Here is a 72,089-nt window from a genome sequence, read left to right on the forward strand (position 1 = left end):
AGCAGTTTCTCTGCATGATCGATCTGTTGTACTGATGAAAATAGCTTCACTTAGAAGGAGTAAGTGATTGTTGTAAAGTGTTCCAAGAATACCACGGAAAACAGCAGGTCCAAACAGATTAAAAGAGCCCGATATTCTGACACCTTAAAAAACATCCTGTGAGATGCTACAGATTGAGGATATTGCGTCATGGATGGTGGTTGGATATCTTGCAATAGCTTTTCTTTTTTTTCTTTTGACATGCTGAAGGGCTGATAAGAAAATAATCTGCTTGCTAAATAAACTGAATTTAGATAAAGCAATGATTGTAGTTATCATATCATGAGTGATTGATGGGTTAGAATTTGTATTTATATAAATTGGTGAAAGAAGACAATTGAAACCGCAAATTTTCATGAAAACAAACATATTGAGATTACTATTCACAGAATGGACATGCCACTGCCTAAGAAGAATTGTCCTCCAAAGAGACAAAAGTTTCCCAAAGAGGTGCATGATATGTTTCCATAATTAGACCCAAATGAGCATTCTGGTAAGTACTGCGCTAATCTGAAATCATATCAGTTTTTGCTACCCGTAGGATAAGCACCAGGAGAATATGATGATGTGCAAATATGTGTCTCTTTTCACATGTGTCAACCAGTGATCTTTTGAGAAACTTAAGGCTTTAACATTTTCTCTCCCTCTTCAATTTCTCTTTCAGGACATTTTTCTTTTGTGAGGTTTGAGGATGGATACACTGCAAAAATCTTCCAAACATCTGATATTCTAGGTGATGAGGATGTTCCTATCAGACAGCTGCAAGATCTTAGGTCAGGAGTAACCATTCTAGCCAAGTGATCGGACGGCAGATTTTATAGGGCCACTGTTGAATACATTGGGCAGCCAGACCAGATTGAAAAAAAAGGTTTTAAAGAAAAATTATTTCATATTCTTAGATAAGGACAAGCAAGAGAAGGGCCACCCACCTCAACCAACAGTACGCCAGTCACCCACAACTGAACATTTAAGCTCACAGTGTTCAAGTGACACTGTAATAATTGAGGAGTCCACTGTCTGAGCACGGTGAAGAGGTCAGATCAATACCCCCTCTCTGCAGACAAAACACAGCCAGTCCATCTCTCTAAAGTGGCAATGCACGCACCCTGGTGAGACAGCATCAATCAGCCCCAATTGAACAGCACGCACCATCCCCAGTTGGACAGCATCCCCCAGACCCCATGAGACCGCACACACCCACCCTGGTGAGACAGCACACACCCACCCTGGTGAGACAGCACACGCCCACCCTGGTGAGACAGCACACACCCATCCTGGTGAGACAGCACCACCCTGGTGAGACAGCATCCACCAGCAGTGCAGGGACAGCTTCCCCTAGCCCACGCGAAACAGCACGCACCAGCCCTCACTGGATGGAACGCACAAGCTCCAGTGGGACAGCACGCACCAGCCGCACGGCAGCCATGTGATGGTTGCAGGGACAAGGTCGAAAAAATCCTCAAGTAGTAATTTTGAGAGTAGATAAGTAATTAATATCATGTCACCTACTATCAAACTTTATTTTGTGAAGTTGAATTGGAAATCATTTTGAAAAACTTCTCCAACCCAATTTCTGTTGTGTGTGTTTTTTTTGTTTACATTTGGAAGAGTGATTGGACATTGAACACATAATAATGATTTTACTGTATGTGCTATTGCCTCCTCTCAGACCCAGTCCAGATCCGAGAGCTGCACACTCTCATTAACATCGTTGGAGAAACACTGTGAGCTACAGGAGAGAAGGCCATCGGTGCCGTCTGGCGAGCAAGAGTTGTTTCCTGACAGTGGCATGTTCCTCTCATTGTTCCGCCTTGCTGCCATCCATCAAATCAAATAACATTTTATTGGTTACATACACATGGTTAGCAGATGTTAATGCGAGTGTAGCGAAATGCGTGTGCTTCTACTTCCGACAGTGCAGTAATATCTAACAAGTAATCTAACAAATTCACAATGACTAATTTATACACATAAATGTAAAGGGAATAACGCTTGAGATTTTCTGGGCTAACAATGTAAGAAGTAATACATTAAAAAAAGAAAGTACTGCATAGTTTCCAAAGGACCTGAAGCGAGGCGACCATCTCTGTCGGCAATCTTGCCATCTAGGCTTGCGTCTGTTTCATTTGCTTTTTGACAAAAAACATTCTCAGTGGAAGAATGTGTCAATTCAGTTGCCTTTGGACGCAGTGGCAAGATCCCCAAGGGGAAGCAAGTCCTCGACCGGAAGAAGGTCAGCGGAATTCTAATTAAGTATTTTCTCAAAGCTAGGTTACTTTGTTACTTAAAAACTGCCTACAGCAAATTAGGATTGATTCTTGATGAAAAGGATTTACATATGTTATTTGCTAATTCATCACTGCAATCAAGTCAAATCAAGTTTCTGAAAACAGTATCTTAAAAACCTCTAAAACAAACCAAAATCCCCAATGCCCTTTTAAGACGTTTGTGTTTTGCATACTCGGAGTCCTTGAGTAGAATTGTCATGTGTTATTTGTCAAAATATTCATGAAATGTTTTATATACTTTATTCCAGCCTACGTCTTGCGATGTGCTACCTTGGATGCTTGGACCGGAATCGATGAAGCCAAACTGAAGAAGGCATTCATCAACAAGTGTAGGACCAGAGCAGGACAGAGTTGTGACTAAAATATTTTTGTGTACAATGTGCAATGTTCATATTTGCAATAAGGTTAGTTTAAGAACATACTGTTATGTGCTTGTGTCACGTCCTGACCATAGTAAGTTGTTATTTTCTATGGTAGAGTGGTCAGGGCGTCACAGGGGGTGTTTGTCCGTTTTTGTATTTCTATGTTTAGTTTCTAGTTTTGTATTTCTAGGTTCATTTTTGTTTGGCATGACCTCCAATTAGAGCCAGCCGGTTGTCTCTAATTGGAGGCCATATTTAAGTTGATGTTTGTCCCACTGGTGTTTTGTGGGTGACTATTTTGTGAGTAGTTGTTTGGTTATGGTATAGTGGGGTTGTGAGTGTTGGTTTAGGTTCTAGGTTAGGTTTTCTATGGGTAGGTTGGGTGCTGGACTCTCAATTGAAGGCAGGTGTGTTGAGTTGCCTTTGATTGGGAGTCCTATATTAGTAGGGTGTGTTTGTCTGTGTGTTTGTGGGTAATTGTATTTTGCACTGTTTCGTTTCACCTGTGAAACTGTCACCTTTCTCCTTTGCGTGTTTATTTTGTTTTGTCTTTTCCATCTATAATAAATATGATGTGGAACAGTCAACCCGCTGCGTATTGGTCATCGAGTGATTTCGACATATCTTCCGATGAGGGAGAATACGAGGAACGTTACAGTAGTGTATGTCTGATTTGCGTCACGGCTTTCTTGTTTTTTGTATTTCAAGTGTATGGTATATTGCATTAGTTTCACAACTGAATAAAAGATGTGGAACTACGATCACGCTGCGTATTGGTCCGATCCTTCCGAAAGCCCTGACAGCTTGGTGTCACATGTAGGTTTGACTTTTTGTTGACTACATCTGGTGGGTGACAACTGCCTATTTTCATCTCTACAATATTATTTTTGTGTTTACCTAAGGTACAAGAGCATATGGTTTATATTACTTTTATTTACGTTCTTACAGTTAATGGAACCCAATCTGTGCTGGGAATGAAAAGTGAGATGTTTTGTTAGTATAATAACCACTGTTGAATACATTTGTTGAACTGTATCAGTTTTCATTCTTGTTTTTAACAGCTAATCATAATTAATACAGAAAATTAATGCCAACAAATGAAATGTATCTCATTAATGAATATCTCATTAATCAAGCTCATGTATAGCTTCTGTAGTAATTTTAAGAGAAATAAATGAGACATGGAGATGTTGCACATCAAATGTAAAGATCTTTATGGCTCATACTTCTTAGATATTTCTGATATGATCACCTCAGACAAAGATCATTAGTCTAATAAAAGTCTCAAATTTGTCTCAGGAACTTATCATTATTGCTCCTTTAAAATAACAGAGGCAAGAATGAGCTCAGCGGTATACAATGATGAGACCTCTACTGATCATACTTCTCGAATACTGCTAAAACGATAATCTCAATTCAAATTCATGCGTCCTATATATGTCTCATAGAAGTCTCTAAATTCATCTCAATATTTATCCTAAGGGGCCTTTAGGAGCAATAACCCAGACACAAACGGTCACAGAATGATTCAAAATTGAGAAGCTCTAGGCAGTCTCAAAATATCTGGAGGATATCCGAGTGAGCAACATATTTTTTCCTATGGGTGGGCACACAAATGCTCCTAGAGAGAAGGGGGAACACTGAAGCATGTGTTGATGACAGTTCTACAGTCTCCATCAGAGGCCCAGGCTTTTGGCATAGATGGTAAAGCTCTCATTTCTGGACAGCAACATTGTAAGAGTTTGTCCTCCAAGGCATTAGATATACATTGATTAGTAGGTTACACTATATTTAGATACTTTAAATACTGCCTGAGACACCTTTGCTATTTGTCTTTGTACTCAATAAATGGTGAAACACAATTTGTATTGGTTTTCTTTGTTCGAATGTATATGCATGAAACGCACATTATGGAAAACATGTCTCACACTCCAAGGTAATAGAATAATGAATGGATTGGCAAAATGTTGGTACCGCCAGCTTTTAGAAGGTTAGTAGGAAAGTTAATCATGTAAACCATCTAAATATACTCACATTCACTGAACATTTAGTATCTGAAACTCAAACATTCATTTCCCAACTACTTTTTCTATAATCCTACAGGCTCTTTATCATTCTCCATACCTTATATTCCAATGCATCATTATCCGTGCACACCATGGTATTGTGCAGCTACTATTTGAGAACTACTACTGTCTTTAGAGAAGATTGTATTGTATGTACTGGCTAATATGCATATGCGTTTTTTAAACCTCCATTCTAGCGTACATAATCACAAATTTTTATCTACATGCTTTTATTTGGATTTCTATGCAACATATATGATTGAATGTTTATTTAAGCCTGCAGCTAGTTACTTGAAATTAAACATATATCATGCCAAAACATGATAAAAAATGTAATTCACTGACAGAGATGGCTAGCTAATGAAACACAAATTGACATTTACAGTAGCTGGCTAGGCTACTCAGTCTGTAACATTGGCTAGCTTTCAATAAATTGGCTAAATGGTCAACTGAGGTACTGAGTTCATGTGACCAATGACAATTCGTATTGCATGCTGCATATTTCAAGTGTACTTGAAAACAGATATTTAACTTATTTCAGTCTTGGGGAAATAGCTATAACTGTTCCTTTTCATCTGACAGTAGCATGCGTTTTCACAAGAGGCTGTGTTTACGTCGTAGATAGAAGGCCATTGGCTGCCTTCATCACGAGGGGTATGTATTTGCCCGAGCAGACATTGTGTTGAAATATACTTCTTATGAGAAATTGTGCAAGAATCGAAGGTGGCAACAACTTTCATAGTTATCATAAGAATGTTTTACTATCATATACAAAAGATCAGCTCCTCCCTCGACTGGGATTGATCAACTTAACTATTTTCGGCTTCGGCCCACTACCTATTGATTTCGGTAGCGCATTCCCATATCTAATTGTTAATCAGCTGTTTTTAAAGCCGAAATAAGTATGACATCCGAGAATTTTAAGTATATTCGATATACAAAATGTCGCATACTCAAAAATACTGTTTGCAATTTTGCATACTCTAATGGCCTACTATTTAGGACACAAGTATGGATATTTGGACATAAGCCAGCGTCCTACCCTCCTCGATAGTCACCTTTCACCGAGACGGTTAACGGCATCGAAGACCGAAAAGGAGTAACCAGTATCTTTGGCTGGGGATATTGTTTTTGGTGATCAAACTTGAAGTGTTTGCCGCGCGTGCATGTGTGCATCTGGAGGTGGAGGGCTGGAGCGAGTGGGGAATGGTGTCCCCTGAGAGGGCAAGAACGAGATGTATGTCAGGAGAAGTACAGTATTATCATAAGGAGATATACAGTGCATTCGGAAAGTATTCAGACCCCTTCCCTTTTTCCACATTTTGTTACGTTACAGCCTTATTCTAAAATTGATTAAATAAAAACAAATCCTCATCAATCTACACACAATACCACATATTGACAAAGCCAAAACAAAACATTTTTGCAAATGTATATAAAAAATATACATTATTTACATAAGTAGACATTTTTGCAAATGTGTATAAAAAGTATACCTTTACATAAGTATTCAGACCCTTTGCTATGAGTCTCAAAATTGAGCTCAGGTGCATCCTGTTTCCATTGATCATCCTTTAGATGTGTCTACAACTTAATTGGAGTGCACCTGTGGTAAATAACATTTATTGGACATGATTTGGAGAGGCACACACCCGTCTATATGAGGTCCCACAGTTGACAGTGCATGTCAAAACAGAAATCAAGCCATTCCTCTGTGGAGATGGGAAAACGTTCCAAAAGGACAACCATCTCTGCAGCACTCCACCAATCAGGCCTTTATGGTAGAGTGGCCAGACTCAAAGAACATGACAGCCTGTTTGGAGTTGCCCAAAAGGCACCTAAAGGACTCTCAGACCATGAGAAACAAGATTCTCTGGTCTGATGAAACCAAGATTGAACTTTTTGGCCTGAATGCCAAGCATCACGTCTGGAGGAAACCTGGCATCATCCCTATGGTGAAGCATGGTGGCGGCCGCATCATGCTGTGGGGATGTTTATCAGCGGCATGGACTGGGAGACTAGTCAGGATTGAGGGAAAGATGAACGGAACAAAGTATAGAGAGATCCTTGATGAAAACATGCTCCAGAGTGCTCAGGACCGCAGACTGGGGCGAAGGTTCACCTACCAACAGGACAATGACCCTAAGCACACAGCCAAGACAACGCAGGAGTGGCTTCGGGACAAGTCTCTGAATGTCCTTGAGTGGCCCAGCAAGGGCCTGGACTTGAACCTGATCAAACATCTCTGGAGAGACCTGGATGTGCAGTGACGCTCCCCATCCAGCCTGACAGAGCTTGAGAGGATCTGCAGAGAAGAATGGGAGAAACTCCCCACATACAGGTGTGCCAAGCTTGTAGCGTCATACCCAAGAAGCACTCGAGGCTGTAATTGCTGCCAAATGTGCTTCAACAAAGTACTGAGTAATGGATCTCAATGCTTATGTAAATGTGATATTTCAGTTTTTTTATTTAGAATACAAAAAAAGTTTTTGTTTCGTCAGTATGGAGTATTATGTGTAGATTGATGAGGGGAGAAAACAATTTAATCCATTTCAGAATAAGGCTGTAACAAAATGTGGAAAAGGTCAAGGGGTCTGAATACTTTCAGAATGCACTATATACTGTGATTACGGAGGAGGAATGGAGAGGGAAAAAAGAGGCAAAGGAGGTCTTTGAGAGAGAGGGAGAAAGAAGGTGAGCTTGAATTGGTAAAAAATGTAGGAAAAAAGGGAGATACTTTGTTGATGAAGAATGGTAAAAAATGTATGCAGAGGAAGCTGTACACCAGATTGAAGACAGGAGGAGAAATGGAAGTGAATGAGGGCAAAGTCTCAGAGGTGGTAGATCTGGGGAAGTTCTCGGAGCATGTCAAGAGTGTGTAAAGCTGTCATCAAGGCAAAGGGTGGCTACTTTGAAGAATCCAAAATATAAAATATATTTTGATATGTTTAACACTGTTTTGGTTACTACATGATTCCATATGTGTTATTTCATAGTTTTGATGTCTTCACTATTATTCTACAATGTAGAAAATAGTAAAAATAAAGAAAAACCCTGTAATGAGTAGGTGTGTCCAAACTTTTGACTGGTACTCTTTATACAAACGGTGTTAGAGGAAGGCCCAAACATTGTCAAAGACTCCAGTCATCCAAGTCATAGGCTGTTCGCTCTGCTACCGCATGGCAAGCTGTACTGTAGTGCCAAGTCTAGGTCAAAAAGGCTCCTTAACAGCTTCTACCCCCAAGCTATAAGAATGCTGAACAATTAATCAAATGGCCAACCGGACTGTTTACGTTTTTACACTGCTGTTACTCGCTGTATATTATCTATGCATAGTCACTTTACCCCAATTTACATGTACAAACTACCTCAAATAACCTGTACCCCTGCACATTGACCGTGTTACTTTTTATGTTTTACTTTAGTTTATTTTGTAACAATTATTTACCAAATACATTATGTTGTTACAGATGTCAAGCTTATGGGAATGTGGCAGCAGTGTGAAGGATGGAGGTTCCTGAGCTTAAGGGTGCTGAAGGGCATGAGACAAAGGTATGTGTAGCATTGGGGAAATAAGCGGTATGTGAGAGGTAGTGAAGAAAGAAGAGGAAGATGGGTCAAGGAGAGGGATCCTGAGACGAGGGGTGTGATTAGTAGATCTATACCAGTACAGAGGGATAGGCCAACAAGTGATATATGCTTCAGCAAGAGTGGAATTTTTGCATTTATAGCAATGGCTATCAACTGTACTGCAGGGATGGAGCATAAGTCGCAGAAAATAGAGGTTGTGGTGGCAGCTGAAATAAAAGTATTTGGGTGTATGAGATTTGATGTCAGAAGAGTTACAGGGTGTGCTGAGTGGTGGTGTCCTTCCTCTCAGGCTGTTGGCCTAGATTTAGTGGAGTAGAGTGGTTGGTTTTTAATGAGTGTAGATTTAGATGGTAGGGTATTTGTTGATTTATTTATTATTTCCCTCCCCAAGCAATGTATAAGGGAGTTCTACTGCAGTGTAGTTGGTGCCGATAATGCAACATTTATTGCATGCCAAACGCCTAAACCTAATCAAAGAAGAACACCTTTCACCGAGGATATAGCGCATTCCTTCCCTCCATAGTACCCTCCAAACTCGTCATTAAGCTCAAGACCCTGGGTCTCGACCCAGCCCTGTGCAACTGGGTCCTGGACTTCCTGACGGGCTGCCCCCAGGTGGTGAGGGTAGGTAACAACATCTCCACCCCGCTGATCCTCAACACTGGGTCCCCACAAGGGTGCGTTCTCAGCCCTCTACTGTACTCCCTGTTCACACATGACTGCGTGGCCATGCACGCCTCCAACTCAATCATCAAGTTTGCAGACGACACTACAGTGGTAGGCTTGATTACCAACAACGACGAGACGGCCTACAGGGAGGAGGTGAGGGCCCTCGGAGTGTGGTGTCAGGAAAATAACCTCACACTCAATGTCAACAAAACAAAGGAGATGATCGTGGACTTCAGGAAACAGCAGAGGGAGCAGCCCCCTATCCACATCGATGGGACAGTAGTGGAGAGGATGGAGAGTTTTAAGTTCTTTGGCGTACACATCACGGACAAACTGAAATGGTCCACCCACACAGACAGCGTGGCGAAGAAATTTGGCTTGTCATCAAAAACACTCATAAACTTTTACAAATGCACAATCGAGAGCATCCTGTCGGGCTGTATCACCACCTGATACGACAGCTGCTCCGCCCATAACCGGAAGGCTCTCCAGAGGGTAGTGAAGTCTGCACAACGCATCACCGGGTGCAAACTACCTGCCCTCCAGGACACCTACACCACCCGATGTCACAGGAAGGCCAAAAAGATCATCAAGGACAACAACCACCCGAGCCACTGCCTGTTCACCCCGCTATCATCCAGAAGGCGAGGTCAGTACAGGTGCATCAAAGCGGGGACCGAGAGACTGAAAAACAGCTTCTATCTCAAGGCCATCAGACTGTTAAGCAGCCATCACTAACATTGAGTGGCTGCTGCGAACATACTGACTCAACTCCACCCACTTTAATAATGGTAAAATTGATGTAATCAATTTATCACTAGCCAATATTATATAATGTTTACTTACCCTACATTACTCATCTCTTATGTATATACTGTTCGCTATACCATCTACTGCATCTTGCCATCTGATGTAATTAAATGTATCACTAGCCACTTTAAACACTGCCACTTTATATAATGTTCTCATACCCTACATTGCTCATCTCATATGTATATACTGTACGCTATACCATCTACTGCATCTTGCCATCTTGATGTTAATGTATCACTAGCCACTTTAAACAATGTCACTTCATATAATGTTTTCATACCCTGCATTGCTCACTGTACTCTATACCATCTACTGCATCTTGCCTATGCCGTTCGGCCATCACTAATTTATTTATTTTTATGTACATATTCGTATTCATTCCTCCACACTTGTGTGTATAAGGTAGTTGTTGTGAAATTGTTAGGTTATATTACTTGTTAGATATTACTGCATGGTCGGAACTAGTAGCACAAGCATTTCGCTACACTTGCATTAACACCTGCTAACCATGTGTATATGACAAATACATTTGATTTGCCCTTTGGGATGATTCCCATGGCAGAGACATAAGCATTTTGTCATTATATACCGATCTCTGCCATAAGGGGCTTATTTGAGCTTTCGCTTCTGACTGAGACTTGTAAAAGTGTGCTTTAATGAAGTTGCCAGTTGAGGACTTGTGAGGTGTCTTTTTCTCAAACTAGACACTAATGTACTTGTCCTCTTGCTCAGTTGTGCACCGGGGCCTTCCACTCCTCTTTCTATTCTGGTTAGGGCCAGTTTGCGCTGTTCGGTGAAGGGTGTAGTACACAGAGTTGTACGAGATCTTCAGTTTCTTGGCAATTTCTCGCATGGAATATCCTTCATTTCTCAGAACAATAATAGACTGATGAGTTTCAGAAGAAAGGTCTTTGTTTCTGGCCATTTTGAGCCTGTAATCGAACCCACAAATGTAAGGAATGACACTGGAGAATAGAAGCAGGAACGGACATGCAACAGGACAGGAAGAGCGTCAGAACTGGGAAATACAAAAATAGACGACAAACAATGCAACAGCGGGGAACAGAGCTGGGGAACTTACAAATAAAGGGGAGGTAATAAACAGGTGATTGAGTGAGTCCATGTGAGTCCAATATCACTGAAGCGCGTGATGATGGAAGGCAGGTGTGCGTAAATGATGGTGGCAGTAGTGCGTAATGCAGGGCAGCCTGGCGCCCTCGAGCACCAGGGGGGAAGAGCGGGAGCAGGCATGACAACAAATGCTGATGCTCCAGATGCTCAACTAGTCTAAAGTTTTATTGCTTCTTTAATCAGGACAACAGTTTTCAGCTGTGCTAACATAATTGCAAAAGGGTTTTCTAATGATCAATTAGCCTTTTAAAATGATAAACTTGGATTAGCTAACACAACGTGCCATTGGGACACAGGAGTGATGGTTGCTGATAATGGGCCTCTGTACGCCTATGTAGATATTCCATAAAAAAAATCTGCCGTTTCCAGCGACAATAGTTATTTACAACATTAACAATGTCTATACTGTATTTCTGATCAATTTCATGTTATTTTAATAGACATAAAAAAATTGCTTTTCTTTCAAAAACAAGGACATTTCTAAGTGACCCCAAACTTTTGAACGGTAGTATATATGCCCTGAGTAAATTATTCAAGCCATTGCACAAAATAAAAATAGGGAATTGCCATTTTTTTATTATTCATGGGAGACTAATAAGCCCAAGCGGAAGGCTAGGCCATGACATATGTTATACAATATTTAAAATGTGTAAATAAAAAAAAGTCACTACATTGGGGAAAATAAGTAATGTGTACACATTGTCACTGGTGTAAAATTCCAAATGCACTTTGATGTGCTAAACTGTGTACGCGACCAGCACACTTTTATTTGATCATTATTTGAAGCCTTTATTGCCACAATAATTGAAGTGTAATTTAATTTAGAACAAATTACATAAAATTGCTTTTTTTAAATACAGTCAGCCACCTTGCATATATCATTCACAAAACAAAAAAAATTGTCATAGTAATTTACAATATCCCAGTCCAAAGTGTTCAACATATCAATACACTAGATATTAATATCAAGAACACTAATGGCTAAGCAAAAGGGAGCTGGGAAAGGTAGAGGAGCTCGAATAGAAAAGGGGGAAAGGAAGATGGCAAAGGAAAGAAAGAAAGGGAGCTAGGATATGAGGAAAGGAAATTATGAAAGGGAACTGGGAAATGAGAAAAGGAAAGGAAGCACAGAAAGGATAGGAGGAAAGGAAACAAAGAAACAAAGATAGGACAATGAGTAGTAGAGGAAAGGGAGTTCAGAACAAAACTGAACAGCATTTGCAGTAAACGGTTTCTGTTACCAAACGTTTTGCGACAGACTAAACATTTTGCAATAAAATCTGGTAATAAATACACACAAGATTGGACCACTCTATTTCCTGGGGCACTTTTAGTAGGCAAACGTTGTGGAACGTTGCAAATAGAAATGTCATGAATGGAGGTGACATTAACTGTCATTCTATAGTCAGCGAGGCATGTTTGTACCACACAATACATTTCTATCTAAAGGTTGAACAACATTGCACCCTGTTGAATACAGTCCTGACCCCCTGCCGACGCACCATCCCCGGTCTCTGATGCTACAACTGAAAACGTTGCGTGGAGAATCAGGTTGTGCACCCAGACAGCATATCATGTACAGAGAGATGGGCAGGACAAAGTAGCATGAAAGACAAAACATCTGGAAAGCAAAAAGTGTCCTGATCAGGGAAATGCATTTAAAGACAAAGCAATTCATAATGACAGACTATTGCTGATTCTGATACAGAACATGGCTGTGAGTGGATACCACAGTATCTCTCTTAAAGTGTTGGCTTGTGTGAACAGCCCATGTGTGTTTCTCAGGTTAGGCTGCTTCCCAAATTCAGGCAAACCCCAGGTGCACGGTTACTATTCTTGCATCTCCCTGTGAAAACACAGAAAAGTTTTGAATAATTCCTGTTTTTCAATAGTAGTTTCTTTATAATGTAAAATAGTAAGAGAAATCATTCTTCATACTCTACATTCATACTTGAATGTCCCTGCAGACTTCTAAAACACTGGACCCTGGCCAGTACTCATCTTATATTACTGAATGGCATGCTAATGGGAAGACAAATAATCATTGTCGTGTCTTTGGCATCATTAAACTGAAGATTAATCTTTATCAAAAATTCTCTGTAATTATTATTACGTGATTAAACTACTTAATCATGTAACTGTAATTAACTAGGAAGTCGGGGCACCAAGGAAAATATTCAGATTACAAAAGTTATAATTTTTCTAATGTAACTTTCAGATATTTTAATATCTGATCACTTAGTCTTCTGATTAATTAATTATTCTTTACCTCACGTTAGTCTCATTCCAAACGTCGTAAATTGTTGGTTATCTGCACGAACCCAGTGTCGTGTCTTTGGCTATGCCGGATTAAGTGATATGACATGCTAACCTATAAAATTCTTTCTCTGTAATTAATATTACCTGATTAAGCTAATCATGTAAATGTAATTAACTAGAAAGTCGGGGCACCACGGAAGAACGTTTATAGAGCCGTTATCTTCCGAATAAACTCTTAAAATACTTAGTAATACTTTACATCGGTAGCAGTCAATATTAACCCTTATCTTATTTTCAGTCTCATAATGAAAGTTGTAAATTCTTGGCTATCTTCACGAACCCTGGCTAACAAGTTGAATCAGCAATACCAAATTGGGTTTAATTATTTATTTACTAAATACCTAAACTTATCACACAGAATTACAAATACACCGAATACACATGATGTCATACATGATGGCTGGTTACACAAAGGAAAGGGGGTTGGGCTTGAATGAAAGAGCGGGAAGACTTAGGAATAAAGAAACAGCAGCTATGCTATCATAAATACATTATCTTATGCATTCTAAATTACCGCCCATTTGGAAAAGGAAAATGCAATAAATATTTACTCTGAGCTGCGCTTCGGTAGATTGGTCGTAGATGCTGGCCGGGTCCTGTCCTCGGAAGAATGTCAATGGTGGTAAAGTGGATACGTGGTGGTATCTTCGTCTGGTTGTTAGACTGGATCCGTCGTCCGTCCTTTCCTAGCCCACGTCTACAGCGGCCGCTGCTAACTCAACGGCTAGGAAGTATCACTTCTGTAGTGAATAAGCTCAAAGTTCATACCATTCGCCACCAAAGCTCATGCCGAGGTTGGCTTAGTTCTGTACTTGACATGTGTGTCCTTCTAACGTAGAGGCTGCAGACCTCACGTACTGGAACAACCTGGTTATCTTTTCGTCAAAGGCTTATATAGTGGAGAGGGGGAAGGATGTGTTTCATCGTTTATAACCCCTGTCTCTTCACAGGGGTGGGCCACTGATCAAGCAGGGCACTTTCCTTATGAAAACCCAATTCTCTCATTTGGAAGCTAAAATTACATTTAATCTCCTAACAAACAATTTCAATATCAAACATTTCAATTGCATAACAATTCCATGTTACTCTGATAACTAGAGGGTGTATACTTTCTCAGGTATAGTTTATGTCGTCCTGTCATCAGTCATAATGTCTCAGATGACAACCGAACTGACATACATACTCATTACGTTCCCAAGCATATTTCCAACTGGTTTTATTTCCAAAATATGGTTCCTTTTCCCCATTTGTTTGATGTTCCCAGACTCTCTATATTTAACACAGGCTATTCAAGTCCTTCAGTAGGGTCAGAGAGGGGAAGGGAGAAAGGTATTTTTTTTGGGGGGGGGTCATAAACCTTACCCACAGGCCAACGTCATGACAGTCCCCCCATGTTGGGTTCAATCTTGCGATTAAACTGCATGTTGTAAACCAACATAAAAATTAACGTGGGTTGTCCTGGTTGTGGATCATCGTTGTGGTCCCCATCTGGCGGTCGACCCGGGTAGGGTGTCTGCAAATGAAGAAGTCCGCTCCAAGGCTGGGCAGCAGATGTCCAGTTGGTGGTTGCTATTGCAGTCCCCCCTCTGGTGGTCGACCCGGGTAGGGTCTCTGCAAATGAAGAAGTCCGTTCCATGGCTCGGCAGCGGATGTCCGGATTGGGATCGCCGTTCCGGACCCGTCGTCTGGTCGTCCAGACTGGAATATCTGGGCAGTAACTTAGGCAGATGTTAACAACGCACACACACTCATGAAATATATCATTACATTTCCTCCCAAATGAGCGGCGTTGTGGCACTAACTGATGGTTGTATGGGGGAGTTGTTTATGGCTTTATCACTTTCTATGTGCCGAAGAAAATGAAACAAAATGAATGAAAGCATAAACAAAACAAAATATACTTATGCCACCTTAATCATCTAATTGGACTGTATTCTATCTACGTCCATGGTCTTGGCAAAATGACCCTATCATGGCACTGTCTAATGTCATATTTAGGGCTTTCCTAATTTGCGGGGTGGCGCTTAGGGTACTATCCTAAGTTGACAACTATATGATAAGTCTACAGCTGTAAGGCACTAGTTTTGGGCAGTCTACAGGGATGACCTATGGACTTCTGGTTAGAAAACTGGTGAGTGCTGTAGAGTCAAAGGCCTAGAAGTAAATGTTCAACTTTACTAAGGCTGGTATTTTGCTTGGACCCTTAAGTGATCCTAGCCTGTTAGGGCTAGGGGGCAGTATTGACACGGCTGGATAAAAAACGTACCCGATTTAATCTGGTTACTACTCCTGCCCAGTAACTAGAATATGCATATAATTATTGGCTTTGGATAGAAAACACCCTAAAGTTTCTAAAACTGTTTGAATGGTGTCTGTGAGTATAACAGAACTCATATGGCAGGCAAAAACCTGAGAAGATTTCATGCAGGAAGTGGCCTGTCTGACAAGGTGTCGTTCTTCTTGTCTCTGTTTATTGAAGAGTGAGGATCTTAGCTGTCCCGTGACACTTCCTACGGCTGCCATAGGCTCTCAGAAGGCGGCAAAATGCTGAATCGTGGCTTTGCAGGCTCTGGCTGAAACAAAGTAGCGCGTTTGGGTAGTGGCTGGTTACAGTACTGTGAGACTCAGGCTCGTGCCCGCGTCGACCGAAAGCTTTGTTTTCTTTCCTCTGTTTAGCTAAATGGACATTCCCGGTCGGAATATTATCGCTTTTTTACGAGAAAAATGGCATAAAAATGGATTTTAAACAGCGGTTGACATGCTTCGAAGTACGGTAATGGAATATTTAGATTTTTTTTGTCACGAATTGCGCCATGCGCACGACCCTGATTTACCATTTCGGATAGTTTCTGGAACGCACGAACAAAACGCCGCTATTCGGATATAACGATGGATTATTTTGGACCAAACCAACATTTGTTATTGAAGTAGCAGTCCTGGGAGTGCATTCTGACGAAGACAACAAAAGGTAATCAAACTTTTGTAATAGTAAATCTGATATTTGTGAGTGCTAAACTTGCCGGGTGTCTAAATAGCTAGCCCGTGATGGCTGGGCTATGTACTTAGAATATTGCAAAATGTGCTTTCACCAAAAAGCTATTTTAAAATCGGACATATCGAGTGCATAGAGGAGTTCTGTATCTATAATTCTTAAAATAATTGTTATGCTTTTGGTGACATTATATGCTGGCTTGAAAAATGGGTGTCTGATTATTTCTGGCTTGGTACTCTGCTGACATAATCTAATGTTTTGCTTTCGTTGTAAAGCCTTTTTGAAATTGGACAGTGTGGTTAGATTAACGAGAGTCTTGTCTTTAAATAGCTGTAAAATAGTCATATGTTTGAGAAATTGAAGTAATAGGATTTTTAAGGTATTTGAAAATCGCGCCACTGGATTAGACTGGCTGTTGCGTAGGTGGGATGAATTCGTCCCGCCTAGCCCAGAGAGGCTAGCATAAATCCTAATTGGATGTTCCGTTGTGCATGTGCGTTTACGTTTACACAATCGCGCATGTCAAGGGAAGAAAACCAAGTATCCTGGCAGATTACAACTTGTTCAGAATGAGTCTGACGTAGTCAGGTAATTTTCAGGTCAATGCCTGGAGGTCAGTCAGAATTGGTGTCAAGGGAGTCTGTAGTAGTTTTTCTACAAGTCACTGTGTCTTCCACTATTGTAGTGGCGGTAGGTATGAAGTCTATTTCATAGCTATGTTATCCACGGAGGAGCTAACCTCACGACGGAAGTACTCTTTAAGTATTGGACCAGTCATACGTGCTGTGATCATGGTTCATGACTTCTAATAACTTTTCTCCTGAACGGAGGGTTCTATTTATTAGTGGCATGTGTTAACCATTGGAAGAGTGCAATGGAGATTCCCTTCCCCGTGTTGCACTCTGAGTGACTCCTATGACGCTATTATCAATAGCAATTTAACTTGTGAGGTTACTAATCCTCTTACTGAGTGTTGCTGGACTGACTGTGGTATTGGTACTGGTATTCAAGGGGTCCAGTTGTCCTACCGATTTATTCTGAAATATTATCTATCGGAACACATGATTGGAGCATATTACTAGTTGTATTGTAGTTGAACCTACACATGGCAAGGAATGATTATTGTTGCCATTTGTTTTGGAGGTGGACAAGTCCATTGGACTTCCTTTACGACCAGTGTGGTACACCTCAGTACTATCTTAGATGTGTTCTAAGATAATCCCCGTCTAGGGGCCTGTCTGCTCCTCACTGTTCTCATAGGGGAGTTTACAACTAGATTTGATTTATGCTCTGGCGGCCTCGTACGGTGTTGTCCGTAGTCTCGACCCCCCCACCGGCCTCGATGAGGCTCATCATGGGTCTGGGCTACTATTCCCCCCCTTTGTGTCTCGGGACCCCCCCACCAGCGGGTGGTGTTGGTGTCCGAGGCGCAAACGAAAAGGTCTGACCCTATGTACGAGTTGTCAGTGGCCACGTTATTATGAGAATGGCTGTAACCTTTCAACCAAATCTCCTGGTGTTTGTGCTTGAAAGCACTCAGTGGCTGTCGAGGAATGTCAGTCACCACCGCGTCCGCGTGTGGCAACCTCTTCAGTACCTGCAAACTGAGACGAGGATATCGGTCTGTGATAACGCAAAGTGTTTCACCAGTAGGAGTCATTGGGTCAGTTGCTGGACTGACACCATTAGTGTCATTGTAAGGGTTGACAGTCCCCCACAAAGCGGAAGGTGTATCATCGGAAGCAGAGTATACTCTGCGCATCAATGTTTTTCTTGCTGACGGCCGCAGTGCTTGCGGAAGTGTCCGAAGGGCAAGAGAAGTTCATCTCAACTACCGTATTGCACGACTGCAAGGAGGAGGGAAGTTGCTCATTCACAGAGACAGCTGGCTCGAAATCATGAAAAGAATGGTCAATCAGATTGGCTGATGGAATGTGTCGAGATATCGTAATATCTCCTTGGATCGGATTCTGCACCAAGAGGTTTCTAAACGTCTTTTTCCCAAGGGGTGCTTTCGACAGATACCCCTCGTGAATAGGGGAAGACAGTGTGGTCAGTGGAGAAGGCACTGTGGCCTGTGACCATACCTGGTTGGTTTTCCAATCCATCAATGGGAGTAATCGATCCATCAAGTCTGCTCCAAGTAGCAGGGGTACAGTTTCGAGGCTGGTAACATACACAGGGTGAACGAGCGATACGTCCTTGAACTGTAGTTTCAGCATGACTCTCAATGTGAGAGGCGAGGTAGTCTGAGTGACCCCTCGAAGTGTAGTTTCGCATCGTTCCACTTTTAACCAACGTTTAGTTGGATTCAAAGCCCTTTTGAGATCATCAAACAATGTTTGAGAGATGAGTGATATTGTCGGACCCGAATCAATTAGCGCATGACAAGTTAAGCAGTCCTCCAGGACTGTTTCCAGGTATGGCCGTTTAGATTCGTGTTTAGTGGACATATTCCCCACAAAGTGGAGTGGTCGTTCGCAACGACGTGATGTGCCATTTCTGTTCAAGGTGGAAGCAGATTGACTTTTCCAATTTTGAGTGGGCTTGGCTTTAACGAAGCGTTTAACCTTTTTCTTCTTAACTTTTGTATCAGAGTCTACAGACAAAGCCCGGGGGCTTGTTTCTTGATCAGGCGGGCCCTGGATAGGGTCTTGAATGAGAGCGGGAGAAATTTGGACTTTAACGTCTTTGCTATGGGTGTTAATTTCTGCGGACCTGGTGTCCGGTAATTTCCCGTCTAGTCCTTATGACTTATCTTTTACCCTTTTCTCAAATTGTTCTCGCTATAGTTCTTCACGTAGTGGAACTTCTGGAGAACATTGGTCTACGTTTTGATCGTCCTTCAACCCTTTGTTACCCTTGTGTTCTGACACTTTGTGTGGGTTGGGTGCAGGAACGTAGCGAACAGGTCGATTGTAGCGGTAGTCGTTTTGAAGGCGACGTACTTTACACTTATTTCGACCGCGGCGGTTATTGGAATCATGGTTTCGTGGTAGAAACTGTTTTTGTGCGTCAGCTCTCGACGCTCCAATACCTGATAATGCACCCTCTAACTGGAGTGAGTGCTCCTGGTCAAACTTCAAAACCGAGTGGTCAGGGCTCTTAGCGTTGCGAGCTTTTGATGCCTCAAAAGCTGTGCTTGCAAGCTCTCTGAGTTGTAAGATAGGCAAGCCAACGTGGGCTGCAGGGCCCAAGTAGGTAATGAAGGTGGGATACATGTTCGACAGAAACATTTGTTTGAATGGTAACAGCTCTTCCATTCCTGTTTCCGTGAGTAGGCCAAAGTAAGCTGAACGAAGCCTATGATAGAAAGCTTGTGGGTGTTTGTTCCGAGCTTGTTTGACCGTGTTAGCCGGTGAGCTATCGTGTTTGCGAGTCGCAGAACCACTGAATTCTAATTTCAAAGCTGTGGCAAGTTTAGCGTAGTCATTTAGCACGTGTTGCTGTTGTAGGCGAATGAACCTCGTCACGTGTCTATTCGACGTTCGCTTCAACAGGTAAACCCTGTCAGAACCCGTAGCATTCGGGTAGCCACCCAACGCGTCCTCTATGTCAGCTAGGAACGTCTCAGTATCGTTTGGCTGACCTGGAACGGGGTCAAAGGTGGGGAAATTCTTGACGAGTTTGTCAAGGTATTCCGCGCCAAGCGGGCGGAGAGGGTTGGCTTCATCCTGTGGAGAAATTGGGGCCGACAGGCCAAGAGGAGAAGCCAAGCTTTGGCTTTGTTGGCCAAGAGGCTCCATATTACTCAGTGCCGAATGGCCAAGAGGAGAAGACTGAGGGACACATGATGGAGGCAATGTCTGAAACCTATCGTCTTCACTCCTTTGAGTACCGGAGTCCGGTTGCTTGGATGGGTAGTCATGCTGTAGAGCGTGACCATTCTGGACTTCCTCCAGATGGTACCTAAGGGTGGTCTTCTGCTGCATTGCAGAGTCCACTTGAGCGCTTAGAGTACCAATTTTGGACACGTGAGTGTCACACCTGCTCCTTTCGGTCTCAAACTTATCTGTCATGGTTTGCAGATGGAGGTCTCGAGTACGGAGCGAGAGATTCAGTGATGAGATTTCCTCTGCTTGCTTAGAAATCAATATTTCCATCCTCATCACCTGAGTTCTCTCATCATTAATTTGGTCAGCAACTTCAATAAGTTCTGCTGATTTGTCATCCAACTTTGTCATTGTGTTCATCAACTGATCGTCTTTGGTCTGCAGAATTTGGACTAGAACATTGTTACCTTGAGTAACGTTCAACAAAACTGCCTGCATGTTATCAAATTGTGCGCTCCTGTTTATAGATAACTCGACAGATTTATCTAGTTTGGAGTGGACTACATCGTATTTAGTTTTGGCTAAATCGAGTTGTTCCTGCAGATGACGATTTTGTTGGAGAGTTTGTGCTCGTTCATCGTCATAAGTATTTGCAATTACTTTTAATTCTTCCGATTTCAAATGCAGTTCCTCGACTAGCAGAATGTTTTCATTTCCTGCTTTTGTCAATAGTTGCTCAGTTCTCTCCACCTTTGCCCTCATGTTAGCCATGTCTTGCACGTGCTTCAGCTGTGCACTGTGGTATTGGATCGATGCCAACCTTTGATGGCGATACATAAGTGCTAAAGTGGAGAGAACCGTCACAAAGCCTGTGTTTGATGGTTGATTTTGGAGAGCTTTCGCAATTTCGGCTGTGTTTTCGCTAATGTCATAATTAGGGTTGGTATCCCTGCTGAGGTCAGAGATCAATCCTTTTATGGGTGGAGGATCACTAATTAGCGGAGGAGTGGTGACCACCTCCTTTGGTAGCTTGCACATTATTAGAAAAATTTAGAGGAAAAATGTTCCTATTGTTTTCAATGTTTGGGTTTGGAATTCATTGGAAGCTGCAAAGACAAGTTTTATCTATTTATTGATGTTGACGAACCATCAGTACTGTACCAGTAATGTGGAAGTTGGACGTGAATGAATTTGCAAAAGCAAATTGAATTAATTAATCAATGCCAATGATTAATCCTACCTGGGTAGGCTATCTAGGTATTAAACTTGAATTAACCTGAGAGGTTGCTTCATCCAGGTTAATATGAGAAGTTTTAAAAGTGTCTCATTTGATTGGAAGAACATTAAGGTATGTTCAACAATTTAAATTATTAAATTGAATGAGACGATAATCCATACAATCTCCATTGATTGGATTTCATAAGTGTAAACAGTCGATCAAATGTTGGGAACACTCCCCACTATGGTACACTTCTTCCTTGGGCCGAAGCCACATGGGATTCCCGCTGGGGCGGGACTTCTGTCAGTACTGGATTACTGAATGGGTTTTGCAAAAACCAAATTTTACTGATTGATCAATTTTAATGATAAATCAAACCTGTATAGGCTATTTGGGATTTTAACTTTAATTAACCTGAGAGGTTTATTCATCTAGGTTAATGTGGGAAAAAGATTACAATGTCTCATTTAGAAAACTCATCAATTTGGATATTATTTAAAAGATCCACTTGAGAATGTAAATCTGGCAATTTCACTTATTAGTTCAATTGAATAAGACATCGATATGAGTCTGGATATCATGAGTAACGACTTGAGTGTCACCTGACTAATTCTTCTTGAAGGAAAGTACTGGTGACTCTTCAGAGGTCCCTGCTGGCACACGCTGAAATCAAGCGGAAGTACCCAGGGTGGGACTTCCGTTCAGCAAGGCGGAGGATTTACAATGTGGCACATAACAAAATGGCTGTTTTCCCTTTTGTTAGCTTAGCATCTCGAGCAAGCCAATGCTACTTTATGCCTGAAAAATGCTCAACATAGGATTCCCTTGGCAAGGGAAAGGTTTTACTTATAACGTATTATGTTCAAACCCTTTTTGGCGATATTTGACGATGTTTTAACCGGAACTCGCGGCAAACAACGAAATGCACCGTGGTCTACTCGCATCGAAACGCGAGAGAGACAGAGAGATACTTATCGCTGGTCAAGCTAATCTCTCCTAAATTTCAATCGGCTGGCACTTTGTCCTCGCTCGAGAAATTAATAATGACCGAGCCTACACGCGTCTGGAACGCGTGAGGCAGAAATAGCCCAGTGTTTGGCCAAACGCGCTATTTCTCAGATAGCTTTATCAGCCCTCATACAGAACTGTAGTTTAAGCTCCCCACTGACTACGTCAGAGCACAAAACGGAGGCGATTCTCCAGAGCACACATGCACCAATAATTCCGCTCTACAATTCCCATAATGTATATAATAAACTTGGTATATTATGTAATCTGCTTTTCAATTTTATATAGGCTGAATCAAAATGAAAGCTTCATCCTATTTTAGATTCCTCGCACGGGGCGTCATATGTCGAAATTACCCAAACGTGCGGCCTAGTTTTAGAGTCCACACAGGGGGCGCCAAATGTCTGTTCAGACCCTTTTCGGATCATTGAACAATGTTAAATTCTTAGGAAGCAGAGTATACTCTGGGCTAACAAGTTGAATCAGCAATACCAAATTGGGTTTAATTATTTATTTACTAAATACCTAAACTAATCACACAGAATTACAAATGATGTCATACAGAAAACGTCCTGGTGGACGGAACCTGTATGATGTCTGGTTACACAAAGGAAGGGGGGTTGGGCTTGAATGAAAGAGCGGGAAGACTTAGGAACAAAGAAACAGCAGCTATGCTATCGTAAATACATTATCTTATGCATTCTAAATTACCGGCCATTTGGAAAAGGAAAATGCAATAAATATTTACTCTGAGCTGCGCTTCGGTAGATTAGTCGTAGATGCTGGCCGGGTTGGCCAACAGATCTTCCTGTCCTTGGAAGAATGTCTCTGGTGGTAAATTGGATACGTGGTGGTATCTTCGTCTGTTCGTTGTTAGACTGGATCCGTCGTCCGTCCTTTCCTAGCCCACGTCTACAGCGGCCGCTGCTAACTCAACGGCTAGGAATTGTCACTTCTGTAGTGAATAAGCTCAAAGTTCATACCATTTGCCACCAAAACTCACGCCGAGGTTGGCTTAGTTCTGTACTTGACGTGTGTCCTTCTAACGTAGAGGCTGCAGACCTCACGTACTGGAACAACCTGGTTATCTTTTCGTCAAAGGCTTATATAGTGGAGAGGGGGAAGGATGTGTTTCATCGTTTATAACCCCTGTGTCTCTTCACAGGGGTGGGCCACTGATCAAGCAGGGCACTTTCCTTATGAAAACCCAATTCTCTCATTTGGAAGCTAAAATTACATTTAATCTCCTAACAAACAATTTCAATATCAAACATTTCAATTGCATAACAATTCCATGTTACTCTGATAACTAGAGGGTGTATACTTTCTCAGGTACAGTTTATGTCGTCCTGTCATCAGTCATAATGTCTCAGATGACAACCGAACTGACATACATACTCATTACGTTCCCAAGCATATTTCCAACTGGTTTTATTACCAAAATATGGTTCCTTTTCCCCATTTCTTTGATGTTCCCAGACTCTCTATATTTAACACAGGCTATTCAAGTCCTTCAGTAGGGTCAGAGAGGGGAAGGGAGAAAGGTATTTATGGGGGGGGGGGGGTCATAAACCTTGACGTCATGACACCAGTCTTCACTATGAGTCATCCATACATCAATTGTCTTAAAATCATTTATTTACTAACTAAGTACTCACAGAAATGCATAACAAACAAACAAAGTAGATATGGTTACAAAGAAATGATAGGAGAATGTGCCCTAGTGGGCTAAACCAGTATGGCGGCTTGTTAGACAAAAGGGGAGTGGGGGTCAGCTGAGAAGACACTACAGAGTTGATAATTATAACAATTGAAATGCTAATCCTTTGCACCTGAACGCTCACTCATTCGGGAATAATTGCAATCAATATATATATTTACGGTCAGTGTATCGTCGGGATCTCTGTTGAAAAGTTTGTTTCTGATGGAGAGTTTGTCCGCTCTCTCTCTCTCTCTCTCTCTCTCGTGGTTAGAATGGATAGTTCCGAGTGACATTCATTTATGTCGTTATAGAATAGATGTTTCGGCGGTTGTCGGTCTTCACGTTCAATGATACCGAATTCCTAGCTGCAGACTAGTAATTAATATCAAAGACTTGTTCTTATTCTGTCGGTATCGATAGTCTAAAAGTTTGACCTCTCTAGGGTATGTGGGACGAAATCCCACCTACTCAACAGCCAGTGGAATCCCGTGGCGCGTTATTCAAATACCTTAGAAATGCTATTACTTCAAAATCCCAAAACTTCCAATTTTCAAACATATGACTATTTTACACCATTTTAAAGACAAGACTCTCGTTAATCTAACCACACTGTCCGATTTCAAAAAGGCTTTACAACGAAAGCAAAACATTAGATTATGTCAGCAGAGTACCCAGCCAGAAATAATCAGACAACCCATTTTTCAAGCTAGCATATAATGTCACATAAACCCAAACCACAGCTAAATGCAGCACTAACCTTTGATGATCTTCATCAGATGACAATCCTAGGACATTATGTTATACAATACATGCATGTTTTTGTTCAATCAAGTTCATATTTATATCAAAAACCAGCTTTTTACATTAGCATGTGACGTTCAGAACTAGCATACCCACCGCAAACTTCCGGTGAATTTACTAAATTACTCATGATAAACGTTCACAAAAAACATAACAATTATTTTAACCTGTTAGGGCTAGGGGGCAGTATTGACACGGCTGGATAAAAAACATACCCGATTTAATCTGGTTACCACTCCTACCCAGTAACTAGAATATGCATATACTTATTACATATGGATAGAAAACACCCTAAAGTTTCTAAAACTGTTTGAATGGTGTCTGTGAGTATAACAGAACTCAAATGGCAGGTCAAAACCTGAGAGATTCCTTTACAGGAAGTGGCCTGTCTGACCATTTCTTGAACTTCTTTTCCATCTCTATCTTTTACTAAGGATCTCTGCTCTAACGTGACACTTCCTACGTCGTCCATAGGCGCTCAGAGCCCGGGAAAAAACAGAATGTCGTCATCCCAGCCCCAGGCTGAAACACATTATCGCCTTTCTCAAGTGGCCGATCAAGGGACACTGGGCTTAGGCGCGTGACCCGACCGCCCCCGCCTTTGTGATTTTTTCCTCTGTTTGCCGAAAAGGAGATTCCCTGTCGGAATATTATCGCTTTTTCTACGAGAAAAATGGGGTAAAAATTGATTTTAAACAGCGGTTGACATGCTTCGAAGTACGGTAATGGAATATTTAGAATTTTTTTGTCACGAATTGCGCCATGCGCACGACCGTTCTTTACCATTTCGGATAGTGTCTGGAACGCACGAACAAAACGTCGCTATTCGGATATAACGATGGATTATTTTGGACCAAACCAACATTTGTTATTGAAGTAGCAGTCCTGGGAGTGCATTCTGACGAAGACATCAAAAGGTAATCAAACTTTTATAATAGTAAATATGATTATGGTGAGTGCTAAACTTGCCGGGTGTCTAAATAGCTAGCCCGTGATGCCTGGGCTATGTACTTAGAATATTGCAAAATGTGCTTTCACCAAAAAGCTATTTTAAAATCGGACATATCGAGTGCATAGAGGAGGTCTGTATCTATAATTCTTAAAATAATTGTTATGCTTTTTGTGAACGTTTATCGTGAGTAATTTAGTAAAATGTTAGCGAATTCCCGGAAGTTTGCGGGGGTATGCTAGTTCTGAACGTCACATGCTAATGTAAAAAGCTGGTTTTTGATATAAATATGAACTTGATTGAACAAAACATGCATGTATTGTATAACATAATGCCCTAGGGTTGTCATCTGATGAAGATCATCAAAGGTGAGTGCTGCATTTAGCTGTCTTCTGGGTTTTGGTGACATTATATGCTGGCTTGAAAAATGGGTGTCTGATTATTTCTGGCTTGGTACTCTGCTGACATAATCTAATGTTTTGCTTTCGTTGTAAAGCCTTTTTGAAATCGGACAGTGTGGTTAGATTAACGAGAGTCTTGTCTTTAAATAGCTGTAAAATAGTCATATGTTTGAGAAATTGAAGTAATATGATTTTTAAGGTTTTGAAAATCACGCCACAGGATAGCAGTGGCTGTTACGTAGGTGGGACGAATTCGTCCCGCCTAGCCTAGAGAGGTTAAAGAGCTCAGCTATGTGCTTCTTGTCAGTAACAACCACATCATCAACATTAAGGGACATGGGCAGCTGTGAGGAGGTAGGTTTATTCTCCAGGTCTTTAACCATTTTCCAGAACTTCTTGGGGTTAGACTCACAGAGAGAGAACTGCTCCTTAAACAGCTGCAGACTGAATGTTCCTGTGTAGTCTTCTTTGAGAGAGAGAGTTTCAGAGTTTCTAACCATTTCATACATTTCAGCTCATGCTGTCGGTCACGCTGGTCTAGTGTAGAGTCTAACCATATTACACGTCTGGCTTACTGTCCGTATACTGGTCTAGTCTTGTAGTTTTTAAACCATTTGTAACGTATTCAGCTGGAGCTGAACGTATACTGGTCTGTTGAGAGTTCAACCTGTGGATGGTCCTCATGTTCTCTGGTCTAATGTACATTTCGTTAGGAGTCCTTTTATACACTCTGGCAAAAGGGCAGTTCCATTACGTTTGGCATAATGTCTGTGCTCATGTGGGCATGGTTACTGACAGGATAAACTTTATATATATATATTATTTCTCATTTTGAAGGCTAAGATGACATTTCATTTTCTCACAAAATAGTTTCATATTTAATCATGTAAGTTCCACAGCATTTAGATGTAAATCTAAGAACTGGGAAATATACACATTCAGAGATACAGTTATGTTGTTCTACTGTCCTTAGTTACATCACAAATTAGTCACGAATTTTACATGATTGTTCTTTGAGTCCCCCCCCCCACCATTTCAACATTCTTTATATTAGAAATATTGTTTCATTCTCCACTTTTGGATGATGGAGTTTTGGCAGGAAGAATGTCTTTGTTCCCCAGAGGTTCTCTCCCTCAATACTCCATGACAGTGAAGGGAAAGTTTCTGCAAGGAATTTACGACCTGTCGTTAAGTCATAAAAACAGGCTAACTTCTTCCCCTCCCCTCCCTCTCCTGTGGAAAAGATAGAGGGTCCTTTGATCCATTGTCAGGAGTGTCATGACACCCCTGAGTCAATACTTTGTAGAACCACCTTTGGCAGAGATTACAGGTCATTTTGGACATGTCTGCATCAGCTTTGTACATCTGAATATGGGGATTTTCTCACATTCTTCCTTGCAGATTTTCTCAAGCTCTGTTAAATAAGATGGGGAGCGGCGGATAACAGCAATCTTCAAGTCTTTCCACAGATTTCCAATGGGATTCACGTCTAGGCTTTGGCTGGGCCACTCAACGACTTTCACATTCTTGTTCTGAAGCCATTCCAGCATTGCTTCGGCTGTATGCTTGGGGTCATTGTCCTGTTGGAACATACATTTTTGCCCGAGTCTAAGGTTGTTTGCACTTATTAAGGTTTTGCGTGTATTTGGCTCCATTTATTGTTCCCTCTATCACTACCAGTCTCCCAGTCCCTGCTGCTGAAAAGCAAACCCATAACATGATGCTGCCACTGCAGTGCTTCATTGTAGGGATGTTGTTAGACAGATGATGAGCTGTGTCAAGTTTTCTCCAGACATACCACGCCAAATCGTCTCATCAGACCACAGAATCTTTTACCTTAATATCTCAGAGTATTATTATGTGCCTTTTTGCAAACTCCAAGCATGCTGTCATGTGCCTTTTTCCCAAGAGTGGCTTCTTTCTGGCCACTCTCGCATAAAGAACAGATTGGTAAAGTGCTGTTGAGACTTTTCATTTAGGTTCAACACAACAGTAAGTGTACACCTGACAGAATTGAACATATATCAGTAATATGGTAGTAGATCAGACACTCTCTTAGGTTAGGTTGTGTTACTACTGTTTTACTTACACTGATTTATGCCACTCTGGTTTTGAACGGGAATCAAGAAGTGTAGGATGGTAGGGACTAGTACTACAGTGGTTTATGTTCATTTAAAACTGTATTGTACAGTCGTGCTATCCAGAATTTGCCCCGTCTTTCGGGGTCCATTCAGATAAGCATTATTCTCAAGGTGAAGCTTGCTGTTGGCTTTTGTGGGCGTGTACCAGAAACTCTCATGTTCTATCCAATCCAATCAACCGACTCTTATTATTCAAACCCTGATTGACTATAGACAGAAGACAGGCCCAAAATAGACCTCCTGATGCTTCTTTTCTTTCAATACTTTCAAGCAACACAAAACTTTGGCTTCAAGCCCTAACTACCTGTCTGGACTCTTCTTCCCAAATTAAACCTAAACCAAAGTTGTGTACTGGACTGTGCAGTCAGAGCCAGATGAGGCTGGTTTTAGTGCATAAGCTTGAGCAATACTCGTCCATGTACTGTACTGTATGTGTCAGGTTGCGATATCTGAAATGGCACCCTATTCTGAAATGGCACTCTATTCCTTATATAGTGCACTATAGTGCTCTAGCTCTGGTAGAGTAAAGTAAAATAGAGCACTATAGTACATAGGGAATAAGCTGCCATTTGAGGACTCACCCTCAGTCCTCCCTACCAAACCAACAGAGCCCCAGGACACTGCTGTATGGAGGATCCACAGACAGGTCAAACAGGTTACTGTTTTCTAGCATATTTTTTTGCAGAGTACAAGAATTCCTTGTTCCTCCTACTGCACAAAGTAACTCACTATATAGCCCTATATGACCTATAATAGTGTTTGTGACAATCTTTCATAGAGTAGATGTGAGGGACGTAGAAATGTATTGTATAGAATGGCCATCACCTTTTGAAAAGCAATGTTGGATGGATTCCAGTCAGATGGCTAATGAACTTGGAGGAGTAGTGGTTTGATGAAATACTTAAGTAATTGTCGATTTTTTTGTTTTGTTTCAGCACTGTGTGTAATTCACACACTATCTGATCTGTTCAATTGTGTGGCTATATCGTTAGGTTAGGGTTCAGTTTAGGCATTAACCCTCAAAATCTTAAGGTTAGGCATTAAGTCCAAAGGGTTAAGGTTTAGGATAGGCTTAAAACAAAAATCTCAAAAACAACCTTTGACACCAGAGGCAGACGCCTGTGCCTACCCACCATCCCTGTCTACAATGCCTAAGCAAAACCAAAACCCACTTAAAGGTAACAGCGCTCACTGTAGCCTCTAGTGGCCAGTTTCCATGTCATATCAGATATTGATGGATGTTGAATATTTACTTGTATCACAGGGTGACCTGGCTGGTAATTATACAGCATCACATTGCTTTGCCTTCTGGGAAGGTTAGTGAAATACATGGCAAGGACGATTGGTTGCGTCCAAATCGCACCCTATTTCTTTTGAAGTGTACAACTTTGGGTCCTGGTCAAAAGTAGTGCACTTTGATGGGAAACGTGCCTTTTGGGACGTAGACATTTACTTGCTGATACTACTGTACAAGGTGTCATCTCTGTAATAATGATGGCAATGGGCAATCATAGAGATGCAAAACCATAATCAACATCAGCTTTATCTACGGCATCATGGGGTAGTGGATGACCATTGATATTTAATGAGACGAATTAACACTTTTGATACCCAATTCCCTATAGAGTGCACTACCAATGCCTCGTCAAAAGTATTTCACTATGTAAGGAATAGGGTGCCATTTGGGACTTAGACTTAGTTGTCCATGACTCTTAGTAATACTCCCATATGGGTCCATAGGTAGGACAGTCTGTCTATGTGCAGTGGAAACTTACTTGCTCACTTTTCACAAATCAACACTTTTCTATTTTTATATCAATCTTGCTGAGGTGTTTTTTTTCTTAATATCTCTGAATATGCTTGAAAGACGAGGAAAGGGGTTGAGTTAGCTTGATACTTGAGCACAAACTGAAACTGCAAACCATGTGATGAGGAGAGGGAATTGGGGGGAGATATAAACTGAAACTGCATTCAAACCGAGCTTTTAGCACGTCATAACTACTGATCTATAATCTCTAGATCTAGATGTAAAATACCAATAACATAAGCCACCAGATGATACCAGCTGGAGAGTTGTGGAGATATAAGGGATGTCTGACCTGCTCGCTAAGCCTCTGATTAAAATGAATGGCTATTTATCTTCAGAAAGGAGAAGGGACACTGTAATTGACTCGACTGGTTGAACTTTGATCTCTATTAGACTTCTTCCACTGACTGAACGAGTCCGAGATGCTGACTTACACTGACTGGGTTGTTCTTGATACATTTTTATTTTACCTTTTGGTTTATTTCAATGAAAAATTATAATTATAAGTGTTAAGACGTATTCCGTGTAAGACGATTTGAACCTTTGACTTTCCATACCATCCAGCAGGTCAAAGAACAACTGAAAATAGCGAATCACTCAGAAAAACGAATCGTGACTATAGTCATTAAAAATAGTATTTCAAAAATAACGAATCGATCGCGAACTGCACGTCACTCATTTCGACCTTTTTCAAAAGTAGGCGAGAGGATGCAGGTGAATACAAATCTAATTGATAAAAGGCCTTTCTTTAAAAGTTCAGACAATCACAGTCCTATCTCAACCAAAACTACAAGGAAAAAGTATGCATCCATGACAAAGTGAGTACAGCAATCTTGTTATAATAGGCGATTGTATATCCTTCCTTAACGCAGTTTCTGATAGCATTTAGGCAACCACTGCCATTGTGGTAACAAGAGCAAGCAAATCAAGGTCAAGTAGGCTACAAGCCAACTTTTGGTTAACAATTCCTTTTAACTCCTGTGATTTAGGTGCAACAATTTAATTGATATTCTGTTTAGATTAAGATATTTATATTCAAGGTCATATTCAAGGTCAGGATTATTATTTACACCAGAAGGTTTGTGCATTTATTTATGTTAGCTATCACAGGCGAACAGAAGCACATTCTGAACACCACCTAACAGTTAACCTGTTGGGGATAGGGGGCAGTATTTGCACGGCCAGATAAAAAACGTACCCGATTTAATCTGGTTACTACTCCTGCCCAGTAACTAGAATATGCATATAATTGTTTGATTTGGATAGAAAACACCCTAAAGTTTCTAAAACTGTTTGAATGGTGTCTGTGAGTATAACAGAACTCATTTGGCAGGCCAAAACCTGAGAAGATTCCAAACAGGAAGCGCTCTCTCTGACCATTTCATGGCCTTCTTGATCATCTCTAACCAAAACAAGGGATCTCTGGCATGACGTGACATTTTCTAACGCTCCCACAGGCTCTCAGAAGGCGCCAGAACGATGAATGGTGGCTTTGCAGGCCATGGCTGAAAAACATTAGCGCATTTTGTAAGTGGTCGATCTGAGGACAATGAGACTGGAGGCGCGTGCACGAGCCGACACCATGTTTACTTTCTCTCTCTTTGAACGAAAACAACGACTCCCGGTCGGAATATTATCGCTTTTTTACGAGAAAAATAGCATAAAAATTGATTTTAAACAGCGGTTGACATGCTTCGAAGTACGTAATGGAATATTTTGATTTTTTTGTCACGAAACGCGTCGGGCGCGTCACCCTTCTTTACCCATCGGATAGTGTCTTGAACGCACGAACAAAACGCCGCTATTTGGATATAACTATGGATTATTTGGAACCAAACCAACATTTGTTATTGAAGTAGAAGTCCTGGGAGTGCATTCTGACGAAGACCAGAGGTCTCGAGCGTATAGCTGGCACAACCCTTCCTGGCTGGATGCTTACTTTTGCCCGGCAAACGCGGGGAGCTGGCACAGGACGAAGTGGGCTGTGAATACGCACTGGCGACACAGTGCACAGCGCCGGCGCAGGATATCCTGGACCGAGAAGGCGAACTGGAGACCAGGACCGCTGAGCTGGCACCACCCTTCCTGGCTGAATGCTCAACCTAGCACGGCAAATACGGGGCACGGGCACAGATCGCACCGGGCTGTGATTGCGCACTGGCGACACAGTGCGCATCACCGCATAACACGGTGCTTGCTTCTTCACTTGCTCCCCGTGGTAAGCACGGGGTGTTGGCTCAGGTCTCCACCCTGACTCTGCCAATCTCCCCATTTGCCCCCCCAATTTTGTTTTTGGGGCTGCCTCTCGCACTTGCCTCGTGGTTGGTATAATGCCTCGTAGTATTGCCGTTCCGCTCTTGCTGCCTCGATTTCTTCTTTCAGACAGCGATACTCCCCAGCCTGACTCCAGGGTCCTTTCCCATCCAGAATTTCCTCCCAAGTCCATTCCTGTTTCTCCTGGGCACCCTGCTTGGTCCTTTGGAGGTGGGTGATTCTGTCACGGATGTCGAAAAGAGAAGAGGATCAAAATGCAGCGTGTGTCGTTCCACATTTTATTTACACTGTGAAACTATGCAATACATAAATACAATGAATGAAGAAAAAAAAATGTGACGCAGAGATGAACACATACACTACTCAAAATTAATCACCCACAAAACCCAGGTGGAAAAACCCATACTTAAGTATGATCTCCAATTAGAGACAACAAGGGCCAGCTCCCTCTAATTGGAGATCATCCCAAACAAAACCCCAACATAGAAATACAAAACTAGAACCTAAATATAGAACTAGAAAACATAGAATAAAAAAACCCTATCACGCCCTGACCTACTCTACCATAGAAAATAACATCTTTCTATGGTCAGGACGTGATATCACGGTTGTCGAAAGGAGAAGCGGACCAAAGTGCAGCGTGTGTGTCGTTCCACATTTTATTTACACTGTGAAACTATGCAATACATAAATAAACTGAATGACAAAAATAACAAACTGTGACACAGAGGCGAAACATACACTGACTCAAAGATAATCTCCCACAAACCCAGGTGGGACAAACACCAACTGACCCTGTACTTTGTTGAAACACCTTTGGCAGCGATTACAGCCTCAAGTCGTCTTGGGTATGATGCTACAAGCTTGGCACACCTGTATTTCTCCTATTATTCTCTGCAGATCCTCTCAAGGTCTGTCAGGTTGGATGGCGAGTGTCGCTGCACAGATATTTTCAGGTCTCTCCAGAGATGTTAGATCGGCTTCAAGTCCGGGCTCTGGCTGGGCCACTCAAGGACATTCAGAGACTTGTCCCAAAGCCACTCCTGTGTTGTCTTGGCTGTGTGCTTAGGATCTTTGCCCTGTTGGAAGGTGAACCTTCACCCCAGTCTGAGGTCCTGATCGCTCTGGAGCAGATTTTCATCAAGGATCCCTCTGTACCTTACTCCGTTCATCTTTCCTTCTATCCTGACTAGTCTCGCTGTCCCTGCCGCTGAGAAACATCCCCACAGCATGATGCTGCCACCACCATGCTTCACCGTAGGGATGGTGCCAGGTTTCCTCCAGACGTGATGCTTGGCATTCAGGCCGAAGAGTTCAATCTTGGTTTCATCAGACCAGAGAATCTTGTTTCTCATGGTCCGAGAGTCCTTTAGGTGCCTTTTGGCAAACTCCAAGCGGGCTGTCGTGCTTTTTTACTGAGGAGTGGCTTCGGTCGGGCCACTCTCCCATAAAGGCCTGATTGGTGGAGTGCTGCAGAGATGGTTGTCCTTCTGGAAGGTTCTCCCATCTCCACAGAGGAGCTCTGGAGGTCTGTTAGTGTGACCATTGGGTTCTTGGTCACCTCCCTGACCAAGGCCTTCCTCCCCCAGATTGCTCAGTTTGGCCAGGCGGCCAGCTCTAGGAAGAGTCTTGGTATTTCCAAACTTCTTCCATTTAACCTCTAGGGGCTAGGGGGCAGTATTTTCACGGCCGGATGAAAAACGTACCCAATTTAAACAGGCTACTACTCTGGCCCAGAAAATGTAATATGCATAGTATTAGTAGATTTGAATAGAAAACACTCTGAAGTTTCTAAAACTGTTTGAATGGTGTCTGTGAGTATAACAGAACTCATATGGCAGGCACAAAACCTGAGAAAAATTTAATCAGGAAGTGGGAGAATTTAGAAATGTAGTTTTTGTTTAGAATCCCTTGGAAAACTACAGTGACATAGGATTTACGTTACACCTCCTAACTCTTCCATTGGCTGTCAACAATCTTTATGAACAGGTTTCAACCGTCATCTGTTACCGGGCAGATCATTTTGGCTCAGTCAATCATTGGCCAGTCTGAGGAGAGGTGTCTTATGATGCGCGTACACGTGACGTCATCATTTTTTAATTTTTCCTCTGGGATGAATAGCTATTGCCCGGTTGTAAAATTATCGCAATTTTATGTAAAAAAAATACCCTAAAGGATTGATTGTAAACATCGTTTGATGTGTTTCTACAAACGGTAATGGAACTTTGAACATTTCGTCTATGGATTTGCATCCACGCCACATGGCATTGTAAAGTGTTCTGGATGGGTCAACAAAACGGACGTATTTGGACATAAATGATGGACTTTGCAGAACAAATGAACATTTCTTGTGGAAGTGGGTGCCCATCCGAGTGCATTCCGCCGAAGATCAGCAAAGGTAAGTAAATATTTCGAACATATTGTTAGAGATTTGTCGACGCCGTGGTTGTAGGCTAACTGTATAGCTTAGCATTGAAGGCTAAGTTCTGTACTCAGAATATTGAACAATGTGCTTTTTCCATAACGTTATTTTGAAATCTGACAAAGTGGTTGCATAAAGGAGTAGATTATCTCTAATTCTTTAAATAATTGTTATAACATTTTTCAACGTTTATGAGTTCTTCCGTAAATTAAATGTGCCTATTCACCGGAGGTTATGGGGAGAAAACATTTTCTGAACGTCACGCGCCAATGTAAAAATTGGGTTTTTGGATATAAATATAAACTTGATCGAACAAAAAATGCATGTATTGTCTAACATGATGTCCTAGGAGTGTCATCTGATGGAGATTGTCAAAGGTTAGTGCTTAATTTTAGCTGTATATCTGGTTTTGTGATGGCTATCGTGCTTGGAAAATTGCTTTTTTTTCTTTGCTGAGGTGCTATGCTAAAATAATCTAATGTTTTTCTTTCACCGTAAAGCCTTTTTGAAATAAGACAATGTGATTGGATTAACGAGTTGAGTATCTTTAAAATGCCGTATAATACTTGAATTTTAATTTTGAGATTATTTTGTTTTGAATATCACGCCGTGCTATCTCACAGGTTGTTGTCCAACCAATCCCGTTAGCGGGATTGTAGCCTCAAGATGGAGGACACTGTGTTCTTGGGGACCTTCAATGCTGCGTAATTTTTTTTGGTACTCTTCCCCAGATCTGTGCCTCGACACAATCCTGTCTCAGAGCTCTACGGAAAATTCCTTTGACCTCATGACTTGGTTTTTGCTCTGACATGCACTGTCAACAATTATCGCAATGAACCACCAGAGGACCACAGAATAATACCGGACCTGATAAAACCCTGAGATGACTTGTAAACAGTGTTGTGACTTGACTTTAACATTAATATGAAGACTGTTATTTATCTAATTACCTAAATATGTAACATTTTTACGCAATTTAAATTAATCATGTAACAATTAACTAATTTGGAACTGGGGCACTACGAGAGCAGTTCTTTAGAGTTACCATTTCCCAAATTAAACTCTAAAGATCTTTACCTATCACATCTATAAACAGTCAACTTATTCATTTTAACCTCGTATCATATCATCATTCTGAAGAGTCGTAACCTCCTTGCATCTGCAAAAGGCCCGAGCCTTACTTATGATTCAGTACTACACAAATTGGTGTAATAATTTATTTCCTAGGTAATTAAATGGTAACACAGGATAAACATACACACTTAATATGTTAAAAACAGGTCAGTAGTGGACTGACAACAATATGGCTGCTTGTTACAAAAGACATGGAGAGGGTGAGAGAGGGACATAGACACTTAACGTTGGTACATTTAGAAACTACTCTCACTTAAAGTACTCCTATACTTTGCACATAGACTGCCGTCCGCTTGGAGTAAGCAATCATGAATGTAAACGCCGCAATAAAATAAACCCTCACCCTCCGATCCAACAGGTCCCAGATGTGCTCAATGGATTGAGATCTGGGCTCTTCACTGGCCATGAACAATTACATTCCTGTCTTGCAGGAAATCCCGCACAGAACGAGCAGTATGGCTGGTGGCATTGTCATGCTGGAGGGTAATGTCAGGATGAGCATACCGGAAGGGTACCACATGAGGGAGGAGGATGTCTTCCCTGTAACGCACAGCATTGAGGTTGCCTGCAATGACAACAAGCTCAGTCCGATGATGCTGTGACACACCCCAGACCATGACAGACCCTCCACCTCCAAATCAATCCCGCTCCAGAGTGCAGGCCTCGATGTAATGTTCATTCCTTCGATGAGAAACGCAAATTCGACTATCACCCCTGGTGATACAAAACCGCGACACGTCAGTGAAGAGCACTTTTTGCTAGTCCTGTCTGGTCCAGGGACGGTGGGTTTGTGCGAATAGGCGATGTTGTTGCCGGTGATGTCTGGTGAGGACCTGCCTTACAACCGGCCTACAAGCCCTCAGTCCAGCCTCTCTCAGCCTATTGCGGACAGCCTGAGCACTGATGGAGGGATTGTGCAATCCTGGTGTAACTTGGGCAGTTGTTGTTGCCATCCTGTACCTGTCCCGCAGGTGTGATGTTCGGATATACCGATCCTGTGCAGGTGTTGTTACACATGGTCTGCCACTGTGAGGATGATCAGCTGTCCGTCCTGTCTCCCTGTAGCACTGTCTTAGGCATCTCACAGTACGGACATTGCAATTTATTGCCCTGACCACATCTGCAGTCCTCATGCCTCCTTTCATTATGCCTGAGGCATGTTCACTCAGATGAGCAGGGACCCTGGGCATCTTTCTTTTGGTGATTTTCAGTAGAACGGCCTCTTTAGTGTCCTAAGTTTTCATTACTGTGACCTTAATTGCCTACCGTCTGTAAGCTGTTAGTGTCTTAACGACTCTTCCACAGGTGCGTGTTCATTAATTGTTTATTGTTCATTGAACAAGCATGGGAAACAGTGTTTAAACCCTTTACAATGAAGATCTGTGAAGTTATTTGGATTTTTACAAATTATTTTTGAAAGAACAGTGTCCTAAAAAAGGGACGTTTATTTTTTTGCTGAGTTTATTAGAAGTTGGTATTTACCATCAACGTGATGTGTGCTGATTTTCAATGTTTTAAAGTGTATATTTCCTTCTTTACAGAAATAGGTCCACACCCAGCGGTTTTAGACCTATACACATATGGAAGAGGTCTATCTGAAGCTAGAGCTTCTCTACTTGCCAACAGAGGTTTTGTGGTCTTTACAGTGTCATTATATGGGTATGATGATAATCCTAAAAACATGACCAAGATCCATCTGGAGTATTTTGAGGAGGCGATTCAGTTCTTGAAAAATCAGCCGCAGGTCAGCATTAAATAATCCTCTGATTTGATTTTATTTCCATATTTTTGATTTTACTTTACAGCACGAATTAAAGGAGTAACATGGTAATAATGTGAAAATTTGTTCTAATTGCTTACAGTTTATTCATTGATTTGTAATTACTTCAATATTACTTCAAATCACTCGTCTTTCATGGAAATAGTACTACCTGAATGTCTTATGGTCGGTGCTTTATTTGCTGTCCTTTTATCTTTTAAGGTTTGCGGCTCTGGATTAGGTTTGTTATCACTGTCCAAAAGGGGTTATCTAGCACTGTCCATTGCCACTTTTCTGCCAGGCATTGCTGCTACCGTATGGATCAATGGTTGCAATGCCAATGCCATGATTCCTCTTCACTACAAAGGCACAGCCCTAATGCTTGATACCAAAAGAGTCTTTGCTACAAAGTCAGGGGCCTTAAATGTGAAATATGTTATTAATGACCCCATGGCAGTGGAGAATCAGGCAACGCTCATCCCAATTGAGAGAGCCAATGGAAGGTTTCTCTTTGTTGCTGCAGAGGATGACCAAAACTGGGACAGTTGTTATTTTGCAGATCAGGCAATGCAACAACTAGAGAGTCATGCGAAGGATGATTACGAGTCAGTATTTTACCCTGGGGCAGGACACTACTACATGCCCTTCTGCCCGTCCAGTATTCATGGTGTTATCGGAAAGCCTGTTGTGTGGGGAGGTGTGCCCAGGTCCCACGCAGCAGCAGAGGTCGACCTTTGGAGGAGGATTCAGGAGTTCTTTAGAACTAACCTGGCAAACAATAGCAACTTGAGTAAAGCCAAGTTATAAAATGTTGAAATGAAAACTGGATAAATATGTGGTGCTTAATGTTTTGCTGTGTAGTAGAACTTAACTCATAATGAACATATTTTACATGAGCTTAACTCACAAGTTCAAAATGGCTTGATAATCCATGCCTGACACATTGCCTGCCCCACATTGCCTAATTAAAGTTACCACTAGCAAGTGCACATGTATTAAATGCCTGTTTGGCCCTCTGTACCAGAGGCAGCAAAGCAACCCCACAGAATGATCAAACCTCCCCGTGTTTAACTGAAGGAAGGGTGTTCTTTTCTTTGAATTCTTAAGTTGGTCTTTGGTAAACATAGGAAGATCCCACCTCTGAAAGAGACACACAAAACCCTGATTGAACTTAGCAAAAAAACACCCAAACAAGCCTGAATCCTGGAGGAAATGTTCTTTGGACTGATGAAACAAAATTAGAACTCTTTGGCAATACAAATCATTGCTAGGTTTCCTGACGACCAATTGAAGCATTCAAAGGGGTTGCTTTGCTGCCGCTGGTACTGGGGGCCTTGAACGTGTGCAAGGCGTCATGAAATCAGAAGAGTATTAAGGTGTTTTGGAGTCCAATGTTAAACCCAGTGTACAAAAACTGGGTCTCATTCGAAGGTTGTGTGTCTTCCAGCAGGATAACGACCGCAAACACACATCAAAATGCATGGAATGGTTCAAGAAAAAAACACTGAACTGTTCTGGCCAGCATTGGTCCCGTGTGGCTCAGTTGGTAGATCATGGTGCTTGCAACACCAGGGTTGTGGGTTTGAGTTATTTAGCTATGCAAGTCAGCTAAGAAACAAATTCTTATTTACAATTACGGCCTACTCCAGCAATGCTGGGCCAATTGTGCGCCACCCAATCACAGCCAGATGTGATACAGCCTGAATTTGAACCAGGTACTATAGTGACACCTCTTGCACTGAGATGCAGTGCCTTAGACTGCTGCGCCACTCGGGGAGCCCGAGTGAATTGGAGTGGCCAACATTGGTTCCATGTCTGAATCCCATCAAAAACCTATGGCGACATCTGAAAACAGCAGTTGGTCGAAGGCACCCATCAAACATTTCAGAATTGGAGCAGTCTGCAGCTGAAAAGTTTGTTAAACTTCCAGTAGAAAGGTGCATCAAGCTCATACTACAAGAAACATTTGTGGGCAGTTATTTTGACCAAAGGCTGTGTAACCAAGTATTAGCTCAATGATGGGAATAATTTTGTGTATTAGGTCCATGCCATTTTCTTTTTCTTTTCAAAATGTCTCTTTTCTAAATTGTATACTTAAGTTTCAAAAATAAAAAGTGTTTCTACAATGCTGAAAATCCAATAAAATGGTGTGGAGGCCAACATAAAAAAATATATATATTTAAGAAAAGTGCAAGGGTGTCAATGTATTTCGCCGGAATGTCATTTGAGAAAGTTATTCAAAGTTGGGATATGTTTTACATATTGGCTTTATTTATGCCCTGTCATATTCCAAAGAAGCATACTATTTAGTTTTTTTCCTTAGTGCCTCTGAATACACTGTGATCTGGTAACATATTTTCAAATTAAAGGTAACTGTTGGGGGGTAACTGTTGAATCCATCTATGGAACTCACTTCCTAATAATACATTTGAAAAGTTTGCAGATTGTAATGAATTTAACATTGGTCAATCCTATTCTTCTGACTTCTTTTCTATTCCTATGGTACTCCTAAAAGTCAATGTATTGTAAACTATCCTGGGTTGTCCATAGTAGGCTACATGACTGGCTGATCTGGCCATCAGGCTGTATTAAAAACATTGGTAGCACTTTACATAACACAAAATAAAGTGGTAATAAGATGGTAACGAGTTCTAGTTACCAAACACAATTTGCTCGGATACCCCTTAATTTCAGTAAAATTATTGTTGCAGGACAGTTACAACACATACTTTAGCCATAGTGTAGACAAGAACTTTGATACATAAATGCAATATCTTCTCTAGTAAATTTGATCATATGCTTGTTCTTACACAGGTAGCCTCTAGATGGCAGCAATGGACAGTTCTATGCACAGTACGCTTTAAATGATAGGATGAAAATACTGTGTTAGTATCTGTGATATGTTAAATGGCAAGTGGCAACAATGGGTAAATCTCATCCTATAGACGAGGAATGTGTTACCCTTCATTAAACAGTAAAGAAATTAGTCACTGTGAACATTTGTGTTTCTCTGTCATGTTTCTGTCTTCAACTACCAATCTCTGAATACTAACGAACCCAATGCACCAATAGGGTTCAACCTGCACCGACATCAAGCGCCATATTAAAAGTAATACCATGTTTGATCTTCATGATTGAAAAAGCAGGATATCCCTAATCTAGAACAAAGATGAGGGTAATTCCAAGCACAGTGTTTTATTGAGCACAGCAGTTCGCTGGTCATTTTTCAGTCACCTGCCACAATAGACAGGTTGGCTGACAACGTCACGAAAATGATGCACGCGCATCGATGTGGCAGGAAGGTGTGTGGTGTTTTGATTTTGAAGGTTGTTATGATTCTGAATGGTCAGATAGCTAGCAACAATGACAAGAAGCTGCCATGTGGGGAATCGTATAGTGCATTCGGGAAAGTATTCAGACCCCTTCCCTTTTTGTTACGTTACAGCCTTACTCTAAAATTGATTAAAATAATATCCTAATCAATCTACACACAATACCCCATAATGACAAAACAAAAACAGGTTTTTGGATATGTTTGCAAATGTATAACAAAAACGATCAAATTTACATAAGTATTCAGACCCAGTATTCTAACGTCTCAAGGATGATCAATGGAAACAGGATGCACTAGAGCTCAAGTTCGTGTCTCATAGCAAAGGGTATGAATAGTTATGTAAATAAGGTATTTCTGTTTTTTCAATTTTTTAATACATTTGCAGACATATTTAAAAACCTGTTTTTACTTTGTTATTATGGGGTGTTGTGTATAGATTGAGGGGAAAAAGCTATTTAATCCATTTTAGAATAAGGCTGTAACATAACAAATTGTGGAAAAAGTCAAGGGGTCTGAATACTTTCCCAATGCACTGTAGCTGGCTCGTTTCAGCTCGTTATATTTTGTTATTGATACCATGTCTTGTTTTGAGATGTTTTCACTGATGTCATGTCTATGCTAATATGGATACAATTTGCTAGCTAGCTAAACAACAACTGCAGCAATGTATTTAAGAGACAAGTGCTCATTGTGCAAACGTATTTATGTTTTCAATAAACATTTGGAGACTAAATGTTGTCAACAGTCAAAGCTAACCCTGTCTGTTTTGCCCCATGTTGTGTACACACCGGTTTTGTTGCTAAACAACTACCCCATCTATAGCACAGAAAACTAGATTCACAGTAAATACAAACTAAGTATTATTAAGGATAGTATACGGTGCCTTCGGGAAAGTATTCAGACCGCTTGACTTTTTCCAGGTTTTGTTACATTTTAGAATAAGACTGTAATGTATTAAATCATTTTTTCCTCATCTACACACAATACCCAATAATTACAGAACGAAAACAGGTTTTAAAAAATGTATTAAAAATAAAAAAAACATACCTTTGCTATGAGACTTGAAATTGAGCTCCGGTGCATCCTGTTTCCATTGATCATCCTTGAAATGTTTCTACAACTTGATTGGAGTCCACCTGTGGTAAATTCAGTTGATTGAACATGATTTGGAAAGGCACACACCTGTCTATATAAGGTCCAACTGTCACGGTTGTCGAAAGGAGAAGCGGACCAAAGTGCAGCGTGTGTGTCATTCCACATTTCATTTACACTGTGAAACTATGCAATACATAAACTAAAGAACAAAACAACAAACCGTGACGCAGAGGTGAAACATACACTACTCAAAAACAATCTCCCACAAACCCAGGTGGAAAAAAACTCTACTTAAGTATGATCTCCAATTAGAGACAACGAGGACCAGCTGCCTCTAATTGGAGATCATCCCAAACAAAACCCCAACATAGAAATAGAAAACTAGAACCTGAACATAGAAATAGAAAACATAGAGAGAAAAAACCTGTCACGCCCTGACCTACTCTACCATAAAAAATAACATATTTCTATGGTCAGGATGTGACACCCACAGTTGGCAGTGCATGTCGGAGCCAAAACCAAGCCATGAGGTTGAAGGAATTGTCCGTAGATCTCAGTGACCGTGTCAAGGCACAGATGTGGGGAAGAGTACCAAAAAATATCTGCAGCATTGAAGCTCCCCAAGAACACAGTGGCCTCCATCATTCTTAAAAGAAAGAAGTTTAGAGTTACCAAGACTCTTCCTCGAGCTGGCCGCCCCGGCCAAACTGAGCAATCGGGGGAGAAGGGCCTTGGTCAGGGAGGTGACCAAGAACCCGATGGTCACTCTGACAGAGCTCTAGAGTTCCTCTGTGGAGATGGGAGAACCTTCCAGATGGACAACCGTCTCTGAAGTACTCCACCAATCAGGCCTTTATGGTAGTGGCCAGACGGAAGCCACTCAGTAAAAGGCACATGACAGCCCACTTGGAGTTTGCCAAAAGGCACCTAAAGACTCTCAGACCATGAGAAACAAGATTCTCTGGTCTGATGAAACCAAGATTGAACTCTTTGGCCTGAATGCCAAGCGTCACGTCTGGAGGAAACCTGACATCCTCCCTACGGTGAAGCATGGTGGTGGCAGCATCATGCTGTGGGGATGTGTTTCAGAAGCAGGGATTGGGAGACTAGTCAGGATCGAGGCAAAGATGAACGGAGCAAGGTACAGAGAGATCCTTTTTGAAAACCTGCTCCAGAGTGCTCAGGACCTAAGACTGGGGTGAAGGTTCACCTTTCAACAGGACAACGCCCCTAAGCACACAGCCAAGACACACAGGAGTGGCTTCGGGACAAGTCTCTGAATGTCCTTGAGTGGCCCAGCCAGAGCCCGGACTTTAACCCAATCGAACATCTCTGTTGGGACCTGCAAATAGCTGTGCAGCGACGCTCCCCAACCAACCTGACAGAGCTTGAGAGGATCTGCAGAGAAGAATGGAAGAAACTCCCCAAATACAGCTGTGCCAAGATTGTAGCGTAATACCCAAGAAGACTCGAGTCTGTAATTGCTGCCAAAGATGCTTCAACAAAGTACTGAGTGAAAGGGTCTGAATACTTATGTAAATGTGATATATATGTTTTAAATGTTTAATAAATTGGCTAAAAATTCTAAACTGTTTTTTCTTTTTCAATTATGGGGTATTGTGTGTAGATTGAGGGGGGGAAATGATTTAATGACTTGTAGAATAAGGCACTGTATGATAAGATACCTAAGTCTCAACATCTGGAGCTCTTTGGCACTGACTTAGTTAACAGTTTACTGTAGACAGGACAGCAGTTACACCATAGGTTTAAGATACACCACTTGGGAAAATATGGATAATGGGAAAACAAAATGTTTTAGATATCACAGAGGGAGATTTCTATAATTGCAGGAAAACCTTTTGGAAGGCTACAATCTCCTGGGTGGTGATGGTGTAAGTCAGCCATTTTGAGCCACTGCTGAGATGCTGAGTGTGGTTAGTCGCAAGGTTGGGCAGTTTGACTCCAAATGTAGAAAAAGTACCTGTAGCCACACAGAGATACTGTATCTGTGACTCGTCCTGGTCTAGACCTCTGTGTTATCATTACAAATCTGTATCTCTAAGGCTGCATTTACACAGGCAGCCCAATTCCGATCTTTTGCCAGTAATTGGTCTTTTGACCAGTCAGATCAGATATTTTACCAATAGTTGGGCAAAGATCAGAATTTGGCTGCTTGTGTAAACGCAGCCTAACAGGTGCAGTAAAATAAGATTATCACTAATATCCAAATCTGTAACTCTACATGTGTGTAGGTCGGTGGAAATCCCCGTCAACTGAGGATGAGTGACCATTTATAGTTCGGTGGAAATTATCCAACCATTATTATGAAGAAATTATGTTGAAATAATAATATACTACATTCATCAATCTGACTCCAATATTTTGTAAATAAATGCAACAGGCCCTGTGTGTCTCTGGAGAAATATAGTGAAGGTAGCGAACCTTGCATCACCACTTAGTATGACTATAATGAACATGTGTTTAACTTGCACCATTATAAAGGGACTAGATACAAATAGCTAATCCTGGCGACCAATGCTCTAGCATTAATTTATTGAGGCAAGCCGATCAGAGATGTCAAGTTAGTACCCAAGCATGTGTAGTAGTATAATTAACATCTACCAGTAGATACACTCAATTCTAAGCTTATAGTCAGTCAAATAATGACTCTGTAAAACAAGGAATGCATTCACTCAATTCAACTAATATCCTTTATTTGTCATGAACTAAATAATTAACACTCAAACAATTAGTGTACATGACGTACATGATACATTACAGACTACTCAGAGTAAATGACTATTATCAATAGGTTAAGACTTAGCGTGGTTACATGTCTTCAATTCAGATGAATCTCTAAGAGAAAAAAACTATGTGCGTGATACACACAGGAGCTTGGTAGCAAGTTCTCAAAGTATGAACAAATTCACTGTCATTTTAACCAAATTCAACACACCCAGAAACCTAATCAACTCAATTTAAATGATAGGAGCGCACCCCTCTGCCACTCCTCTTTGAACTATCCGCCAACCAATGAACAAAACAACACAGTTTCCCTGTAACAACAAATCCATAGCACTTACAGTACAATAAAACACATCAAAATTCATAGCTCTTTATGAACTCTTGAAACAATTCATTGTAGTGGAAGAATGAGACAAGGTGATACTCGCGACTAGCGACTTGCAGGCACCGAGGCCCAGCATGATGACTCAATCACGATTTATTGCCTGGATGGCTGACAATCTGTGGGCTATCACAGGGGTCAAACACAACTTATCTGTGGCAAACTCGAGAAAGAGACATCAGTCTTCCCACCTCTCCTGGCATCAGTGACCCCAGGACTTCTGTGGGAATGTCTCTTCTTTGAGATTGCCACAGATAAGGTATGTTTGACCCCTGTGATAGCCCACAGATGGTCAGCCATCCAAACAATGTAATGAATCATGATTGAGTCGTCACGCTGGGCCTCGGCGACTGCTGGTCGCAAGTATCAACTTCTCTCATTCTTACACTACAGGTGCAGTATAATAACATTATTGTCACTAATATCAAAATCTGTAAGTCTACAGGTGCAGTAAAATAATGTTCTCACTAATATCCACATTTGTAACTCTACAAGTGTAATAAAATAATATTTATTCACAATTTTAATTTGGCACAGTGATGGAAAATTATCTCCTCATTGTAAATATACACTCACTGGACAGTTTAGTAGGTACACACATCTATTTACAGGTCGGACCCCTTTTTCTCCAGAACAGCCTGAATTCTTTGGGGCATTCTACAGGGTGTCAGAAACGTTCCACAGGGATGTTGGTCCATGCAGACGCAATGGCATCACGCCGTTGCTGCAGATTGGACGGCGGTACATTTATGCTGCGAACAGCCTGGTGCTCTATTGGGTTGAGGTCTGGGGACTACGCAAGCACTGAACTTGCTGTCATGTTCCAGGATATTTTTTTCCACTCCCACTCCTGTTTCCACTCCAGTGTTGGAGATCGTGTGCCCACTGGAGCAGCTTCTTCTTTTTTTGCTGATAGGAGTGAAACCCGGTGTGGTCGTCTGCTGCAATAGCCCATCCGATACAAGGATCGTCAAGTGCATTCTTAGATGCTGTTCTGCAACCTGGTAACAGAGCATTTCGTATTATTATCCATTTATATGATATGTTTCGTATGGTATGTATTAATTTGTGGATGTCCATCACCTATTTTGTATGATATGTTATGAATTACAATTCGTATTATATGTTACTAATTTGCTAAACGTTCAATATGTTATGCATTCTAGCTAGGTGCCTAACATTAGCTAACTGGCTAAAGTTAGCTAGGATAGGGGTTAGGGTTAAGTTTAGGAGTTAGGTTAAAGGGTTAAGGGTTAGGGGAAGGGTTAGCTAACATGCTAAGTAGTTGCAAGTAGCTAAAAAGTATGAAGTAGTTAATTAGCTAATTAGCTAAAATGCTAAAGTTGTCCCTGATGAGATTCAAACTCTCAACATTTGAGTTGCTAGATGTTGGCATTGTACGCCTGCCCATCCACCGCTACCAACCACCCTACTTTCATTTTTGCCTTATGTAACCATCTGTCTTATGTAACCATACCAAACGTAACATATCGTACTAACTTCAGTGTCCCGGATTTACATTTACTATGTTACGTTTAGTCTATGTGTTCTGCACACCATTGTTGTATTGTGCATTTATTTGTCTTTTTGTGGTCAGCTTGCACGATTCTTGCCATTCTCCTTCGACCTCTCTCACCAACGAGCTATTTTCACCCACAGGACTGCCACTGGCTGGATATTTGTTGTTTGTCGGCCATTTCTGAGATACTGGACCCAGCACCAAAGATCATACCATGCTCAAAGTCACTTAGGTCACTAGTTTTGCCCAATCTAACTTTCAGTCAAACAGTAACTGAGTGCCTCGATGCCTGTCTCCATGCTTTATATTGCAAGCCACTGTCACGTGACTCACTGTCTGTAGGACCGATCCATTTTCGTGAACGGGGTGGTGTACCTAATAAATTGGCGAGTGACTGTACACCTTGTGTTAGATGTAGGTTATGCATGAATATTTGTTTTCCATGATACTGTTTCAACATTGGGACTTTCCATATATCGAGCCATACATCCAGCTGCCTATGATCAGAGGTATTATCAGAATCCATCGAGAGCATCCTGACTGGTTGTATCACTGCCTGGTATGGCAACTGCTCGGCCTCTGACTGCAAGGCACCACAGAGGGTAGTGCGAACGGCCCAGTACATCACTGGGGCCAAGCTTCCTGCCATCCAGGGCCTCTATACCAGGCGGTGTCAGAGGAAGGCCCTAAAAATGGTCAAAGACTCCAGCCACCCTAGTCATAGAGTGTTCTCTCTGCTACCGCACGGCAAGCGGTACCAGAGCGCCAAGTCTAGGTCCAAGAGGCTTCTGAACAGCTTCTACCCCCAAGCCATAAGACTCCTGAACATCTAGTCAAATGGCCACCCAGACTATTTGCATTGCCCCCCCCCCCCCACTCTCTTTACACAACTGCTACTCTCTGTTGTCATCTATGCATAGGTACTTTAATAACTCTACCTACATATACATACTACCTCAACTAACTGGTGCACCCGCACATTGACTCTGTATCGGTACCCCCTGTATATAGTCTCGCTATTGTTATTTTACTGCTGCTCTTTAATTACCTGTTACTTTTATCTCTTATTCTTATCCATATATTTTTTTTAAACTGCATTGTTGTTAGGGGCTCGTAAGTAAGCATTTCACTGTAAAGTCTACACCTGTTGTATTTGGCGCATGTGACTAATAAAATTTGATCTGATTTGAATCCACATAGTATATGAAAATTCATATCTGTCACATAATAAATATAAAATGTGGAGGTATAAGGAAAAGTATACCAATATAATGTTGATTTTGCAAATACGGGTTTTTGAAAATGAAAACTCTTGAAACTGCTTTTTGTCTAACTGGATATTTTTCTTCATTCTGTCTAGAAACAATATCTAATAGTGGCTGAGACCATACTATTTAAGAATATAAAGATTTGTATCAGTTTACACAAATACCTGAGTGGAAATGTCCTTACCACCATGTCATAAAATTTGCTATTTTAGTTGAAAAAGAAATTACAGAAATTGTGCCTAAGGTATTCTATATAACATTTCATGTGATTTTTTGTAATCCTTTTTTTTTTACTATTTAGAAGTTTTCTTAATCATATGTATTCATCATTGTCATGTGTCGTGGGCGAATCAGAATTAGTTGGGTAACAAATATAATTAAGATGTTTTATTAGTATAATATGCTTATTTGAGGTACTTGTCATTAGAAAGTGTCCATTGGACTCTGGTGTCTTTTCAGTTGCACGTCTACCTTAGCTGGGGCTCAGACACTTGGGGCCCAGAGAGGGGAGAGGTCAGACTTGTCGTCATGGGAATGTGTCTTTAACTATTTCTTAAACCATGTGAAGGGATGCGTGATTAATGGGGAACCAATGACTTGTCTCCACAATGTCTGTGAGCAAGTCACTCCCTCCTTTTCTTTATTGTGGGGAGGATTATGGCAGTAAATGGACCCTTGTATGTCCTCTCTTAGATCTCACACTTATCCTGTGATAATATATGGCCTAGAGGCTCACTCCCCCCAGTGAGCCTGTCCAGGAGTGGGGTCAAGAGGGGGTTTGCTTGAGATGGGAGTATCTAGAGTTGACAATTGATATATGCCATTGGATGAAATAGTTCTGTTCAATACCGTACCAGGGAGGGACGGTTCTAAGGAGACCAGATACTGGGCTATACAATGAATCCTGTTGACATAGCAGTTACTGTCTGATGTGTTTTATTGATATCTGTCATACAAAACTTAACCTATGTGAACTGTTACTAAGTATCTGTGGTTTGTCAATGTACGTTGAAGGGGGTGTATCGTTGCTATAAAAGATCCCTGTAGCCATTCTGTAATCACCTTCCTGGTTCATTCGAGAGAGTGCATTATTGAAGGTCAAGAACTTTTGCAAAAATATCTTAAGTATTAAAGATGTAGTTTAACTCGGACTGGTGTGTTTGTAACTCCTCATTTGGTAATGCGGAAATTAGCCACCACACATGTCTAAATGTCCATATGCCTTGATGATACTCAGAAACATGTATTTACCACGTCAAAATCTGAATATTTTACATAATTCCTAAAATAATCTTAAAACCAAGCATAATAAGGTTCACATAATGGGAAAATTCATCATTATCAATTGTAATTTAATACACCTGGGGGGGCAGTGTAAGGCGTGGGTGTTTGCTGACGAGGAATCAAGTGCAGGAAAACAGCGATTCAGGGTAATGGCTTTAATAGGCACACTGACCTAACAACAAGCCAACCCAAACAGCGCACAGAGCGCACTACAAACAAAAGTGCCCCAAACACAAGGGACAGAGAGGGGAGCCACCTTCGGTAGGAGTCGTGACAGGCAGGTTAGAGCGTTGGGCCTGTAACCAAAAGGTTGCTGGATCGAATCCCTGAGCTGATAAGGTAAAAATCATGTCGTTCTGCCCCTGAACAAGGCTGTTATAACCCACTGTCCCTAGGCCATCATTGTAAATAAGAATTTGTTCTTAACTGACTTGCCTAGTAAAAAATAATAATAATTACAAAAAAACACCTGTGCTGGAAATTTACCACAGGGACACCTGAAGTCAATTTTAAAATGAATCCCTCTTTATTATCAGCAAGCTGGAGAGGTTACAACAAACTCTGTACACCGTACAGGTCTATCAGCAGCTCTGTTGGAGCGGACCCAGCAGTTGTCTTATATACGGCTATGCATTTGCATGATTTAGCATAATTCATTAATCACTACCGGTGGCTCGCACATGTGACTGACCAGTACCTCACAAGGCTTTCTCTTTCTCCAAGTTGAGACCTTGAAACTGAGATACATTGCTTGTTCCCATAGCAATATTCTGGGCATATTACCAAGTTGAGAAACAGTGGTAGTGAGTATTCCTCCATACACGATCAGTCAGTCATCTGCATGGACATTTCCAATTAGTTATTAGAAACTAGCATTGATTGGATACTTTGTAGCATTGATTTGATACATAATCATATTATTTCCCTCACATTCCCTCCTCTTATCACCCTGTGATAATTATTGTTACATTTTAATGTCAGCATTAAATTATGGCTTCTATCAAAGGAGGTTCTATCAAAATATTTATATTAAAGTAAATTAAATCCATACATTGCACCAGACAGTCCATCCTTACAAGCCCTTCACTCTGGGTTTTACAATCTAAAATACACACACATACACAAGTTTAGGCTTGACTAAATCTCTCAATGTTTAACCATTGTTTACATAGTTCTTACCACCATCGGTTGCAGCTACATCTGTTCTGCACCAACTATCAAAACAGACTAGTCAAAACAGAAAACAAATCCGCTTGGGCCTTCTAAACTTGTCAAACAAAAACAACCTCCAATTCTCACTCATCGTCTTTATCTACAGGGGGAAAAGGTAGCTCATCTAGTGTTGGCAGCTCATCAGTCTCACCATCCTCTTGAGGAGCATTAAACATAATGGCTGCCGAAACCTTCTCAATTAGGGAGGCACAAATTGCCTTACAACATATTAGACAGACTAAGCAAAAAACACATGCTCCAACCCATTGGGCAATCCAGGATCCCCAACTCCCAAACACAGATTTCAACCAAGTTGCAAGCGTCCACTCGGGCTGTGGGGAATTGTTCTTAACCACAGTGGCAATGTATTTGGCGAGATCGGTAACATTAGAGTACCGATCTGGGACAAAAGTGCAACATTCATCTCCAATTATTGCACAAGTGCCCCCTTGACCTGCCAAAATATAGTCAAGAGCCTCTCTGTTTTGCAGAAACATTTTACACAATTCTTTCAGTTCGTCTTTCAATTGTTCCAAGGCATTTCGAGTAGCATTGCCAATTTTCTCCACATGTTTAGCGATATCATGCATTTGATCTAGGGCACATGCAACTCCATTTCCTGGAAAAAAACACACCAAAGAACCTGGAGGCAGGTGCCTGAATGTGACATCAGCCAGAGACCTTTTATCTCTCCTCATTCTAGGAGGTATGCAGTCTCTAAACGGAGCCTTCAGACTCTTATCATTGTTTGGAACGGTTCTCGTAGCTGTTACCACAAACCCAACAGTACAACTACCTCCCCATTTCAGGGGCAGGCTATAGTAAGCCATTTCCCCACACAACTAATAGGTTCCATTCGGAACTCCTCTCAAAGGGATAAGAACATTATAGACTGAAATACCATAAGTAACATTACCAGGTTCCCCAGTGTCGGCATTGTTAACAGTTAACTTACAGGTATTGGACCCGTTGTAATACATTGTACAATTACATTGCACCTCACCCAAATGATTACTTCCTTCTCCTCTAATACACCAAGGGGTTGTCATCACTCCTGCTACTGACATGGGTGGGAGTGAAGTATTATCTTGCCTAGCAAACGACGATGGGCCTACGTGGTTATATAATGCAGAAAAAGTCATGGGGTCAGGGTCATGTGGCATCTCTTCCAAGAATGGCAGGTCCGTTTGTATAGTCAGATTTACCCCTATGGGAACACCCACAAGTGGTAAATCTGCTCCTACCTTAACTGGCCCCAACCCAAACACCTAACACTCTTTTTGTCCAGATGTAAGATTAGCAACCATTTCTGCTCTAGAAAGGAACAGATTTCCCTTATGGTTATGAGGGTTTCCAACAAGGGGATAACCTACTGTTCTTATTAACACTCCTGTAGTAATGCAGAGGAGGGCCACACTGCACCACCGGAACTGGCAAAGTCCCACCTTCTCCTGGATCAGGAACTCGTCTGCAGTGGATTCAGGTATCTCTCTCAGCAACCTTTACCGCAGTGGGGGTGGTCAGAAGAACTTCGTACGGCCCTCTTCAATGGGGGTCCTGCCAACTCTTTCTCCTGAAGTCTTTGACCACCACAAAATCACCTGGGCTCAAACAGTGTTCAGCTCCAACTGCCAAGTTCGGCAAAGACGCCTTCACTTGAGGAAAGAGTCTTGAGAACACGGTTGAGTATTGTGTCAGTGTCTTCCTCCATTCCTTGCAGGGACAACCTGTTCAGGGCAAAAGGGGCATTTGTCATTTTGTTGGGGGTTACCCTGGGGGTCGGGTGTGTGGCTACACCAATGCCATGATTACTGTATATATGTGATAACCCTTGTATGCTTGCAATGCGCAATGATGGAAAAGTACTGGGTAATGGAGATGTACTGCTTTGGTTCTCAGGCTATACCAAGGTTCCTGTGTCTGTGTCATCTATCTGGAAGACTGATTATTGAAGGAAACTTACATCACCCCATGCAAAAAGGACCACCCAACATTTGGCAAGCTTGCCAGGAGTGAGTGACCACTGCGTCTGGATGATCTTCGTCCCAATGTGCAGCTCATCAAATTATAAGGTAAGCAGACGCCTGTTAAACCAAAAGTCTGAAATTAGAAAAAGCACTGTTTGGTTGATGACTAATTCCAGTATGTAAGTGGCACCTCACTCATGGGGTTGATAATTACAGGAACAGTTGATACCTACATTTGTGTACAAGCCCGTAATATATATGATGTATATGTAATAAATAACACAGAATCCCAGGTGTAATAGTTAGAAATTCCTGAGGGTCTGATGGAACCTTGTGTGAGGAACTTAGTTATAGATTGGGATGAACCAAGTCAGTACTGAGGTACTGGGTGACAAGTGATTGAAAGTGTTATATGCGCATTGTGTCCTTACATGAGGGAAGGCACAGGTTTTTAAAGAATTGTTGTGTATGGTGCAATAATTAAAATTTTTCAAACATACGACTATTTTACACCATTTTAAAGATAAGACTAACCACATTGTCCGATTTCAAAAAGGCTTTACAGCGAAAGCAAAACATTAGATTATGTTAGGAGAGTACATAGACACAAATAATCACAGCCATTTTCCAAGCAAGCATATATGTCACAAAAACCCAAAACACAGCAAAATGAAGCACTAACCTTTGATGATCTTCATCAGATGACACTCCTAGGACATTATGTTATACAATACATGCATGATTTGTTCAATCAAGTTCATATTTATATCAAAAAACAGCTTATTACATTGGCGTGTGATGTTCAGAAAATGTATTCCCACCGAAAACTTCCGGTGAATTTACTAAATTACTCATCATAAACGTTGAAAAAATACATAACAATTATTTTAAGAATTATAGATACAGAACTCCTTTATTCAATCGCTATGTCAGATTTTAAAATAGCTTTTCGGCGAAAGCACATTTTGCAATATTCTGAGTACATAGCTCAGCCATCACGGCTAGCTATTTTGACACCCGCCAAGTTCGGGGCACACTAAACTCAGAATTAGTATTAGAAAAATTGTATTTGCTGATCTTCATCAGAATGCACTCCCAGGACTGCTACTCCCACAAGAAATGTTGTTTTTGTTCCAAATAATCCATAGCTATGTCCAAATACCTCTGTTTTGTTCATGCGTTCAGGTCACTATCCAAAGGGTAACGCGCGAGCACATTTCGAGACAAAATTTGTTCAAAATGTTCCATTACCGTACTTAGAAGCATGTCAAACGCTGTTTAAAATCAATTTTGATGGTATTTTTCTCGTAAAATAGCGATAATATTCCAACCGGACAATAGTGTATTCATTCAAAGAGGAAAAGAAAAAACACCGTTGGCGCGTGAACGCGCATATCCAATCTCTTTGTCACCAGGCAGACCACTGAGAAACTGAGCTACTATACTCTGCCCAGATACAGGAGACGTCTCAATCCACTTTCTGAAGGCTTTAGAGAGCCAATGGAAGCCTTAGAAAGTGCTATGTAACCCCACAGATACTGTAGTTTCGATAGAGAATCAAAAGAAGAACTACAAATTCTCAGACAGGCCACTTCTTGCTTGGAATTTTCTCAGGTTTTTGCCTGCCATATGAGTTCTGTTATACTCACAGACACCATTCAAACAGTTTAAGAACCTTCAGAATGTTTTCTATCCAAATCTACTAATAATATGCATATTCTCGTTTCTGGGCGAGAGTAGTAACCAGTTTAAATCGGGTACGTTTTTTCATCCGGCCGTGAAAATACTGCCCCCTATCCCAAAGAAGTTGTTAAACAAGGGTTAGCTAAGGCATGCCACTCCACCAAGAAATCTTGGGTGGATTGTTTACCACTGGTGTTAATGAAAATGCGCAGTAGTGTTAATGAAGGCCTGGGGTGTACACCACATGAAATGTTGACAGGAAGACCCATGAATGTTCCCGCACACAGACCCATGACTGACAGACAAATAGACCTCACTCTAGCTGAAGTAGAACATGAAAGAGGTAACTACTATTGTCAGATCTCTCCACTCTCACACTAGGAAAGCTCAGGAGGAGGTACCAGGTGAGGACCCCGACTACCTGCCTGTGGAGATTGGAGACTGGGTCAAAATCCGGGTCCACAGGAGAAAATGGAACCAGCCAAGATGGATGGGGCCATTAAGGTAACCATGGCAACACCAACGGCGGTCAGAGTTCAGGAAAGGTCCGGCTGGCACCACCTGTCCCACTGCCAGAAGGTGTTCAGCCCACAGGAGATGATGGAGCCAGACACAACCTGAAGCAAGAGGCAGAAGCAGATGTGAGTTGAGACCAAAGACTTGAAAAAGATGAAGGGCAAGACCAAGCACTGAAGAACCAACTGTTTTACATGATCAGCAAGGTTATGTTCTAAATAAACAAACTCTTAGGGGGGTATAAGAGAGGGAAGACGACAGCATGTGGTCGTTGGTGGTTAACTGTGTTGGCTCTATCCACACTACTTGTTTGTTTAGGTGAAGCCGGCCCTGTCAACACATGGGTAAAGTTTGTTTGAGACTTAGGTAGAAAAGTGTCCCAAAACGGGACTGCAGTGTTAATTTTGTCTAAACCCAAATCCATGACAGAGTTGTTTGGTTCAATGAGTAGACCAATGGCAGAGACAGATCAGGCCTGTGGAATGTTGTATTTTATGAGGAGGGCAAAAGACAAGCAGAGCCAGCGTAATTGTACCCTAGGACTCTTTTATGGACATGAGCTAATTGATCAGGGTAATTAGAACGTATCGAAAGGGACTGGGGGATACAAGATCTGGGGAGGGTGTTTGACAAATGGGAATCCAGAAGCTGTGGATGAAATAGGGACTGTAACTCGTGGATGATGATAATTGGAAGATAGTTAGGAAAAGGCTTTTGTGTACTCACCCAACGATGTATGGTTGGAGTGAAAACCTGGGGACCACTGTGGCTGAACCAATTTTAGAGAATCTGAAGGAAGAACGTGTTCCACCATTATGTATCTGTAACAATGGCTCTTTGGCTGTGGGTGTAACAGTCCATTGTAGATCTTATGCAGGCTACCTCGCTAAAGAAGAAGAGCGCAGGCAAAATTTTAGTACACCCTATGGGTGGCATTTAATGGATGTCTCATATTTAATTACTAGAGTGACCTATCTTGCTCTAAATGATGTCATGGGATCACCCTTGGGGTTTATGTGGATTTGCGGCGGTAGAAGTTATCTGGTAATTCCAAATAACTGGCACGGGTGTTGTTTCCTCGGTGAAACTATCTTACCAATGCTCTCAGTCCCCGCCTCTGCTACACTAACTAACCGTTCCACTGATCCCATTTCCACACGTATGATCCCATTTCCACATCAATTAACAATGAGGCGTATGGCCATGTCCTTAAACCATCTGAGATATTCGGTATCTCCATTATTCCTAGCAGTGTATCCATTTTAGGTTATCTCGACTTTCTCTTTTTGTTTTGAGGGTCCTCTTCGCATGAGGGAACAGCAGCAGTACAACGTAGGTATTCAGACACTTCCCAGTTACCATGCAACGGGGAAGAGAGCAATTGCTCTCTCAGCTGACCCTCAACATGGTGATCATTCAGGTGTCATGCATAGTAACAGTTAATCAGGCATGGGAAGATTCCATTTTCTCTCGATCCCAATGACAGTCCTTCTTCAGTACAGGCAACAGATACATTCATTTTACACATCAAATCTCTTCATAATACATTTACTGGGCAGGCGGAGGAGTACAGGAATCGGTGTTTCCATTTTCCCAGGAAATGGTGTTTCCACTCCACATCCAGGGGAAAAGTCAAACAATCTTCAGAGGGAATTCCAGACACCTCATCCTCAAACCTCAAAGCATCCTTTGCGGGGTCAATGACTTTGCCCACTATTGCTTTTATTTCATCAGCATCCCACGGTTTCTCCATTTCCAACATCCCACCTCCATTGGGGTTGGGGTAGAGTATTATTGGAAACATTCCCTCAACCTTCTTTTTGGAGGTTTTCTTTCTGTTCTTCTGCTGGTCTTTTCTGCCTTGTCCTTCATTGATGTCCTCGCTGCTGCTCCTTTTGGCTACTTTCTTCTTCATTCCTCCTGCTTGCACTTCTTAATTTGCTTCTTGTTTCTCTACTTTCCACTTTTCTCTTATGTTTCTCAAGTTCTTTCCTGAGCTCCCCCTCTTCACTCTTCCTCTCCTCTGTTCCTCTCTGCTCGTTCACTTTGGTCCTTGTTTTTGCTGTTAGCTTTCTGTCTTCAGCTCCAGCACCAGCACCTGCAGCCCCTCCAAAAGCTCCTAATCCCGCAGCTCCTCTACCTGGCACAGGCCCAACCCCAACTGGGTTAGGAGGGGGTGGGAAGCCACCATCTCCGTGTGCTGGTGGGGGATACAAGGTGGGCCCCATACACGGGTTCCCCTCAGAGAAAGGCCAGCCAGGCTTCTTCTTTTTCTATATTCCTCTTTCCTCTCCAGTTCCACTTGCTTTACTATCAGTCCTCTTACAGCTTTATCCTTAGCATTTTCTGCTTCTCTCCCACTTTCTGAAATCATCCCACTTCACTTTAACCTTGTGTTTTCTTTCTTTACTTTGAAGTTGGCCTCTCAAAGACTCCCGTCTTTCTGTGCTCAGTGTCCCATCAATGTGGAAATGTCCATCTGTCCATTTTGTCCAGTCCTCTGTTTGGTTCAGTACCCCCCTACCATTTTTTTTTGCCATTACACTTCACAGCCCTTTTGGTTCCCAGCACGGATCCTCCATCCTACTCTTACTATTTCCCTTTCCCATACTCAAACCCTTTGTTGAACTCTTTAGAAAATAACTTCCAGCTTAACACGTCATCCCACCCAACTCCCACACCGGGGCTAACCCCCTATTCAGTTAATTAGTCAAGCACACAATACTCTCATCCTCAGTCACATACTCAGTAATCTCCCGTCTCACCCATCATTACCTCCTATGCATACATATATCTCTTCTGCGGTTCCTCTATAGTCTCTATAGTTGCCATAGTCTCTACAGTATCAATGGTCCCTGAGCATCAATAGTCCCTGAGCATATTTAGTCCCAATAGCATCCATAGTCCCTATAGGTATAGCATCTATGGGCCCTACAGCATCTATAGTCCCTCAGCATCTAAAGTCCTTCAGCATCCATAGTTTCAATAGTTTATATACAGTGGCAATAAAAAAGTATGTGAACCCTTTGGAAATACTTGGATTTAATAACTGGTTGACCCTCCTTTGGCAGCAATAACCTCAACCAAACGTTTTCTGTAATTGCAGATCAGACCTGCACAACGGTCAGGAGGAATTTTGAACCATTCCTCTTTACAAAACTGTTTCAGTTCAGCAATATTCTTGAGATGTCTGGTGTGAACTGCTTTCTTGTGGTCATGCCACAGCATATCAATCGGGTTGAGGTCAGGACTCTGACTGGGCCACTCCAGAAGGCGTATTTTCTTCTGATGAAGCCATTCTGTTGTTGATTTACTTCTGTGTTTTGGGTTGTTGTCCTGTTGCATCACCCAACTTCTGTTGAGCTTCAATTGGCAGAAAGATAGCCTAGAATTCTCCTGCAAAATGTCTTCATAAACTTGGGAATTCATTTTCCCATTGATGATAGCAAGCTGTCAAGGCCCTGAGGCAGCAAAGCAGCCCCAAACCATGATGCTCCCTACACCATACTTTACAGTTGGGATGAGGTTTTGATGTTGGTGTGCTGTGCCTTTTTTTCTCCACACATAGTGTTGTGTGTTCCTTCCAAGCAACTCAACTGCAGTTTAATCTGTCCACAGAATATTTTGCCAGTAGTGCTGTGAAACATCCAGGTGCACTTTTGCAAACTTCAGACGTGCAGCTGTGGGTTTTTTTAACAGCAGTGGCTTCTTCCGAGGTGTCCTCCCATGAACACCATTCATGTTTAGTGTTTTACATATTGCAGACTCGTCAACAGAGATGTTAGAATGTTCCAGAGATTTCTGTAAGTCTTTAGCTGACACTCTAGGATACTTCTTAACCTCATTGAGTATTCTGCGCTGTGCTCTTGCAGTCATCTTTGCAGGATGGCCACTCCTAGGGAGAGTAGCAACAGTGCTGAACTTTCTCCATTTATAAATAATGTTTCTTACCTTGGACTGATGAACATCAAGGCTTTTAGAGATACTTTTTAACTCTTTCCAGCTTTATGCAGGTCAACAATTCTTAATCTTAGTCTAAGATCTCTTTGTTCAAGGGCATGGTTCACATCAGGCAATGCTTCTTGTGAATGTTTTTTATAGGGAAAGGCAGCTCTAACCAACATCTCCAATCTCGTATCGTTGATTGGACTCCAGGTTAGCTGACTCCTGACTCCAATTAGCTTTTGGAGAAGTCATTAGCCTAGGGGTTCACATACTTTTCCCAACCTACACTGAATGTTTAAATTATGTATTCAATATAGACAATAAAAATACAATAATTTGTGTGTTATTAGTTTAAGCACACTATGTTTGTCTATTGTTGTGACTTAGATGAAGATCAGATCAAATTTGATGACCAGTTTATGCAGAAATCCAGGTAATTCCAAAGGGTTCACATACTTTTTCTTGCCACTGCATTCATAAATGCTATGATCTCTATAGTCTTGCCACTTCCCATACATATAGAATAGCACCTAGTGCACCTTATGCTACCAGCAGGGCAGATTTTGACAAACTGACTTGTTGGAAAGGTGGCATCCTATGATGGTGGCAGTTGGGGTGGCAGGGTAGCCTAGTGGTTAGAGCATTGGACTAGTAACCGAAAGGTTGCAAAATCAAATCCCTGAGCTGACAAGGTACAAGTCTGTCATTCTGCCCCTGAACAATGCAGTTAACCCACTGTTCCTAGGCTGTCACTGAAAATAAGAATTTGTTCTGAACTGACTTGCCTAGTTAAATAAAGGTAAAATAAAAAAGTCATTAAGCTCTTCAGTACGGGCCAATCTTTGTCTATGGAGATGGCTGTGTGCTCGATTTTATACACCTTTCAGCAACGGGTGTGGCTGAAATAGCCGGTGTGGCTGAAAATAACCAAATCCACTAATTTGAAGGGGGTGTCCACATACTTTTGTGTATATAGTGTATGCTCTTGCCTCTCCTTGGTTTATTTAGTGGGCATCTTATAGTAAACTTAAAATAAAATAATTTAAGTCAGTAACCATAGTAAGTCACATAAATATACATCAAAATCATCAATCATCCTTACATAATACAAAATGTGTTCGATTTCAACTTAACCATGATCATATATGTAATTTGTGTGTCTTTTCAGGTCTTAAGGTAAGTAAAAATGAATGAACTAATACATTTTGTCATTACCACCAGATTCTGTCCTTACTATCACAGTTAATTATGTGGTGGAAATGGCATGTGGTGGGAATGACATTTTTACAGTATTTGGTCATAAATAGCAGGAATTCTAGCATGCTAACTCCAGTTGAACAGCTAGCATACAATGTATCCCAAATACACATAATTAAACATCATTTAAAAAATCGAACATAAGTTGATGAAATTATAGCCTATAGCCATTGACGTACAATAACAATATTATCTTCTCAAGTCATATTTACCTTTATTTTTCTATAATTTCCCGGCATCAAAATTTGAATATCCCTCCATGATATCCATGTTCTCCACTGTCACTATTCATATCCATGGTAACCAAGTACCCAAACTTTAGAAAAAACATTATCATGTATTTAGCTTGTCATGGTGATAATGATACAATACTCGGAGACGACTGTATTTTGTGTTAAACATTTTTACAAATGGCTTATGAACATCTAATATGTATATTTATTTTAATATTTTTTTAAACAGTTGCGTTAAATATGTTCTAATTATCAAGACTTTTGTAAGTGTAATACATACCAGAAGGTCAAAAGTCTGGGTGTGAGACAAGACAAAAACAGTGCAAAACAGTGAAATCCAGATATGAGATGCTTTATAAAATAAAATTTAAAAACATATTGAAAGCTGAAAAAATGTGTTAAGGTTATATTAGTCTTTACTTAATGGATGTGAAAAAAAGTTCGGTATTAGTAAAATCACACAAATTGTAGAGATACATTCCATCTAAGACTGTAAGAGGAGGCATATTGGAAAGATTTACACAAGCAATAAGAGGTGCGACACAAAGAGACAAAGCCAACCAGGCAGTGGAAGGCAATGGATGTCTGGAAGTGAGGATTAGGGAGGTGGGGGGGGTGGGGGGTGTATGAGTAGAGGAAAATGCAAAGAGAGAGAGAGAGAGAGAGAGAGAGAGAGAGAGAGAGAGAGAGAGAGAGAGAGAGAGAGAGAGAGAGAGAGAGAGAGAGAGAGAGAGAGAGAGAGAGAGAGAGAGAGAGAGAGAAGGTCAGACAGAAAGATGGGGAGTGTAGAGGTGTGGGTGTTTGTGTCTGGGTGTCGCTCTCACAGCGGGTGTAGTCTTAAAGTGGGTGCCGTCTAAAATACTAGTTTGAGAGAGAGAGGAGGGGGGAGAGGTATGATGTAGGGAGAGAAGGCTGATATTGCAAAGAGGCTAAAGATTACCAAGCAAATGGGTTGCCTCTATTAGGATGTCAAGGAACATTCATTTATATTTATTTTTCTCCCAAAAATGTAGTTAACATTACTTAATCATTGAGAATAATCTATTTGAGTAAATACCCATTTCATTCCAAGGATCGATACTCCCCTCAATTTAATTATCAAATTAGTAATGAATAAATATCTACAATTTAGTTAATGTCATTATTAATTCCTGTCAGCATTTACTTGGGTAAGCTCAAGACCTATAACATAGAAACAGAAAAAAAATTCTTTATGCAACAAAGTCAGTTTCTTATAAATGTATATGGCGTAAATAAAACTTGTTATTTCATCATCCTCCTTAGCAAAATTAACAATGACATATTTATTTTAGGACTCCCTGCCCCTCTCTGTCCACATAATGTTTTTTCTCCATTTATTCGTACTGCTCTGTTTCAGCTAATGTAATATACAGTGCATTTGGAAAGTATTCAGACCCATTGACTTTTTCCACATTTTGTTACATTACAGCCTTATTCTAAAAGTGATTAAATTGTTTTTTCCTTCATCAGTCTGCACACAATACCCCATAATGACAAAGCAAAAACAGTTTTTTTTACATTTTTGCAAATCTATTGGGTTTCAGAAGGGGGGAAGGAGAAAAGTAGTTGAGTGTCATCCGCATAGCAATGATAGGAGAGACAATGTGAGGATATGACAGAGCCAAGTGACTTGGTGTATAGAGAGAAGAGGAGAGGGCCTAGAACCAAACCCTGGGGGACACCAGTCGTGAGTGTACGTGGTGCAGACAAATCCTCTCCACGTCACCTGGTAGGAGCAGCTTGCCAAGTAGTATACAATCCAAAAGTGTGCAGAGCCTGAGACAGCCAGCACTGAGAGGATGAAGAGGAGAATCGGATGGTTCATGGTGTTGAAGGCAGCAGATAGATCTAAGAGGATGAGAACAGAGGATAGATATTTAGCTTTGGCAGTGCAGAGAGCCTCATGACACAGAAAAGATCAGTCTCAGTTGAGTGACCTGTCTTGAAGCCTGACTGGTTGGGGTGAAGAAGATCGTTCTGAGAGAGATATGGGAGAGTTGGTCAGAGACAGCAGTCTCAAGTGTTTTTTGAAAGAAAAGAAAGAAGGTATACCAGTCTGTAGTTTTTGATGTCAGAGGAGTTGAGTGTTGGTTTGATGGGAAGGGAGGGGAGCGACTCGGGACATTTTGAAGTCAGAGGGGACGCAGCCAGTGGTCAGGGATGAGTTGGTGAGGATTGGGAGAAGGTCTCCAGAGATGGTCTGGAGAAGGGAGGAGAGGATGGGGTCGAGCAGGTAGGTTTACGGGTGACCTCACTAGTTGCAGGATTTTATCTGGAGAGAGCGAGGAGACAGAGGTCAAGGAGTAGGGTAGTTCTGTGTGAGTGGGACCAATGGAGTCAATAGGCTGAGTGAATGAGAAGCGGATGTCATCAACCTTCTTTTCAAAGTGGTTGACAAAGTCGTTCTTAAAGAGGGAGAACAGAGGGGGAGAGGGTGGAGGATTAAGGAGGGAGGAGAAGGTTGAAAAGAGTTTCCTATGGTTAGAGGCAGAAGGTTGACATTGAGAGTGGTAGAAAGTGGCTTTAGCAGTGAATACAGAAGAGGACGAGGAAGAGAGGAGGGAGTAAAAAGATGATAGGTCCTCCGGAAGTTTAGTTATTTTAGCTATTCCTCTTGGTTGCTCTCGGCTGCTATTCTGTAAGCTCGCAATGAGTCACTCAGCCACGGAACATGAGGGGAGGGCTGAGCCGGCTGGGGGGAAAAGGGGACAGTGCGAGTCATAGGATGCAGAAAAGGAGGAGAATAGGGTTGAAGAGGCAGAATCAGAAGACAGGAGGGAGAACAATTTAGCAGAAGGAAGAGAGTAGTAGGAAAGAGAGAGCGAAGACTGCAACGGCACATGGCCATCTGGGTAGGGGCTGAATGGCTAGGGTTGGAGGAAAGGGAGACAGAAAATTAAACAAAGTGGTGATCAGAAACCTGGAGGTGGGTTGCAGTGAGATTAATAGGTGAACATCCTCTAGTAAAGATGAGGTCAAGCATATTGCCTGCATTGTGAGTTGGAGTGGACTGGGAAAGGGTGAGGTAAAAAGAGGCAAGGAGGGGAAAGAGAGTTTGAAATAAATGACTACAAGGCAGACATCGGAAGGTTGAAGTTCCCAAGTACAAAGAGCAGTAAGCCATTGTCAGGAAATTAGCTCATCAAGGTATCAAGCTTATTGAGGAACTCTCTAAGGGCACGTGATGGGTGATTGAAATCCTGCTATGCCCTGCGACGAACCATCAAACAGGCAAAGCGTCAATTCAGGGCTAAGATTGAATCATACTACACCGGCTCTGACGCTTGATTTATGTGGCTGGGCTTGCAAACCATTACAGACTACAAAGGGAAGCACAGCCGCGAGCTGCCCAGTGACACAAGCCTACCAGACGAGCTAAATCACTTCTATGCTCGCTTCGAGACAAGCAACACTGAGGCATGCATGAGAGCATCAGCTGTTCCGGACGACTGTGATCACGCTCTCCGTAGCCGACGTAAGACCTTTAAACAGGTCAACATACACAAGGCTGCGGGGCCAGACGGATTACCAGGACGTGTGCTCCGGGAATGTGCTGACCAACTGGCAGGTGTCTTCACTGACATTTTGAACATGTCCCTGATTGAGTCTGTAATACCAACATGTTTCAAGCAGACCACCATAGTCCCTGTGCCCATGAACACAAAGGCAACCTGCCTAAATGACTACAGACCCGTAGCACTCACGTCCGTAGCCATGAAGTGCTTTGAAAGGTTGGTAATGGCTCACATCAACACCATTATCCCAGGAACCCTAGACCCACTCCAATTTGAATACCGCCCAAACAGATCCACGGATGATGCAATCTCTATTGCACTCCACACTGCCTTTTCCCACCTGGACAAAAGGAACACCTATGTGAGAATGCTATTCATTGACTACAGCTCAGCTTTCAACACCATAGTACCCTCAAAGCTCATCACTAAGCTAAGGATCCTGGGACTAAACACCTCCCTCTGCAACTGGATCCTGGACTTCCTGACGGGCAGCCCCCCGGTGGTGAAGGTAGGTAGCAACACATCTGCCACGCTGATCCTCAACACTGGAGCTCCCCAGGGGTGCGTGCTCTGTCCCCTCCTGTACTCCCTGTTCACCTTCGACTGCATGGCCAGGCACGACTCCAACACCATCATTACGTTTTCAGACGACACAACAGTGGTAGGCCTGATCACCGACAACGACGAGACAGCCTATAGGGAGGAGGTCAGAGACCTGGCCGTGTGGTGCCAGAATAACAACCTATCCATCAACGTAACCAAGACTAAGGAGATGATTCGAGGACTACAGGAAAAGGAGGACCGAGCATGCCCCCATTCTCATCGACGGAGCTGTAGTGGAGAAGGTTGAGAGCTTCAAGTTCCTTGGTGTCCACATCAGCAACAAACTAGAATGGTCCAAAAACACCAAGACAGTCATGAAGAGGGCACAACAAAGCCTATTCCCCCTCAGGAAACTAAAAAGATTTGGCATGGGTCCTGAGATCCTCAAAAGGTTCTACAGCTGCAACATCGAAAGCATCCTGACTGGTAGCATCACTGCCTGGTACGGCAATTGCTCGGCCTCTGACCGCAAGGCACTACAGAGGGTAGTGCGTATGGCCCAGTACATCACTGGGGCTAAGCTGCCTGCCATCCAGGACCTCTACACCAGGCGGTGTCAGAGGAAGGCCCTAAAAATTGTCAAAGACCCCAGCCACCCCAGTCATAGACTGTTCTCTCATGGCAAGCGGTACCGGAGTGCCAAGTCTAGGACAAAAAGGCTTCTCAACAGTTTTTACCCCCTAGCCATAAGACTCCTGAACAGGTAATCAAATGGTTACCTGGACTATTTGCATTGTGCCCCCCCCCAGCCCCCCAACCCCGCTTTTTACACTGCTGCTACTCTCTGTTTAACATATATGCATAGTCACTTTAACTATACATTCATGTACATACTACCTCAATTGGGCCGACCAACCAGTGCTCCCGCACATTGGCTAACCAGGCTATCTGCATTGTGTCCCGCCACCCACCACCCGCCAACCCCTCTTTACGCTACTGCTACTCTCTGTTCATCATATATGCATAGTCACTTTAACCATATCTACATGTACATACTACCTCAATCAGCCTGACTAACCGGTGTCTGTATGTAGCCTCGCTACTTTTATAGCCTCACTACTGTATATAGCATGTCTTTCTACTGTTGTTTTATTTCTTTACTTACCTATTGTTCACCTAATACCTTTTTTGCACTGTTGGTTAGAAGTAAGCATTGCACTGTAAGGTCTACACCTGTTGTGTTCGGCGCACGAGACAAATAAACTTTGATTTGAGATGACAACAATGTTACGCTTGAGTGGACAAGTGACAGTGACATCATGGAATTCAAATGAGGAGATGGACAGGTGAGAGAGGGAGAAAAGAGAAAATATCCACTTAGGAGAAATGAGTAGCTCACCGCGATGTTCAGATGCTTTTGTTGTTGTTTTTTGTCTTTTTATATTCTTCTTTGAGTTTCTAAATTGTTTCCCTGCACTGTTTTAGCTCGGCTAATGTATCCAATATTATTTTGAAGATCTTTTCATTCCTGGTGGAAGAATCCAGTTGCCTCTGGATGCTGGAGTCTGCGTAGATGCTCAAAAGCACTTGGACATCTCCAACTGAACAATTTGCTGCTTCCATTATTCGTTTTTAGCTTTAGAGTTATTCGTTAGTGTAGTTGTACTGTTCGTAGTCAGATTTACCTTGGCGCCAGTGACTCGTGAATGAGTATTAACCACATACGCAACACTGGGATGGGCTGAGGGAAGCTGAGGGTTGGAATGTGGAATTTGAGACAAGCGGGAGTGGAGTTGCTGGGCGGGGATAGAATGACAGTCAAAGATAAAAGTAAAAAAATAAAGTCAAAATAAAACATAACAAAAAGTAAGTTTGAATGACACTGAGGGGCAGTGTTGTTACAGTTAATGTTGGTTTGCCTGAGGCTGATGCCGTGCAGGTGTTTGTACAAATGCAATATACACACTCTCTCATTCAATTGCACACATGTGCACATACATGGACACACACACGTAAATAGTGCCATAAATGCACTCAAACATATTCAGTTGGCCTTGCTGTTTTGATTTTTGTTGTTCTTGATGTCTTTTGTTTTATTTATGCATTGTTGTTTTCTGTTTTCCTTTGTCTTTCTCTTTTTTCTCTTTTGGCCATTTTATTGGTTGAGGGGGCATTGAACCTGGTTGCTTCTGTTTGTCACTCTGGATGGGAGTCTGTTAAATGACTAATGTGATGTAGTTGTTGAGCGGCTTCACTGCAATTATATTGTATGTTTTAAATATTCAATAAAAAACACTGTGAGATCATTGCGTGAGACCAATCATTGAGTATGGCCATTTGTAACCGCACCCACCGGCCTAATTGGTTTAAGGTCAGTACCAGATATCACACTAGGCTGAATATCCCTCTTGGTTCCAGGAATCAAGCGGGCCATGGGCAAATGGAAATGAAATAGGAACCGTGATATTCACGACACGACCTGCAGTGGAAAAGCACCATTAGAGACCTCCACTGACGCTGCTCTGAAACCAGTCTAGGAGACCTACAGGTTAGCTGTATTGATTTCAGTGCAGAGTCTGTTTACTGAATTAGGGCCTTTAGGGCTGGTGGTGTGTGGGTTGTTTTGTCAGTTGGCCTATTGGGATTGATAGAGATTGAAAGACAGACACAGTTGCATTCTATAGCCAAGGAATCTGTATTTTCTGTCAATATGTAGGATCAAGCGTCCTGTCTCTAAATACACAGACGTACAATACAGGCTCTCTGGCCTTTTCCCATCATTCTCCTGAGTTAGCTAAGTCAAACAGAATAACTGGATTTTGGATGATGTCCCAGTTTATTGGAAACTTAAAAAAATGAAATTAAGCTGCGCTGTTAGCTAGGATTTATCCATTTCAAACCAGGCCTGTACGTGTTGGGGATGATACATCTATTTTTAGGATCGACCCGGCACTTTGTCTTGATTTCCGTCCTTGGCAGGATCCTTACGGAGTCCTTTAAACCTCATTTTTTATGGCTGCGGTCGAAGCTTTTGACGGCTCTTTATGTAGAACAACACTCTGCCATCTGGGATCAACTCAATCCGAGTGTATAAATGAGCATATTAAAGCAGCACTTGTTGATGAAAGGTGTGTGAATAGGGTCTGTGGACTAAGTATTGATAGATCCAGTCAGGGAGGAACTCAAAACGCCTTGATTTCCGTGGCCTTAGTTTGAGCCTTGTGCCCAGACTGGACCTGGAGACTACTCTGTTGATCAAACAGGCACAGGCTAAGTCTCAATTGGCACCCTATTCCCTATTATAGTGCACAACTTTTGACCAGTGCCCATTTCACTATATAGGAAATAGGGTGCCACTTTATACATCTGGCGCCGACAGAGATGGCCGCCTCGCTTCGCGTTCTTAGGAAACCATGCAGTATTTTGTTTTTTTAATGTATTATTTCTTACACTGTTTCCCCAGGAAATCTTAAGTCTTATTACGTACAGCCGGGAGGAACTATTGGATATAAGAGCAACGCCAACTTACCAACATTACGACCAGGAATACAATTTTCCCGAAGCGAATCCTGTTTGGTCCAACACCCAGGACAATGGATCGGATCCCAGCAGGCGTCCCAAAACAACGGTGCCGCAGAAGGGGCAGACGGAGCGATCTCCTGGTCAGCCTCCGTAGATGGGCATATCGCCCACCGCTCCCGAGTATACTACTAGCCAATGTCCAGTCTCTTGACAACAAGGTAGACAAAATCTGAGCAATGGTTGCCTTCCAGAGAGACTTCAGATTGTAACATTCAGAGAGACTTCAGAGATTGTAACACGGCCTTGAAAGAACTTCATTGGACTCTATGTAAACTGGAAACCACATATTCTGAGGCTGCATTTATTGCAGCTGGGGATTATAACAAGGCTAATCTGAAAACAAGGCTCCCTAAACTTTATCAGCATATCGAATGTGCGACCAGGGCTGGAAAAATTCTGGATCATTGTTACTCTAACTTCCGCAATGCATACAAAGCCCTCCCTCGCCCTCTTTTCAGCAAATCTGACCACGACTCCATTTTGTTGCTCCCAGCCTATAGACAGAAACTAAAACAGGAAACGCCCGTGCTCAGGTCTGTTCAACGCTGGTCCGACCAATCTGATTCCACGCTTCAAGATTGCTTCGATCACGTGGACTGGGATATGTTCCGGATAGCGTCGAACAACAACATTGATGTATATGTTGATTCGCTGAGCCAGTTTATTAGCAAGTGCATCGGTGATATGATATTGTAACCACGGCGACAATTAAAACCTTCCCCAACCAGAAACCGTGAATTGATGGCAGTATTCGCGCAAAACTGAAAGCGCAAACCACTGCTTTTAATCAGGGCAAGGCGACCGGGAAACATGACCGAATACAAACAATGTAGCTATTCTCTCTGCAAGGCAATCAAACAAGCTAAGCGTTAGTATAGAGACAAAGTAGAGTCGCAATTCAACGGCTCAGACATGAGAGGTATGTGGCAGGGTCTACAGTCAATCAAAGAGAAAACCAGCCCCGTCGCAGACCCCGATGTCTTGCTCCCAGACAAACTAAACAACTTCTTTGCTCGCTTTGAGGACAATACAGTGCCACCAACATGGCCCGCTACCAAAACCTGCAGACTCTCCTTCACCGCAGCCAACGTGAGTAAAACATTTAAACGTGTTAACCCTCGCAAGGCTGCCGGCCCAGACGGCATCCTTAGCCACGTCCTCAGAGCATGCACAGACCAGCTGGCTGGTGTGTTAACGGACGTATTCAATCAATCCCTATCCCAGTCTGCTGTTCCCACATGCTTCAAGAGGGCCACCATTGTTCCTGTTCCCAAAAAAGCTAAGGTAACTGAGCTAAACAACTATCACCCCATAGCACTCACTTTCGTCATCATGAAGTGCTTTGAGAGACTAGACAAGGATCATATCACCTCCATCCTACCTGACACCCTAGACCCACTCCAATTTTCTTACCGCCCCAATAGGTCCACAGACGACGCAATCACAATCACACTGCACACTGCCCTAACCCATCTGGACAAGAGGAATACCTATGTAAGAATGCTGTTCATCGACTACAGCTCAGCATTTAACACCATAGTACCCTCCAAACTTGTCATTAAGCTTGAGACCCTGGGTATCGACCCCGCCCTGTGCAACTGGGTCCTGGACTTTCTGACGGGCCGCCCCCAGGTGGTGAGGGTAGGAAACAACATCTCCACCCCGCTGATCCTCAACACTGGGGCCCCACAAGGGTGCGTTCTCAGCCCCCCACTTCGTGGCCATGCACGCCTCCAACTCAATCATTAAGTTTGCAGACGACACTACAGTGGTAGGCTTGATTACCAACAACGACGAGACGGCCTACAGGGAGGAGGTGAGTGCCCTTGGAGTGTGGTGTCAGGAAAATAACCTCACACTCAACGTCAACAAAACAAAGGAGATGATCGTGGACTTCAGGAAACAGCAGAGGGGAGTACCCCCCATCCACATCGACGGGACAGTAGTGGAGAGGATGGAAAGTTTTAAGTTCCTCGGCGTACACAGCACGGACAAACTGAAATGGCCCACCCACACAGACAGCGTGGTGAAGAAGGCGCAACAGCGCCTGGTACGGCAACTGCTCCGCCCACAACCGCAAGGCTCTCCAGAGGGTAGTGAGGTCTGCACAACGCATCACCAGGGGCCTTCCAGGACACCTACACCAACCGATGTCACAGGAAGGCCAAAAAGGTCATCAAGGACAACAACCACCCGAGCCACTGCCTGTTCACCCCGTTATCATCCAGAAGGCGAGGTCAGTACAGGTGCATCAAAGCTGGGACCGAGAGACTAACAGATTGCTTCAATCTCAAGGCCATCAGACTGTTAAACAGCCATCACTAACATTGAGTGGCTGCTGCCAACATACTGACTCATATCTCGAGCCACTTTAATAATTAAAAATAGGATGTAATAAATGTATCACTAGTCACTTTAAACAATTCCACTTTCTATAATATTTACTTACCCTAATATTACTAATCTCATATGTATATACTGTACTCTATACCATCTACTGTATCATGTCTATGCCGTTCGGCCATCGCTCATCCATATATTTACATGTACATATTCTTATTCATTCCTTTACACTTGTGTGTATAAGGTAGTTGATGTGAAATTGTTAGATTACTTGTTAGATATTACTGCATGGTCGGAACCAGAAGCACAAGCATTTCGCTACACTCGCATTAACATCTGCTTACCATGTGTACAGTATGTGACCAATAACATTTGATTTGATTTGATTTTTGACGCAGCCCAATCTTCTTAAGTATCCTCTTGATTGAATCCTCTTCACACCAAAGAACACTTCCGAAATGACAGTAGGCTAATCAATGGGAAGGGCTTATTAAAATCCTTAAGAGTCTATTGACTCTATGACCACCACAAGGGTCACAGGACTCATCTGAATGTAACCTGATACCTGTTTGAATGGAAGTTTGGAAATTGGAAGTTTGGAAATTGTTTTTTTGCCCCACCCCCCAGTAAGGGGTTAAATGTGTCCAACAAACTAAAAATGATTCCTATATCTCCGAGATATAGGACAGATACTTCAAAACCTTATTCCTAATGATAAAATGTGTTGACTGACTGTTTTACCATTTATGAATGTGTTATTCAATGCGTTTCTATGGGACATAGCAGTAAATCAGATAATTGTTTATACCTTCAGAGGGACTAAAATTAAAAATCAAATATCTGAATGATCCCTGGTATGACCGTCTTAAAACAATTACATATGTTAGCTTAGTAGAAGACAAGTGTGAGGTGTGAAATGGAAATGTTTTTTTTGTGCATATCCCTACTTCCCCTGAGACACCCTCGGAGAGTGGGGTCATGGCCAAGCATCAGCCATTATTGACACAGTACTTAAAACTTCTTGCGGATCAGTGGGACGCTAGCGTCCCATTTCAAAAACCTCCGGTGAAATTGCAGAGCGCCAAATTCAAATTAAATTACTATAAATATTAAACTTTCATGAAATCACAAGTGCAATACATCAAAATAAAGCTTAACTTGTTGTTAATCCAGCCGCCATGTCAGATTTCAAAAAGGCTTTACGGCGAAAGCAAACCATGCGATTATCTGAGGACAGCGCCCAGCACACAAATGCATAACAAATCATTTTCAACCAGGGAGTTGCGACACGAAAGTCAGAAATAGCGATATAATATATGCCTTACCTTTGAATATCTTCTTTTGTTGGCACTCCAAAAGGTCCCAGTTACATTACAAATGGTCCTTTTGTTTGATAAAGTCCTTCTTTATATCCATAAAAACTCAGTTTAGCTGGCACGCTTCAGTCAATAATCCACTCGGTTTCCCTCCTTCAAAATGCATACAAAATGAATCCCAAACGTTACCAATAAACTTATCCAAACAAGTCAATCAACATTTATAATCAAACCTTAGGTACCCTAATACGCAAATAAATGATACAATTTAAGACGGAGAATCGTTATTGTCTTTACCGGAGAAAAATACCAAAGAACGCATTCTCATTCACACGCTTGGAAACACTACAGCAAAAATTGGAGCCACCTATAAAAACTACAATTTCTGGCTAATTTTTCCAAAAACCAGCCTGAAACTCTTTCTAAAGACTGTTGACATCTAGTGGAAGCCTTAGGAACCGCAATCGGGCACGATTTCGCCCTATTATAAAAGTGCCAGCCATTGAAATCAATAGTAGGATGTAACCTTTTTTTATTTTGGGATGGTTTGTCCTCGGGTTGCAATTTCAGTTCTGTTATACTCACAGACATTATTTTAACAGTTTTAGAAACTTTAGAGTGTTGTCTATCCAAATCTACCAATTATATGCATAGCGTAGCTTCTGGGCC

At 41.9% G+C, this 72,089-nt stretch overlaps 1 protein-coding gene across 1 annotated transcript; it reads left to right on the plus strand.

Moving 5' to 3' along the window:
• The first annotated feature begins 1,220 nt into the window (after positions 1-1,220).
• LOC123730992 (acyl-coenzyme A thioesterase 2, mitochondrial-like) lies at positions 1,221-38,467 on the plus strand. Its single transcript, XM_045709871.1, has 3 exons — positions 1,221-1,335; positions 37,443-37,645; positions 37,883-38,467. Exons 1-3 carry the CDS (start codon positions 1,221-1,223, stop codon positions 38,465-38,467), a joined length of 903 nt encoding a protein of 300 aa, XP_045565827.1.
• The last annotated feature ends 33,622 nt before the right edge of the window (positions 38,468-72,089 follow it).

Source organism: Salmo salar, chromosome ssa27, assembly GCF_905237065.1.
Source record: "Salmo salar chromosome ssa27, Ssal_v3.1, whole genome shotgun sequence".
NCBI lineage: Eukaryota > Metazoa > Chordata > Actinopteri > Salmoniformes > Salmonidae > Salmo > Salmo salar.

Coding starts and splice junctions, on each gene's coding strand:
- LOC123730992 (XM_045709871.1), top strand. CDS start 1,221: ATGAGACCGCACACACCCACCCTGGTGAGACAGCACACACCCACCCTG. Junction 1,336..37,442: donor GGTGAGACAGCACCACCCTG/GTGAGACAGCAT, acceptor CCTTCTTTACAG/AAATAGGTCCACACCCAGCG. Junction 37,646..37,882: donor TCTTGAAAAATCAGCCGCAG/GTCAGCATTAAA, acceptor TTATCTTTTAAG/GTTTGCGGCTCTGGATTAGG.